The sequence below is a fragment of the Brachyhypopomus gauderio genome, unplaced genomic scaffold (genome assembly GCF_052324685.1).
Source record: "Brachyhypopomus gauderio isolate BG-103 unplaced genomic scaffold, BGAUD_0.2 sc103, whole genome shotgun sequence".
Taxonomy (NCBI): Eukaryota; Metazoa; Chordata; class Actinopteri; order Gymnotiformes; family Hypopomidae; genus Brachyhypopomus; species Brachyhypopomus gauderio.
This window is the reverse complement of record NW_027506924.1, coordinates 749,954-821,279: the sequence shown is the minus strand read 5'-3', so window position 1 is coordinate 821,279 and position 71,326 is coordinate 749,954. Positions and strand designations below refer to the sequence as shown.

The 71,326-nt window shown below is 45.9% G+C and overlaps 5 protein-coding genes across 14 annotated transcripts in view; all 5 read left to right on the top strand.

Annotated features, from left to right (window-relative positions):
* The first annotated feature begins 12,816 nt into the window (after positions 1-12,816).
* LOC143497209 (hepatocyte growth factor activator serine proteases-like) lies at positions 12,817-26,818 on the top strand. Of its 3 annotated transcripts, none has more exons than XM_076993050.1 (15): positions 12,817-13,000; positions 13,521-13,733; positions 13,973-14,036; positions 14,352-14,445; positions 15,292-15,365; positions 17,037-17,177; positions 18,438-18,569; positions 18,886-18,996; positions 19,285-19,459; positions 19,997-20,094; positions 22,566-22,818; positions 23,199-23,338; positions 23,956-24,096; positions 26,273-26,415; positions 26,542-26,818. In XM_076993050.1, the coding sequence occupies exons 2-15, from the start codon at positions 13,626-13,628 to the stop codon at positions 26,725-26,727; spliced, it is 1,860 nt and encodes a 619-aa protein (XP_076849165.1). In that variant the 5' UTR covers positions 12,817-13,000; positions 13,521-13,625; the 3' UTR covers positions 26,728-26,818. The 3 variants fall into 3 exon arrangements, with proteins under 3 accessions (XP_076849165.1, XP_076849162.1, XP_076849164.1); XM_076993047.1 differs by having other exon boundaries at positions 12,817-13,312; XM_076993049.1 differs by having other exon boundaries at positions 12,817-13,312; positions 13,475-13,733.
* Positions 26,819-27,183: 365 nt separating this feature from the next.
* Positions 27,184-37,034, top strand: LOC143497219 (protein Dok-7-like). The gene is made up of 7 exons (XM_076993096.1): positions 27,184-27,329; positions 27,425-27,470; positions 28,873-29,088; positions 30,330-30,530; positions 32,726-32,845; positions 34,167-34,259; positions 34,782-37,034. The coding sequence occupies exons 1-7, from the start codon at positions 27,276-27,278 to the stop codon at positions 35,060-35,062; spliced, it is 1,011 nt and encodes a 336-aa protein (XP_076849211.1). The 5' UTR covers positions 27,184-27,275; the 3' UTR covers positions 35,063-37,034.
* Positions 37,035-38,928: 1,894 nt separating this feature from the next.
* LOC143497208 (uncharacterized) lies at positions 38,929-43,456 on the top strand. The gene is made up of 4 exons (XM_076993046.1): positions 38,929-39,547; positions 40,503-40,591; positions 41,759-41,828; positions 43,383-43,456. The coding sequence occupies exons 1-4, from the start codon at positions 38,929-38,931 to the stop codon at positions 43,454-43,456; spliced, it is 852 nt and encodes a 283-aa protein (XP_076849161.1).
* A 16,051-nt stretch (positions 43,457-59,507) lies between these two features.
* Positions 59,508-61,373, top strand: LOC143497218 (alpha-2 adrenergic receptor-like). The gene is given in 2 exon segments (XM_076993095.1): positions 59,508-60,478; positions 60,480-61,373. Coding segments are annotated over 2 exon segments (1,290 nt in total). The 5' UTR covers positions 59,508-59,734; the 3' UTR covers positions 61,026-61,373.
* An 8,205-nt stretch (positions 61,374-69,578) lies between these two features.
* LOC143497217 (sodium/potassium/calcium exchanger 2-like) overlaps positions 69,579-71,326 on the top strand; it is a 43,369-nt gene continuing 41,621 nt past the window's right edge. For 7 of the 8 annotated variants that reach the window (XM_076993094.1, XM_076993090.1, XM_076993088.1 and 4 more), the window contains exons 1-2: positions 69,579-69,658; positions 71,234-71,326. The exon at positions 71,234-71,326 is cut by the window's right edge and continues 859 nt beyond it. The gene's annotated coding sequence lies outside the window, so the exon portion shown is untranslated. Of the gene's footprint in view, positions 69,659-69,777; positions 69,859-71,233 lie in introns of all 8 variants that reach the window. The other variant, XM_076993087.1, reaches the window with a different exon arrangement.

Below are 71,326 nucleotides of genomic sequence, written 5' to 3'. Positions count from 1 at the left end.
CTTGGCCAGGACTCTCTGGAAGAAGAGCCATTGTGGCTCAATGGGACTTTTACCTGGTTAAACAAGGTAGAACACCTGTCCATAGTTTGTCTGTCCAGTGAGTGTGTGTGTGTGTGTGTGTGTGTGTATGCATGCATGTATTTGTCCAGACAGGTAGATTTTTGTTCATGAGCTTGACAGGTTAATATTGCTCAACCCCACGTTATGTCACACACACACAAACGTGTGAGCTGTTCATTTTTATCTGCAAATGAGACGTCAGAGAGCTATGGTTGCATTTTATTTCCACCAATCAGAGTGGCTCCATCCAGTTCAGTAGTTCTTATTTCTGAATTTGGATAATACTGAGACTACAAACAAAGAGCAAGATGCAGAAAGAATGATGTTCAGAATTGATTTAAGTAATAGATTTAAGTAATAGCATTAATCAAAGGCTCTCTCCCTCCCCTCTTCTCTCTCCCTTCCTCCCTCTCTCTCTCCCTCTGCCCCCTCTCTCTTCTTCTGTCTCCACTCTCTCTCTCTCTCTCTCTCTCTCTCTCTCTCTCTCTCTCTCTCTCTCTGTCATAGCAGTTCACATGTCCCCCTGATATTTGTATCTTCGGCTGTCCCAGTATGAGTGGTGATGAATTTTCCCTAGAATAGTATCGCCAGACACACCCAACTTATGAAAGAATAACAATTTTCAACAGAATAACAAGAACAACAGACAGGCATCGGTGGGGTGTGTGTGTGCTTCAAGTAAAGACATACTTGATTAATTCACTTATTCAGTCAGTCAGTCAGTCACAAATACAGAACTGGACTGATTACCTGGCACCTCTGAAACTGAAAAACTCATTACCAAAGTTTAAACAAACAATTCTGGACTCATGATACAATGATGTGGAACGTGAGACGTGTACACATGTGCACCTACGAGCCGAGACACCTGTGAGATGTGTATAACTGTGAGCTGTAAACACCTGCACACCTGTGAGACGTGCACATCTGTAAGCCGTGTACACCTTTGAGACATGTAAACCTGTACACCTGTGAGCCATCTACACCTGTGAGATATTTACATCGATCCTATTACTATCTGCATTACTGAGCACATCAGTTTCTTCACATGTGGCCTGTTTGAAGCAGCATTTGTCTCATGGTTACTACACGCAAGGGTGCCTCAAAGTCAATTTGTTATCCTCAGGTAGAAAATTATTATAATAAATAATATATAAATAAAATATATTAACAACAATATTATTATTGATGACTATATATAAAAAAGAAAATACTAATAACATGTAGTTACTAACTCATTACCTTACTATTAACTTAATAAACAACTTAATAAACATATCATCTGCATATATGTGACAGCACCAGCGTGACCTTACTAGATGTTACATGTTACATACTACATGTTAGCACAGAGATGACTCTCTCCTCCACACACACAAAAGCAGACACACACAACCGGGGAGAGACAAGACGAAACACGACATGCTATCAGGACTTTCCAACTGTACAATGAGTGCTGAGTGTTGCTTCACCAGAAATGTGCAAACCAGTTAGGTCAGGGTGTAAGACGTGCCCGTGGGACACATTTACATCAAACCACTTCCTACAGCTTTTGCATCGATGTTCCAAAGTACTTAGGATTCCTGAGTATTAACACAATGTACATATCCTACTAACATATCCAAGCACTTAGTCCTAATTAATTACATATCTAGGCATTGAATATTCCTATGTATTTACATGTCCAGGTGTTTAAGGTTCCTAAGTAGTTGGATTACTATAGGTTACCACAGTTCTTCGAGCAGTGTGTGGTCTGTGTTACTAAAACATCTCTTTTGATCTCTCTAGATCATATCATGCTGTTACTATGGAGATGAGCAGGTTTTTATGAAGTGACAGATTCTTCCCGGTTGCTTCTCAAAGACATATGATGTAAAGTGGGAACAAAAGAAACAAGACTAAAGAAAAATGTTTCAGAGGTCAGATGTTTTAGAGGTCAGATGTTTTAGAGGTCAGATGTTTCAGAGGTCAGATGTGTCAGAGGTCAGATGTTTCAGAGGTCAGATAAGAGGGACACGTGTGTTCATGTGCACTCTGATTTATCACCATGTCCACTTTTTCCTGAAGTCAACCGCTGAAGACAAATCCTAATCGTTCTAACAGATCTCTGCCTCTCTCTCTCCCTCTCAATCTCTCCCTCTCTCTCTCTCCCTCTCAATGGGGGTTCTGTCACAATCCACCATGACTCCTCCCACAGTGGGGGTTCTGTCACGGTCCACCCTGACTCCTCCCATAGTGGGGGTTCTGTCACGGTCCACCCTGACTCCTCCCACAGTGGGGGTTCTGTCATGGTCCACCCTGACTCCTCCCACAGTGGGGGTTCTGTCACGGTCCACTCTGACTCCTCCCTCTGGCTTGTTTGTGGTGGTGCACACGTTCATGTGTATGTGTGCATCTGTATGGGTTACTCCTCTCACCTTGTTAACATTGTGTTGCACGTGTCTTGTTTTGATTGCATATTTAAGTGTGCATGTTTTTGTTGTCTATTTGTAAGAAATTACCATTCTGTGTTTAATAAACACACCTTATCATTACACAGCGACACTGTGTAACATCTAACTCATTTTCTTGAAAATCGATGCCTTCATTACTGTCCAGATTGATTGACTCATTAGTTTACCTATTTATTTGTGTATAGAAGTATTTCTGGACTCCTATCAGCCCTACAGGATCCAGAACCATCCCCATCAGCCCTACAGGATCCAGAACCATCTCCATCAGCCCTGTGGGATCCTGAACCATCACCATCAGCCCTAGAGGATCCTGAACCATCCCCATCAGCCCTGCAGGATCCTGAACCATCACCATCAGCCCTGCGGGATCCTGAACCATCTCCATCAGCCATGTGGGATCCTGAACCATCTCCATCAGCCCTGCGGGATCCTGAACCATCATCATCAGCCCTACAGGATCCTGAACCATCCCCATCAGCCCTAGAGGATCCTTAACCATCCCCATCAGCCCTACAGGTTCCAGAACCATCAGCATCAGCCCTACAGGATCCAAAACCATCACAATCAGCCCTACAGGATCCAGAACCATCCCCATCAGCTCTGTCGGATCCTGAACCATCTCCATCGGTCCTACAGGATCCTGAACCATCATCATCAGCCCTACAGGTTCCAGAACCATCCCCATCAGCCCCAGAGGATCCTGAACCATCCCCATCAGCCCTACAGGATACAGAACCATCTCCATCAGCCCTACAGGATCCAGAACCATCCCCATCAGCCCTGCGGGATCCTGAACCATCACCATCAGCCCTAGAGGATCCTGAACCATCCCCATCAGCCCTGCAGGATCCTGAACCATCACCATCAGCCCTGCGGGATCCTGAACCATAACCATCAGCCCTAGAAGATCCTGAACCATCCCCATCAGCCCTACAGGTTCCAGAACTATCACCATCAGCCCTACAGGATCCTGAACCATCCCCATCAGCCCTACAGGATCCTGAACCATCACCACCAGCCCTACAGGATCCAGAACCATCCCCATTAGCCCTACAGTATCCTGAGCCATCTCCATCAACCCTACAGGATCCAGAACCATCTCCATCAGCCCTGTGGGATCCTGAACCATCACCATCAGCCCTAGAGGATCCTGAACCATCTCCATCAGCCCTAAAGGATCCTGAACCATCTCCATCAGCCCTACAGGATCCAGAACCATCACCATCAGCCCTACAGGATTCAGAACCATCTCCATCAGCCCTACAGGATCCAGAACCATCCCCATCAGCCCTACAGGATACAGCCTGCTGTGTTGCCATGTCACACTCTTCTGGAACTAACATTTTCACTCACCTATAGTTTAGCATAGCACATGCTAATTGTGTGTCTAAACTGGAGTTTAATTCTAAGAGATAAGATCTATCATATCTCTGAATGAAACGGATCAGGTCATGAGAGAGACAGAGAAAGAGAGTGAGTGAGACAGTGAGATAGTGATAGTACAAAGATATACAATTAAAATTATGTGTGTAGACATAATTCACATTACTATGTCGCAATGTATAGGAATTTTTGAGTCACCATTTTTTAAATCAAATCAGAACCAAGGCTGGGTTGCCTGGGCGAGGGTGTCTGATGTTGAAAGACCCGAAACACCCGATGACCCCGGGTTACATCACTGATGTGTTCAGGAGCATCCTAGAGATGTATTTTACCTATTCTACATACTGTATGTCTATCACTGTGTATATTAATTCCCCAGTGCTGCACTGTGTTAGTCTGGCCATTAGGTGTGGCTATATACAGACAAGGGAAAGCGCACACAATAGTTCACTATAGCTTCGTTAAAGCTCATTATCTTTTGACGGGCCAATACGGCATGCAGAATTATTACGAATATTCATTCTACGTGTTTGTTCACCCAAATAATTAGAATCAAATATCTTAAAGACATAGCTTAGGGGAGTCGAATAGCCAGAGTCGAGTCACATACTGCAGACATAATTTTGCTTGAGGGTCTTTTTATTCACATTAGCCACTACAGCCATACTATACCTCAGATGTATTAAAATATTATTTATTGCATTTGTATTGTTTTACGAAGCCAACAGCGGGTCGGTGTTTATTCTAATAGTCTAATATATGCTTGGTGATACGCTAATATCTCTGACTCCCATGATTTACAACCCTAGACTTCTTATTCCAACCTTCTCAGAAAATAAAACAATACTTCACACAGTCAAAGTTGCTAATTCATTTCAATTTTATTGTCTTTGGGATAAGAATTATTTAATGCCAACCATTACATTTATAGTTACGAAATAGAATACCGACGTACAAAAGACTTTAAATCAAGTCAGGCTATATGAATGTTGACAGGCGCTGTCTGTGGACCATTTGCTGCAAATGGAAGTTAAAAAAGGCAATATGGAGGCATAGCAGCGCGAGTATTACTAACAGCTATGCCAACATCTTGCCATCTTTTCTCTCCCAGCCGGAAACATTTCGCTCCTTTTCCTCGCGCGTGCATGTGGCCCAGAGCGCTGTCTTTCATGCAAAAACATCATTTAGGACCACAAATAGGAAAACGTTATATGACAGACAGAAATACGCTGAACATGTGTGGCGACACTTAAAATAAAAAAGTCCAAACGCTGTTATCCCAACAAAAAGTTTTCAACTCCCCCAAACTTGAGGTCGCAGCCTGCACGAGAGAAACTTACCTGACGGTTCCGTCCATGATGGTGGAACTGAGAATATGTTCTGGATAATCTAATGATTGCATCCTGCTGAACTTCACTTCTGTCCTACGCGTTCCGTACCATCCACCAGGTGCACGAATGGGAAATGTTCGAACTGGTCCCAGGTCGCGCGGGGTGTGTTGACTGGGGTGTGTTGAGCGAGCCAATATGCGCGCCCACGTCACGCGCCCACGAGCGTCACGGCGAACGATGCGGCGAGTAAGTTGGGGATCAACCTAAACAACATGATAAACATCTAAAACACATCACTGCGGTTCGGCAAACTCTTCATTTCGCTCTCTTCGTGCACATACGTCGTAAGGAGGTACTAATGGCACAGCCTATCCAAATGCACACGTGAGTCATCTGGTTTCATTGGAAGCCGCGTGCGTGTTCACTTCTTTCACTGAGTCAACCACGGCTCTTCTATGACTCAGTCCAACATCGACAACGTTGTTTTCTCTTTCTCAGCGATGCTACGTGTTTTATATAGTTTATGCCCTGGACACCGCAGTTTCACGGTGCTCTCCTCTCAAACCTTGTCAATTAGGTTACAGTGCTGTGCAACACAGCGTAGAAACAACCGTAGCACTACAAACCGTGCACTGGTGTTTAATAAGCCGGCTGCCCCCCTCACCCCCACCCTCACTCTCACCCCACCCTCACTCTCACCCCACCCTCACTCTCACCCCCACCCTCACTCTCACCCCACCCTCACTCTCACCCCACCCTCACTCTCACCCCACCCTCACTCTCACCCCCACCCTCACTCTCACCCCCACCCTCACTCTCACCCCACCCTCACTCTCCTCCCAGTCTGCAAACAGAAGTCAGGCTTGATATCTCGGTCACAACGTTCAATCCTCGAGCCTGACAGAGGTCGACGCCCGATTTCCACACCTTCCTGCCCTTTCAAATATTCACACTTCCCACGCGTTTCATTAGAAACACTTTTCAAAAATTAGATAGCCTATTGGAAATAACATCTTGTGAAATCGCAGAACAAATATGTATGAATAACAATGTGCAGTTTCAGAACATAAAACACTCGCGTGTTTCCCTTGTGCATATTCTGTCATGATGTTTCTTCATTGCAGCAACGTTGTAGAGCAAGAACTTCTTCTTCTGTAGAACTGCACTTTGTGCACGAGCGCCTGCCGCGTGCTGTTGGTGGACCCAGACCGCAGCACACCTGTTGCCACCCTGCGCTTTCACGCAGAGCTCGCGCGGATCCCCCAACAGGCTGCGGGTTCTACCCGAGAAAAACCCGCACGAGCCACGACCCGTATAGACCTGCTGTTAGTGGGTCCAGGTGTGCAGGATATTCGCCTCATATATAAACTTCACGAGGTTATCAGTAATCAGCGCGTGATTTTCTCCATGCTAGAGGATGTTTTCATCATAGCCCTGCATATTAAGCCTGCAAGGTGTGTGTGTGTGTGTGTGTGTGTGTGTGTGTGTGTGTGTGTGTGTGTGTGTGTGTGTGTGTGTGTGTGCGTGCGTGTGTGCGTGCGTGCGTGTGTGGGGGGGCACACAAGAAAGAATTACAGAAAAAGTCGCTGTGGTGATTTTGTTTTCCGATTGTTTAATGTCTCGGAATTTCCTCCAGTATAACTTTGATCCTAGTTATAGCTTAAGCATTCCTCCGGTATAACGTTTGTCCTATTTATAGCTTAAACATCGCCACTCTAGGCGTCTAGCACAGACCCCGCGGTGGTCCAGAGGTGATCAGAGGTGACCCCGCGCTGAGTCAAACTGAATCACCCGATCTCAAGTTCTGTGGAGCCGGTGACGCCACCGCACGCGGCTTGAGCCACGCACATCCACGCGGCGCATATGGTAGTAATAAACGCCCCCGCGCGCTGGGTGAGAGAGTCACACGTGTCTACGCGTCTCCACGACGGGGGAAGTCCCAGCGACGTGGGCCGGTACATGAACTAAAGCTGACGGCACATGCATATTTAAAACACATATTTAAAATTTAAACGCACTGATTTTATTATCGTTATGCAATAAATATGACCGCAACTAGACAGTGATTATTTAGAAGTACAGGTTGCAAGCTAAGTATGTTTATTCTCCTTCGGTGACCCTTACTGTGTACAAACGGCCTGCATTTTCGAGGATTTTAATACTTAAATTTTAATATAGTGAGTGCTGCATTATCACCCAAAACCAAATAAGCACGCGCGCACATACATACAACAGTCATTGATCGTAACAGAAGAGGTTTTAATCACCCACATTTGTCTTTTGGAGGTTTCGTAACTCTATGAAATATTAAGCTCACTCAATGCCCGCTTTATTCAACATGAACCTCCCGCCTTGTTTAAGCGGCCAGTTTCAGACTGGAATCTCTGATCCTGAAACAGTACAAGTGACCAGGTGCGCGCTGTTTCACCCCAGTGCCGAGTATTGATCACACCTGGGTGGAGGACTATACTGGACACTTACACGGCCATAGAGGGATGACACACACGTGCCTGCGAGTTAAGAGTGTGTCAGACTATATATTCAAATATAGTTTTTTTTTTAAGCGAAAAACGCACACACGAACGCTTTCATGAGACGACTTATCTTACCTTCGTTAAAATGCTCAGTCCGTACTTTGATGTGTGCGTCTATATTCTTCAAAGTCGACATGTTGTCTCTAATAATGTGCAGGGAGCGCTTATATACGCGTCTACTCTGAGTCCCCAGCTGTAGTAACACTGAAGTCGTGTGGGATGGGAAACCCAGTTCGTTATCTCGGAACATCCACCTCCAGATTAAAGGGGAACTGTTGGGCCTTTATCAGATCTCATGTGAAGCTCATATTTGTTGTATCACGCTTACGAGAAATATATACGAAGTTGATCCTTCTCAAGAAAGGATTCTGTAATCAATACAGCAGAAATACTTCTGAAATTCACATAAGGGAGTTTTCTCTGAGTCTAGGACGGTTGTAGAGGAAAATCTGTGTTAAACCGTTAAATAAGATATACGAGCATGGATTCGACATGTTCTGAATAATATAAAATATAGCAAACACTCGTACTTTAAAGTAACTATGATGAGAAACATGCTAATGACCGGTAAATTATAAAATGTCTATCTGTTCAAGTCATGTGCTCACATGCAAATAACATGCTTTATTTCTCATTTTTAACGTTATGGGACCCGCTACTAAAAAGCCGCCACTGGTTATAGTGTCTGACTGCGGTGCTGACCCAGAGGCAGCGGAATCCCTGCAGTTCCTTTATTCTCCATACGGGGGCAGTACATTACTACTGTTTCTACCACATCCGCGTCCGACTATTTCAGAGATGAAGGTTATGTGCGCTAGCTGGAAAGGGGAATTCCTTCATTGTGACACTGTTTTCTGAGCGCACAATAATACTCACTAGAAAAGCACTAGAAAAATAAACATTCAGGTAAAGGCCAACCCACACATCACCTCCAGAGATTTGCTCTGGCAGCATCTGGGATAAATGTACATTCATCTATAATTAGGCACAAAAAATAGATGGCATACGTGGGAGAGTTGCTAGAAGGAAGTCTCTGTTCTCAAGAAAGAACAAAGTTGCCTGTTTAAACTTGCCAGAGAGCACTTGGACAAACCAGAGGCTTTCTGGAAGTCCATTCTCTGGACAGATGAGTCCAAAATGTAATTATTTGGCCACAGTCACAGGTGCCGTGTTTGGAGAGAAGCCAACACTGCATTTAGAGAAGAACCTCCTCCCGGCAGTGAAGCATGGAGGGGAAATGTGAACATCTGGGTCTGCTCTTAGGCCTCAGGACCTGGATGACTCCATATTATCCAGGGAACCATGCACCTATTCCCAGGACCATCAACCCATTCTCGACCAGAATCTCCCACCATCAGTCAGGGAGATGAAGTTAGGACGGAAATGGATTTTCTAACAAGACAACGGCCCAAAACAATTCAGCAAAACTACCAAGGAATGGGTTAAAAGAAAAGATTTGTATTCTGGATTGGCCCAGTCAACGTCTGGACCTCAATCCTGTAGAAATGCTGTGGAAGACGTGAAGCGGGTGGTGCACACCAGATGTTCCTCCAGCATCTCTCAACTGGTGGAGATCTGCAAGGAGGAGTGGGCAGAAATCACAAAAAGTAGACGTGACACACTCGATTGTGTTTACAGAAGACATTTGGTTGGTGTAGCAGTTGCAGAAGGAGGTGCCATAAGATACTAACTAAAAAGCTTCACAAACTTCTGAACTTGGCAGATTTTCAGTTTTTGGAGAGAAAATTGATATTGTTCAATAAATAACACAAATATTTCTTTCTGTGTCCTTGATGTAGAAGGTCTGCTTTACAAATGGCGATTTAGATGTTCATTTCCTAAGATTTTTAAAATTGTTTTGCAACAATGATCATGTCTGCCATATAGGATGGCAACATAACTACTGCCATCACAATAGATATCCATTGTCCATTACTCTATTGCCATAACAGAAACAAAGTCGTCATAAGTATAACATTCAGTCTAGTCGTTTCTAAATAGTTTCTTTGTTTCTTTTTTCTTGTCCATTATTTTGGCCTGTTCCTTACACTGTTCCTCATTAATCTTGGTGAGGAAGTATAGTGAGTGAACCTGTTCCTCTACTGTCCTGTGGAAGGAACATGCACACTTTTAGAGATCTTTAGGTTTCTATATTTAGAAAGTGGACATCTACACTTCTCAAAAAAACAAAAGGTAACACATAAAACACACATCAAGTCACATCAAGTGAACAAAAGATACAACTTTACTGATGTAAATTGTGCACTTAGTTGAGAACAAAATTACATGTGGAAGCCAAAATTGGACCTGCCAATGCTGGTGTTCTCACGAAAGGCAGTCGAGCTGTACGGTGCTAGGCTGTGAGGTCCCACTAGAGGGCGCTGACCTTCACGGAGTCTGTTTCTGATAGTTTAGGCAGAAATGTGTGCACCTGTAGCCTGCTGGAGGTCACCCTGTAGGGTTCTGGAGGTCATCTTGTAGGGTTCTGGAGGTCACCATGTAGGATTCTGGAGGTCACCCTGTAGGGTTCTGGAGGTCACCCTGTAGGGTTCTGGAGGTCATCTTGTAGGGTTCTGGAGGTCACCATGTAGGATTCTGGAGGTCATCTTGTAGGGTTCTGGAGGTCATCTTGTAGGGTTCTGGAGGTCATCTTGTACGGTTCTCACACGGAGGAGCAGACGCTGGTCCTGCTGCCGGGTTGATGACCTTCTACGACCACGTCCAGCTCTCCTCGTGTAACGGTCCATGTCTGGTATCTCCTCCGTGCTCTTGACACTGTGCCGAAGGACACAACCTTCTTGTCATGGTACGTATGGAGTAGGGTTGCAACGGTATGAGATTTTCACGGTATGATAACCGTCTCAGAAAATACCGCGGTATCACGGTTATCACGGTATCACAGTTAGTTTGTATATTATTAAAAGATACACTGACCCTTAAAGAAATTACAAGTTTTTTTTTGTTCAATTAACTATTTATTGTAGAAACCTGCAACTATTGTATACAAAATGTCTCATTTAAAAAAAAAAAAGCTGTAAACTTGTTTATATAAATACTGCAAAATTAGAGAAACCTAAATCATGGATTTCAGTACAATTATTTAAGTTTAAATTATTTAATATCTGATAAACTCAGCCTGGGTCAGTGTCTGATCAACAACTGTTGTAAACGTCCGTTGTACTGCCACCAGATACTGCAGAAAGAGAGGATTTATTTCTGACATAATCACAATAGAGATTTCTATTTTAAGGCTTTCACACCGAGTCTGGTTTTAACATGTGAAAAACAGGCACGTTAGAATTTGAAAATGAACGCATGTAAATTAATGGCGTCTTTCACATCCAGTGAAAGCAAGGACCATAAAAAGCTAGGTTTATTCTTTTCACTAGTGACCGTAGCGCGCGACTCCGCACAGTTCTCTCGTATCACGTTAACAAATACGAGCCTCTTGTAATTCCAGGACGAAACATGAGAGAACGTGAAGACGTTAAGATTGGGCGTTTTGAAAATAAACAGCCATTAAATAATGTGATAAAAAGCGAATTATTTCGAGTATATGTATAAATATTTAACTTTATTAAGTTTAACGTGCTGGGAAATATTGAAATGGACCTTTAAAGTGACGTACAAGTGATTTAATTCCACCTTGTAAAGGTGTATGAACCCTGCAAACATGACTTTGTTCATTGCGCTGAGGCGCGGCGCGCGCAGTTACAAAATTCGAGAGGTGCACGACCTCGCTAATCGACAGCGCGTGAGACCCTCGCGCACGGGCGGAGCCACCGCGATTACGTCATTTTCGCCGCTGACATTAGTTTAGCTTTTTTGTTTTTGTTAAAAAATTTGTTAAGTCTGATACACTTTCTGCCATTCTCACCGCTGTGTGCTGAGTAGCTGAACCGGAGCGGAGTTGCGCATGCACGGGTCAGTTTCTCCGCTGGCTTGCTTTTTACCGGTAATAAGCAAATGCACACGGTATGATAACCGTGCATTTTAATACCGTGGTATACCGTGAAACCGGTTACCGCTGCAACCCTAGTATGGAGGTGCCATTCTGGAGGAGCTGGACTACATGTGTAACCTGAATAGACTCCAGGTACCATCTCGAGATACCAGTAGTGATGAGGACTCTAGCAAACCACAAAACTACAGAATTGTAGAGAGGAACCAATCAGGGAGGAGAAGGGCAGAGTTACAGTCTGTGACTCCAAACCATCAATATAGTCAAATTCAATAGCTAAATTCACTGCTCAGAAGACCACTCTCTATCGTTTAGTCTTTCCAATCATAAATTACTATTTATTGGCAAAAACAATGAAATGTTACAACAATATGGATTCAAGACTCATCACTCCTGCAGTACCACAGGTCAGTCTTCACAGGCACACATATCACATATAACCATACACATTACATTTGAGATCCATGCTTTCAAATGGACCCGACTTTATTTAAAAAAGCATTGGCATTTGATATTAAAATACTGCTCACGTCACATATTTACCTATAGGCCTATTTTATTGATGTATCACATATGACATATATAACTCTTACCACTGTTTCAAATGAGCAAACTGCAAACATATCTATGCGTTTTCCCCACACTAGTGACCATTTTGAATTGAATGAGATCGTCATAACACGTTTGTCTGTAGTTACTCTACATGTGGTAAAATTGCCTTTTACCGCGGTCCTCTACATAGCAGTCTATAGTTAAATCCACCTCCAGAAAGACTGAGATCAGCCCAACCATAATACGCAGGTCGGATATTTTCTAAAGATGTAAGAACTTTCTACTCATGCGTGGCTGTCCTCGCAGGCCAGATAAGGATCGTATCACAGCGCAACTCGGGAAAGGAATTTTAATGACTTATGGTTAATGACTGTGCAAATAAATGTCTATGATGTTATTGGTTCGTTTAAAAAATGTATTCGTTCTGAAACATTTCTGGCACTGAAACCTTACACGACTCCTGCCTTCTGTGCCTGTTGCCTCATAAGCCGTGTAATGTCGTAAAACGTTCAGCTTCTGCGCTTGAGTAACTGCAACAAAGTCTTTGCAAACAGCCCAACACGCCTTGACGGCAGGGAGAAGGTCGTTGATGATTCATCTCAATGGATCTCTTTGATCCTGGGCAGCACACCTGTAGACGACTCGAACTGTGACCGAGATGGTGCTCGAAACCAACAGGGACCGACTTGAATGATGTTTGAAACACGAACTGATTCACAATGAAAGGTGTGCAGAAGTGTGTGCGGATCTCCTGGCGAAGATCTCGCGTGTTCTCCGGTTTAGCGCTGCGGCAGAGGCGCAACTGACCACGCGCGTGTCGTGCGCCACCGGTTCGGTCCATCAATGATTAATGGCTATATTTAACTTTATATTTTCGTCACGAACGTGTTGCGTAATACGGCTCTTCGTGATCGTTATCGGAGATCTTATATCGGTGTTTCCCGCTCGTTAAGTCTTCAGAGATCCGAGGGCAAAACCGAGCTGCGGGCTTTGCTCGAGCACGTGGGAGCGGTTCGGGCGTCAAGGTGTGTTCCGCAGGTGAGGTGAGACGCGGGAGGGAGGGGCGCGTTGCTACTGACAACTCCTAAATCAAAGGCGAGCTCATATCCCGGGAAATGCCTCTCGTGCCTGTTCAGATATGCTCTGCAGCGTGTCTGGAAGCGCGAGCGGATTTTGACAGCGGGTGTCACTCACGTCTAGGTGCGCGAGGAGTCCTCCAAATGACGCAACTCTCCCACGCACACAGGTCTGAGGAGGGTTGTATCACAGTCTCAACAGGGACGTCGCCCTACACAAGGAGCCCGACTCCGGCGCCAAGAGGAAACGGTTCGGCGGAGACGCCCGTCCACAAATGTACGTCCTCGAGCGTTCCGCGGCCACCGGACAGCCCGTCTCGCGCACTTTAGTTGCGTGTTTGTCGCTGTTACTTCTGCAGCCCAGCACGCGTGCTGCACGGGTGGTAAGTGTGTTTGAAAAAGTTTGATCTTAAAAGGCACATTGTGATGATTTAGTCGCGTTAAACGCTCATGATCGGTATTATTCGGTTCTTATATGCATTTGTTTTGTATTTTGACCTCTCTCTCTCTCTCTCTCTCTCTCTCTCTCTCTCTCTCGCTCGCTCTCTCTCTCTCTCTCTCTCTCTCTCTCTCTCTCTCTCTCTCTCTCTCTCTCTCTCTCTCTCTCTCTCTGCCCCCCAAGCGCAAGGAGCCCCCCGGTATCGACACGGTGCTGTCCACGCCGTCGCTCAGTCAAAGTCAGAAAGGTGTGTCACTTCCCCTATAGCTGAGGTTACAGCATGCTTGCGCAGAGACTCTTACTCGCATTTGGGCTGACGGTGTTTAAGGTTGATTTGATATTTTACTCGAGGTATATAAATAGGTACAACATGGCTTTCCGTTTGTACTGTGAGTTAAGGTAAATGCTGTGTTAGTTGATGACTGTTAAGAAATATGGTTATTTGATGTATATAGATACAGGCACACTGTAATTCATAAATGTGTGTGTGTGTGTGTGTGTGTGTGTGTGTGTGTGTGTGTGTGTGTGTGTGTGTGTGTGTGTGTGTGTGTGTGTGTTTCAGTCCTTACCACAGATGGAAGGGAGTGTAAGTTTCCGTTCAGGCTGGGTGGAACTGTTTATCATCAGTGCATTTCAGTCACCTCAAGCAGAAGATGGTGAGTTTCTACATGCAACAGAAAACACACACACACACACACACACACACACACATGGTCATCTTCTCCATCACACTCACATTCATACCCTCCCTCTTTTGTTCTCTTTTGTGTGTATATATATGTGTGTTAAAGATTTCTCTCTCTCTCTCTCTCTCACACACACACACACACACACACACACACACACACACACACACACACACACACACACACACACACACAAATACACACACACAGTTGCTATGACATTTTAATGTAAACAAGCACACTACACCCTCCCACAGTTAAGTGTTTAGGTGTTCCTGCATAAGGGGTGTGTGTGTGTGTGTGTGTGTGTGTGTGTGTGTGTGTGTGTGTGTGTGTGTGTGTGTGTGTGTGTGTGTGTGTGTGTCTGCTGACCTCTGAAGCAGTTCCCCTGTTGTGTGATTCATATGCGTCACCCTTGTTGATAATGGCATATTCAAGTAGGAGATGTATTTCCATTCTAAACATAGGAGCTTTAGTGTTTCTGTTTCAGATGCCAGACAGCATTTATTCTAAAGTGTGTAAACCCTGTAGTACCTGCAGTGGGGGAAAGGGGAGGGTCTGTGAGATAAAGCCATGTGTTCATAGGCAGGAGACCAACACTGTGGACACTGATATTGGGTTTGGCCAATCAGAGTGCACACTGATATTGGGTTTGGCCAATCAGAGTGGTAGCAGAAGAAGCGGTACTAGAGAGATGATGTTGACTAGCAGAAGATGTTGCTGCTATTATATGTTTACTAATTTGAGTAAACTATGTTTACTAATTTGGCAAATTAACTTGGTTAACTCTTTGATTGTTTTGTGCATACGTCATAGGTGTTCTCTCACACATAACTTCGACCGGGACCTGGAGTGGGGTTACTGTGGTCCACGCACACGCCTTTTCAGTGGTGAGAGGAACATTCCACACCAGCACCCCTACACACAAGAGGGAGCTGGGATTAGAGTCCTTCCCTACACACAAGAGGGAGCTGGGATTAGAGTCCTTCCCTACACACAAGGGGGAGCTGGGATTAGAGTCCTTCCCTACACACAAGAGGGAGCTGGGATTAGAGTCCTTCCCTACACACAAGAGGGAGCTGGGATTAGAGTCCTTCCCTACACACAAGGGGGAGCTGGGATTAGAGTCCTTCCCTACACACAAGAGGGAGCTGGGATTAGAGTCCTTCCCTACACACAAGAGGGAGCTGGGATTAGAGTCCTTCCCTACACACATGGGGTATCTGGGATTAGAGTCCTTCCCTACACACAAGAGGGAGCTGGGATTAGAGTCCTTCCCTACACACAAGAGGGAGCTGGGATTAGAGTCCTTCCCTACACACAAGAGGGAGCTGGGATTAGAGTCCTTCCCTACACACATGGGGTATCTGGGATTAGAGTCCTTCCCTACACACATGGGGGAGCTGGGATTAGAGTCCTTCCCTACACACAAGAGGGAGCTGGGATTAGAGTCCTTCCCTACACACATGGGGGAGCTGGGATTAGAGTCCTTCCCTACACACAAGAGGGAGCTGGGATTAGAGTCCTTCCCTACACACAAGAGGGAGCTGGGATTAGAGTCCTTCCCTACACACATGGGGTATCTGGGATTAGAGTCCTTCCCTACACACAAGAGGGAGCTGGGATTAGAGTCCTTCCCTACACACAAGAGGGAGCTGGGATTAGAGTCCTTCCCTACACACAAGAGGGAGCTGGGATTAGAGTCCTTCCCTACACACATGGGGGAGCTGGGATTAGAGTCCTTCCCTACACACAAGAGGGAGCTGGGATTAGAGTCCTTCCCTACACACAAGAGGGAGCTGGGATTAAGGTATTTATGGCCTGAGCTCATCAGATGGGGGAGCAGTATGTGTGTGTGCGTGCAGAGTGATGTGAGAACTTCCAACATGTGTTGAGGTGAATCAACACACTAAGGGCATGCAGACATATGCGGATGCAAGCAGTGTGTGTGTATATATATGTGTGTGTGTGTGTGTGTGTGTGTGTGTGTGTGTGTGTGTGTGTGTGTGTGTGTGTGTGTGTGTGTGTGTGTGTGTGTGTGTGAGAGAGAGAGAGAGTGTGTGGGTGGGTGTTTGTATAGAGTTTACTTTAAATGCAGTCCATAAGGATATACAAGAGCATGTTAGTTACTGGTTGCAGTGCGTAGATGTTGAGCAGTTAGTCATTTCTAAATTAGTTTGTTTATTCAAGCTGAAGTGATTCACTGGAATGTCTTTGGATAGTGGCTGAGGAGATCCCAGTATACGTGGAGTTTCCAGTATACGAGGGGTTTCCAGTATACGAGGAGTTTCCAGTATACGAGGGGTTTCCAGTATACGAGGAGTTTCCAGTATACGAGGAGATCCCAGTATACGAGGAGTTCCCAGTATACGAGGAGTTCCCAGTATACGAGGAGATCCCAGTATACGAGGAGATCCCAGTATACGAGGAGTTCCCAGTATACGAGGAGTTCCCAGTATACGAGGAGTTCCCAGTATACGAGGAGTTTCCAGTATACGAGGAGTTCCCAGTACATGAGGAGCTGCTGGTATGAGTTTGTTTTTGCCCTCTCTCGTCTCTAGCGGTGCTTCATGGTGTGGGTGAGAGCCGCGTGTGCCAGCCCAACCCCTGCCAAAATGGAGGCGTGTGCACCGCAGTGCCCTACAGGCTCACGTTTGAGTGTACGTGTCCCGCCTCCTTTACTGGGGCCCTGTGTGAGCTGAGTGAGTGAACACACACCACACACACACACCACACACACACACCACACACACACACACACACACACGTGTGCGTGCACACATGCACACACTCCACATGCATCCACAAATACACACATGCAGAAACATAAGTGTGCAGAAAGACATACACATGCAACACGTATAAAAAAGTAATTATCATTGTTTGCGAGTGTGTGTGTGTGTGTGTGTGTGTGTGTGTGTGTGTGTGTGTGTGTGTGTTGTGATTCTATGAGAATTCTCCTTCTCCTGGGTAAAACAGGCAATTTTCCACTGAACAGGTCACTTTCAGTTTAAATGTGAAACTTGCTGTGGGAGACCAGAGTGTAAAATGGCTTCACACACACACACACACACACACACACACACACACACACACACACACACACACACACACACACACACACATTCACACACAACCCCGTGATTAGCTTCTCTTTCACCAGGCTAATGACTACCTTTCACCTTTTACAGTCTCTGGTTACCTCTCAGCTCTTTCATCTCTGGTCACTATCTCATCATCTGTTCTGGTTGGCAGACTCGTGTTCAGATTTCGTTCTGATTGGCTGAGGGATGGAATGACCTAAGGGTCACTCCTTGTGATGCCTGCAAATGAGCGATCAATAGTGCATTACCATGTAATAACTGTTTCATTTTTACTGACAGTCAGAATCACCTTTTTATGTGTCATTGTGGCATATACAAACCGACTGGTTTAATTGAGATCAGATATTTTAATCATGATGATTTAAAAAAATGCTTAGTTTATGATACATTATGCTACTTGATTAATGCTAAATTACTGTCATTAACCTGTAAGGAATGTGTGAGTGACTCTCTCACGTCCTTTGTCCATCGGTTGCTTCTGCAGTTGGCAGTTGGTTGTTATTGGCCGAGTTATTTGAAGTTGGCTGAGGGTGGATTGCCATTAAATTGATATGTAAGGTGTAAGTGAAGTGATTTGTTGGAACAAGCTTGCAGTGCTGACCTAACAGGAGTTGGACAGTGGCCATAAATGCCTTTTAACTGTTAATGAGCTCCAGATGTCCTGTGTTTGGGAGAGACGGTGAGGTCACGGGCCTCGTTACTGCCTTCGTCAGTTTGGTTATTTAGTAGTGGAAAAACTGACGCTACAGGGTTCCTTCAGAGTCTGCTCTCATTGGTGGAGATGTAGTCTTGTGTGCGTCCTCCTTCTGGATTGGTGGAGACCTGTTCCGAGCGTCTGTTCTTCATTGTGATTGGCAGAGAAGTGCTATGAGTCACTCCACTGGCGGCATTATGACATCGGCGACAGCTGGGGAAGAATCCGTATGCGTAACGTCGAGCAGTGCACGTGTGGCCCTGGGGGCGTGTCCTGCCAGCGGGTGCGTTACACAGGTACCGCCCACATCACTAAGACATCTATACACATGCTGGACTCCACGTGTATGTTCTCATACTGTTTGGATTGATAACTTTTGTGATGTCATTTAGTAATCAAGCAGTTTTAAAATAAACATCAACATATAAGCACATAAACATTAGAAGAATCATTAGAAGAGGCTTTATTAGAACTGTGCTAGAACCTTAGCAGCCACAACACATCTCAGAACTGCTCTTCCAACTTACCCATATACAGCATAATGTATGAGAGCTGAAATCTGTTTTGTGTGTGTGTGTGTGTGTGTGTGTGTGTGTGTGTGTGTGTGTGTAGTGTGTCAAAGTAATCCTTGTGAGAATGAGGGTACCTGCAGAATAATTGAAATGACAGGAGAACAGGTGTGTGCCTGCAGACCAGGATACAGCGGAGCACACTGCAACATCAGTGAGTACTCACACACGAACACACACACACACACACACGAACACACACACACACACACACACACATACACACACACACACACACGAACACACACACACACACACACACACACACACACACACACACACACACACACACACACACACACACACTCACACTCACACTCACACACACACACACACACACACACACACACACACACTCACTCACTCACTCACTCACTCACTCAGTGTTCAGTGTTATAAATGCTACCTGTACCTGTTTATGTCTCTTTCTGTAATGGACTAGTGTCTGAAGAAAAGTGCTATAAGGGCTCCGGCGAACATTACCGTGGCGTTGCTAACACTACGCTCTCTGGCGCCCCCTGCCTGCCATGGAATTCTGACCTGCTGTATGATGAGATTTCTGTGGACACCATGTATAGCACATCCTTCAAGGGACTGGGTGATCACTCCTTCTGCAGGTAACACATTACCACGACCACACGTCTCAACGTAGGGCCGCTGTGTGGGGCACACGTGTGATGCGTCTTCATATACAGTGTTTACTGAACCAGACTCTTCCGTGTTAGGAACTTCACATTAACTTTAAACAACACTAACACAGTGCTGAAAGATCTCAACTCAACACTAACACAGTACTGAAAGATCTCAACTCAACACTAACACAGTACTGAATACCATCAGTACATCATGTTCGTGCAGTGGGCCAACACGCAGAAATTTAAAGTACCAAAGTTTCCTGTCGTCCCACTTTAGAAACTTCACTTGATCGTGATTGATGAAATGCCTCCAGATGACACTGAAAGTTAAGCCAAGAACAGCCAAGAACATTCAAGAATATTTCAGAATATTCCAGAACATACCAGAACATTAATGGCATCCTCTGTCAGCTTGTTCCTAGTGCGTGCTGCTGTTTCACTGTTCTGATTGGATGTTTGGTCATGGGTGTGGCTAACTAACTGATGTGGTCTCTAATTGGCTGTGTGCTTGCCATGCAGGAACCCTGATCAGGACAAGATGCCATGGTGTTACACCATAACCGATGGAGCAATTTCCTGGGAATACTGTGATGTGCCTTTATGTCCCATAATGCCATGTGAGTCCAATACAGCTGGCTACCGAGGGGTTAAACATAACTTTGGTAAAGATTACTGAGATCACTCTGGTTTTATGGAGATTTTCATTTCCTAAAGTCTGGATGTTGTAAAAGTGGTCTTCCAATTCTGTGCCAAACCGGTTTTGTAGTTACACATTAAAACACTGATTATTGATTTTTCCACACAACATAAATTCCATGTATGCTTGTCGGTTATTTTAAACGCATATTAATTGATATCACCTGGACATCCACAGACTCACAAACGTTCATACACACACACACTCCTGAACTTGCAGTGTGTTTTGAACATTACGGAGTTCTGAAGTGCAGTGTATAGTGCAGCTGTCCTGCAAACGTCTAAATGAAATGTAACGTTTGTGAAATGATTAAGTTCTGCTCTCTGTGTGCAAGTACAAACCTTGGAAGCAGTATAAAACATTACACTTCACAGTAACTTTGATTCATACAACGTTAAACTATAGTTGGACTTCACAGTAACTTTGATTCATACAACGTTAAACTGTAGTTGGACTTCACAGTAAACCTTTGATTCATACAACGTTAAACTGTAGTTGGACTTCACAGTAAACCTTTGATTCATACAACGTTAAACTGTAGTTGGACTTCACAGTAACTTTGATTCATACAACGTTAAACTGTAGTTGCACTTCACAGTAAACCTTTGATTCATACAACGTTAAACTGTAGTTGGACTTCACAGTAACTTTGATTCATACAACGTTAAACTGTAGTTGGACTTCACAGTAAACCTTTGATTCATACAACGTTAAACTGTAGTTGGACTTCACAGTAACTTTGATTCATACAACGTTAAACTGTAGTTGGACTTCACAGTAAACCTTTGATTCATACAACGTTAAACTGTAGTTGGACTTCACAGTAACTTTGATTCATACAACGTTAAACTGTAGTTGGACTTCACAGTAAACCTTTGATTCATACAACGTTAAACTGTAGTTGGACTTCACAGTAAACCTTTGATTCATACAACGTTAAACTGTAGTTGGACTTCACAGTAAACCTTTGATTCATACAACGTTAAACTGTAGTTGGACTTCACAGTAAACCTTTGATTCATACAACGTTAAACTGTAGTTGGACTTCACAGTAAACCTTTGATTCATACATTGTTAAACTGTAGTTGGACTTCACAGTAAACCTTTGATTCATACAACGTTAAACTGTAGTTGGACTTCACAGTAAACCTTTGATTCATACAACGTTAAACTGTAGTTGGACTTCACAGTAAACCTTTGATTCATACAACGTTAAACTGTAGTTGGACTTCACAGTAAACCTTTGATTCATACAACGTTAAACTGTAGTTGGACTTCACAGTAACTTTGATTCATACAACGTTAAACTGTAGTTGGACTTCACAGTAACTTTGATTCATACAACGTTAAACTGTAGTTGGACTTCAGAGTAAACTTGATTTATAAAATCGAATCACTGCAGTCAGATTTTTGAGTTGTTGTTTTATGGTTGTATATTAAAATCACAATTCAAAAGTTGGCGAGCTTTTCTTACAAAATGCTACATTGGACCTATACATAGGACAACGTGCTACACCAAACCATTATGGCTCATCTCGGTCAATTCATGCTGGAAATCCAAACATCACAAGCTCTTTACAGGTTCATCAGGCAAACCTGCCTAGACGAAGCTTCCACATCCACCACAATCCAGTAGCTTCGTCGGTGAGGTCAGCGTTCCAGCCAGAGCTCATTTAAATCTCGCCACATTCACCTCTCTATACCTAAACCCACACTGGTGTTCCTGGTGCCTGAGGCTGCACCCAGCCCCACTGACACTGTTAACACACGCTCAGTACCATCAGTTCCACCAGCAGCAGGAGTTTGTCTCCTCAGACGAACCCTTACAGCTGCTTCGGATTATTCCTCCGCCGCTCCCGCTTTCTTCACAGCCTCTAAAACCACAAGCAAAGCTGTGGCGGACTTAAAACGGTCCCTAACGAGTGCACACTCCTCTCCCTCCCTCTCCTCCTCCGCTCACTCTCTGCCTTCTAAGTGACCTTGACTCCTCAATGTGTCTGTCTATTCGCTGACTACTTTTTCTGTAAAATACCAAATCCCATATTCATAAGTATCCCTGCCTAACTAAGCCATTCAGTTTCCTCCCCATTTGAATCCCTTAAACCCATCACTGTACCTTTCAGAGTCAGCGCTCCTCGACACCTCCCCTACACCTCCTCTACACCTCCTCTACACCTCCTCTATACCTCCTCTACACCTCCTCTATACTTCCTCTACACCTCCTCTACACCTCCTTACCCATTTCTGTTCCTCCTTCTTCACTCTCTTCTTCTGGCATTACATTCATCCTCCTGAACGCCTGTGCTAAGGTTCTTCTCTGTAGCAGCAGAGCAGTTGATCTCTCTTGTCTAATCATCAGTGATCATTAATGTGATCTATTTTCCTCTACAGCGGGTCGTAAGGGTCTCCTACCCGCCCCTGCTGTGACCCCATCACCCACACCCACTCCTACGCCCTGTCTTGTGCCCGGGTGCGGACAGAGACACGCAAAGCGGATCACTCGTGCTCGGATCCTGGGCGGGTCGTCCGCACTACCCGGCTCTCACCCCTGGATGGCAGCACTGTACATCGGAGAGGAGTTCTGTGCAGGCAGCCTCATCTCCTCCTGCTGGGTGGTATCTGCTGCCCACTGCTTTTTGCGCAAGTATGGCTTCGTATGTATGTATGTGTGTGTGTGTGTGTGTGTGTGTGTGTGTGTGTGTGTGTGTGTGTGTGTGTGTGTGTGTGTGTGTGTGTGTGTGTGTGTGTGTGTGTGTGTGATTGTCCAATTTGATTATGTGTTTGGCATATATGTGGCTAGATGATTAGGGAAGTGTGTGTGTGTTAGTGTGTGTGTGAGTGAAAGAATGTAAGTATGTGTTTGTGGGTGATTGTGGAAGTGGATGTGGGTGAACAGAAGTTGTAGACAGTGATCATATTTAATCTAGTTTGTTGTGTAATAAACTGGTTTGTTGTGTAATAACCTGGTTTGGTTCATATCTTCAGTCGTCGACTCTTGGTTTTCTCTCTTACCAATCTGCCCAGTCCGGTGAAGTCAACAGTACGTGTGGTTCTTGGTCAACATCTCTTCAATGACACGGGTCCCAACACACGGTCGTTTGGTATAGAGAAGTACGAGTTCCACCCCCTCTACAACCAGTTCAACCCTACGTTCCATGATATTGGTAAGGATGCCCTCGAGTGTTTTTACACACACACACACACACACACACACACACACACACACACACACACACACACACACACACACACACACACACACACACACACACACACCTGTCCTGGAAATCAGCCACATGTATGAAAATGTTACATAACTTTTGTCAGATACTTCTGGATGCTTATGTGAGGTGGGAGTTTTGTTTCTCAGTCACACCGAGTGCCAGTCTGGTCCTCCGTGATCCACAGTCCACGTATTTTTGTGCTGCTGTGGTTTCTGGCACAGCCTAGATAGATCAGCATTTCACACTCAGTGATTAGAGTCTCAGAGGTTTGGAGCTGGATCAAAAACATGGACTGGATGTGGGTCCATGAGGACTGGACTGAGAACTACCATCTGAGGTCACTGACTAAGGAAGAAAACACATCTGTTACAGTGTCATCATATTAATAATTATATTGTTTAGTGCTTACTAGTCATATGTAACAATGTGGTGATAGGCTACTCCTCTTTACATAATAATGACCAGTCACAACACGAGCAGGGTAAGAGAACAGAGAACAGTTCACATTGTGTGTGTGTGTGTGTGTGTGTGTGTGTGTGTGTGTTTCTGATTAACAGTTCTAGTGAAGCTGAAGAAAGTTGATGGGCGTTGTGCTCGTAAGACTCAGTTCATTCGGCCAATATGTCTGCCTGCCAGGGTCATGACCTTTCCAGACTACACATGCTGCACCATTACAGGCTGGGGACATATGCAGGAGAGTAAGTAAACACGCACACACACACACTCTCTCTCACACACACACACACACACACACACACACACACACACACACACACACACACACACACACACACACGTTCATGACTTCAAGCTGTCCTTTGCAGCTGCAGGGATCTGTACACATGTACACACAGTGTTTTCACACACATTATTCAACATTAAAAAGGCCAGCTCATGGCCGTGTGGTCCCGATCGTGGGTGTTTGGTCTTTCAGGTAAATGTTCAAGATGACTGCAGGCTCTTTAGCAAAAGTATTTATAGGAAATTGGTAGAAGATAAGCAAACTTCAATTTTACTGCAGACTTGAAGAAATCAACACAGCTGATGGTGATTTGGAATAAGATCCAAATCACCATCAACTGGAACATTCTCAACAAAACATGCTAATAGAAGACATGCTAACAGAAGACATGCTAACAGAAGACATGCTGACAGAAGACATGCTGACAGAAGACATGCTAACAGAAGACATGCTAACAGAAGACATGCTAACAGAATGTTTTGTCATACCGCTACTGAAACGTGCCGTTTGTCACACCACTGTGGAAATATCTTGCTTGGATACCAAAAAAAACAATCCCTATCAGTGAATCTCCAACAAATTAAACAAAATGTTTGCAGACTTTGTCTTGTGATTCAACCAGCATGTTCCGACAGCGTCCAACAACACCGCAAGACTGGAAAGACAAAAGAAAACATACTTATTTGTGTCAGCGTCTCAGAACATGGTCAGCTGACACCATTTTGGATGACGGCAGACATTATGGCAAGGCCTTGCAATATTGAGCAAGTGTATAATTATTATTATTAACGGGCAACCTGCACATCCCGGGAGCATGTGCTCTGTTAGTACTGCTCCCCATGGAATAAAGAGTTCACAGAGATACAGTCTAAACAGATACAAGTCACCATGAACATGGTGACCTTACTGCAGATGAACCTGGGAATGTAATTAGTAGTTATAGTACCTTATAACAACATCAGTCAATGGGTAGGACATAGTGTTAGAAGAATCTCCGCTAGATTGAAAACTCATCAGCCTCAGCCGTTCGTCTGCGTGACCTGCGGGTTCCTGGGTCGCCTCCTTAACGTCGCTGAAGAACAGCCCATGGACAGTACGTACGTTCACAGCCAGGCTTCCATTCTTAGATGCACAAGCTCTCTCCGTTGATATGAAGCTGCAGGCAATCGGAGAGACTGCATTGGCTAAAAGCCAACGTTCACTTGCAAATGTGCACATCCCACATTTGGGCTCCATGAAATGGATGGTGGAAGTGCTCAGAAACTGAGATGGCTCTGTCTTCATACCCATCCAGGAGGAGAGACGTAGGGTCACAACTGGAAATGGTTTTTCTGTTACTACACACCAGTCTCACCTGGTCTGTACGCCGAACTGTGGTGATACCTGCGTAAGGTTATTTTTGGATTTAAAGTGAAGGAAGCAGTCCTTTGTATCCAAGGAGGAGGACAACTTCCTGGGCTCTAAAAAACAAACCCAGTGAGAAGTTGGGTGGCTGAACCCAGGGGTTTGGTGTGTGGTGTGACTGGCCAGACTGGAATGATCTGTGTACTGTAGAACAGATCAAATAGTAAATGGTTCAACATTTGGAGTGAGTTAGACATCTTCTTAATAGCTGTAGTTCTAAAGATTTAAAGGACTTTAAATTTGTAGACATACTGAGCCTGTGGACTTGAGAGCAACAACTGCTCCATTAATCACTGCACATGGAAATGTCCAGACTTGGACCTGAGTGATTCAACACTACAACTCACCTTTTCAGAAACAACATATATGCAGGAATTACATATATCTTGGACATTGTTGCTGTATCTGTGCTTCAGAGGAAAATGCTTTAAATGCATTCTTAGAAGAGCAAGACATTACAAAAATAGATCAGCCATCAACTGCCACTGAAAACGTAGGAATGTCAGCTTACGACGTTAGTCCCTGGTATTAGTCCCTGGTATTAGTCCCTGGGAGTCTTGGACAGACGTGTAGCATGTGGACTTCATAGTGGACGACTGCATAAAACAAATACCAAACATTTAGCAAAGTGCTGTTCCCTCTCAGCCCAGGGAGCATGCATACTTAAACACACTCTCATAATGTATTTACGAGATCACAGTATTTGTTTACTTTTTTTTTCAAATCAGAGGGAGACTCCTATTCTCACCTGAGAGAGGGAGTGGTCAAATTAATTCCGTATGAGAAGTGCTCTGCCCCGGACGTGTACGGGTCAGAGGTCAGGCCCGGAATGATGTGTGCTGGTACCAACACCTTAGTGGACGCTTGTCAGGTCAGGCACTGTTCCTTAACGCCTCCTTTAAACAACTTTGATAAACTAAATGTGTTACAGAAAAACAATGGTGTGTGTGTGTGTGTTTTGTTTTTGTCTGTTTTTGTTTTGTGTGTGTGTGTGTAGGGAGACTCTGGGGGTCCGCTGGCGTGTGTGTGTGAGGGGGTCAGTTTCCTCTATGGTATCATTAGCTGGGGTGATGGCTGTGGTCGGACAGGAAAGCCTGGAGTCTACACCAGAGTGACAAAATACGCTGGCTGGATCAACCGCACCATCAGGCCCAAAAAGCCCTCAGGGAAGAAAGGCCATTAGTGGTCCGACCATGTGAACGGCATTGTGGGAAATCCAACAAGACCTTCTTTTTTAAAGAACTGTGAATGAAAAATGTATTTTTATAATACAATAAATTATAATGAAACCACTATATTGGGAATATTGTCATCATTTCAATTAATGTTTGTATTAAAATACATTTTTATTTTACAGTATTTTATAACAACATGAAATGACTGACAGTGAATGTGATATTTTTCACAATAATGCCGTACTGGTAAACACTTGGGTTACGTCCAACCAAGCTTGTGTCAGTAATGCCAGGCACACGGTGCACACGGCTTTATTATTGTTTCCTTTAGTGTGTTTGACCAGTGGCCCGATAAACAATTAAACGCAATCTTGGCAACTGTTGAAACTCGGACACATGTCGACTGTCCCGCTGAGAAGCAGGAGGTTTTTAAAGCGCGTGCCTCCCTGGTAGCTCAGCGCCAAAGTTATTTTGAACGCGACCCGCTACATGCGCGTGACCCGCTACATGCGCGTGGGCCGCGCGAACGCGCAGCTGTTTGGAACCATGAGTGAAGATGACGGATTCGGTGGTCGCAGAAGGGCATGTCAAAATTAGGGACGGCAAAAAGGTAAAATATCTTTGAGAAAATAACTTTGGGGAGCTTGTGTGCAAGCATTTGTTCGGCCTTACGATGTGTTGACTTGTTTTGGCGTTTGGTTGCAGTGGAAGAGTCGGTGGGTTGTTCTGCGTAAACCCTCACCAGTGGCAGGTATGTGAGCGCCTTACATTTGACACCTCACAGGTGATTTAGTTGCTCTGCCACATTTATTTGTATAAAAACTCTAAGTACACTTGTTTTCGTTTAAGAAACATAAACTTGTGTTACAGTTCATTAACTTAAAAAAAAAAAACTTTAATCCATCTCCTGGAGAGTAGGGTAACAATTGTATGCAGTTTCTCAAAGAATAATGTGTTTTTTAAGTGTAGGGAATCGTGGATGTGTGGTAGCCCAACACCGTGTGCCCCATTCAGAAGTCCCTGCTGTCCAGACCTTGTATTGGGTTACGTTTTAAAGAGACACTCTTAACGTCCCTTAACGCAGTTCACTGAGAGACAAAACGATGGTCTTGTATCCTAATGGTGGCTCTGAGGTTAAATGACGTGACTGTGAGATGATGGCAGAGCTGTGTTTTAAGAGAGCTTGTGGTTTTCATCACACTAGTCAGTTCTTGCTCTCTGTTGCAACAGCTCGTACTTGTTTAAAATTTGGATATAGTTAGATTTTGTGCAGGCCATCATTGGAAACTTTTGTGGGACCCCGTTTGGCATGCTTGTCACAGTCTTGTGCAACTGCTGCAGAAGGGGAAAACTGTGTTTACTACCGAGCAGATTCCCCGCCAGATCTTAAAGTAGTACTGACAGGGGAAATCGTGAAATGCACAAGTTGATGCTTTTCATTAGTGCTGTTCAGAAGACAGAAATGTTCTGTGTGTAGCCTGATCTGAATAACAATTACGAAGGATACGAGATGAGTTACACTCGTGATGGGAATATCCCGTTGCTTCTCAGACAAAAAGTCAAGCCGTCACAGGAGAGTGTGTTGAAGGTTTTCCTCAAGGCACTCATTTGGATATTGCGTGTCACGTTTTCCGCTACGATTGTTGTACGATCTGGTGCGGGATCTGCTCCATAGTTTAGTGGTGTCTCTGCAGCACGCGGGTGGTGGAGAGAGAACTCGCAGGTCAGACTGTAGTGCCAGCTGTTCGCTGGCCTGCATGTGATGTAGTTAGTAAAGGGTGGGAGGTGTGGAGGAGAGAATTAAGAGGGAGAGATGTTTTGTCAGTTGATGCATGGGTGTGTGAACAGGAGGGATATTTGACACCTCTCTCAGTTTGTGATGTTACACAAACCATACCACCACCACTGCACACACACACACACACACACACACACACACACACATCTTACACACACCGGTCTCTCGTTCTAATTGTCTTTCTCTTTATCATTATCGCTCATTGTCTTTCTTTCTCTCTCTCTCTGCGTGTCTTCCTGTGTGTGTGTGTGTGTGTGTGTGTGTGTGTGTGTGTGTGTGTGTGTGTGTGTGTGTGTGTGTGTGTGTGTGTGTGTGTGTGTGTGTGTGTGTGTGTCGCCCCTTCTCCCCGTCTCAGACTGCCTGGTGCTGCTGGTGTATAAAGAGAGAGGTGTGAAGGAGAGGAACAGTGTGGTTCTGGAGCACATCTGCGGTCTGGAGGTGGTGGAGAGCAGGGAAGGGGTGGCGTTCTCCCTCACCATCCTGTGTCTCTCTAACGCTGCTCAGCTGGGCTTTGACAGCAAGGAGGCCCTGCTGTCCTGGGACCTGCGGCTTCGATACTGCCTGGGGGAAGGTGGGCATGGTGTTATGCTTCTGGTACTGATCTAGAAACAGGTGTTCTGGTACTGGCTTTACATCAGGTGTCCCTTCCCTTTGCTTTTAAAGTACTAGGAAATACTAGGAAATCTCTTGTTTATGCAGTGGGGTGGAATGTATTGTTTTCTAAGCTGACCTCACATTTCTAGTGTAGTAGTGTTTACCATATAAGCTCAGCCAAAAAACTCCTAACATTATTGAGTTGTGGTCAGTTACTCTAATGAATTGTGCCTGCAGTGTGAAGTTAATTAGAACGTACGGGTGGTTGAAACAGAATCAGACTCTCTTCTGAACCCAGACTCTCTGTGTGGTACCGGTGCAGCTGAGTCAACATGTAAACTCAGGTCTTGTGGAACAGGTGTTTACGACCACTGCCTTGCAGACTGGACACGGAGAGGTTTTGTTGTTGCCATTTTACACTTGGCAAAATAATGTAATATGTGTAAGAATAAAGGCATCTTCAAACACAGTGGAGAACACTAGCTTGCATTCTAGCAATTAGACTCGATTAGATTGGATTAGATAGTGTGTGTGTGTGTGTGTGTGTGTGTGTGTGTGTGTGTGTGTGTGTGTGTGTGTGTTTCTTCAGAAATGTATGTCACCATGTGCATATGTGTGTTTGCACTTGTGTGTTTGTGTACGACTGGGAAGTGTGTACGCCTGGTTGTCTTGAAGTCTGTGTGTTTTGATTTCCATTCCTTTGAGTGAATCACACTCACTTCTGACAGGTTGGTTCGTCTATACCCAGCAACCTCACTTTATACACACACACACTTGTAGTTTAATGGAAGAGTAATAAACACATCATAATGGATTCACCTCACGTTACAGTAATGTTCATAGTCACATACTATATACACTTACAAATGTTCCTCAGTAAAACGGTTTAAAACTCAGACAGCTGTTAGTCATTACTGTTAATTCTCATTGCATTACATAAAATGTTTGTATAAAGTGTGTGTGTGTGTGTGTGTGTGTGTGTGTGTGTGTGTGTGTGTGTGTGTGTGTGTGTGTGTGTGTGTGTGTGTGTGTGTGTACATGTAGCTGTATCAGACTAATTATGTGTGAAGATACTCTGCTTTGACTTTGCAAGAATACTCAGGCAGGTGTGTTTAATTAAAACAGTCCCTTACAATAATGTAGAAAGGTCATGCCTGATTCTTCTTGTGGTGTTGTAAGCAAAATCTTAACTATATATCTCTCTCATTCTCTCTTCAGTACACAGTTTTGATGTGATAGTTTTGCCTGGCACTAAGCTGGAGAGTGGTCTCGCCACACTTCATTTGTGCAACGACCTGCTCGTCATTGCCAGGGACCACCCCCCAGTCATCACTGGCCAATGGAATATTTTGGACCTACGTAGATACGGACCAGTGACCAATGGCTTTGTGTTTGAGGGAGGGACTCGCTGTGGTTACTGTGAGTAAGCGTGACCAATTGGTATGCTTCATCCTGACTTTATTTTCAGGGTACTGTCTTGTGTAACAGGTCATTAAACCCTCCATACATTTGCATGCATTTAAACACAGAAGAATATCAGAAACACTGTTATGATGTATACTGTAAAAATGTAAAATAAAAAATAGTGTCCTGTGTCACAAGCTGAAAAGAAGATCTGGAAATAGGTTTGCACTGAAGGAAAGGCAGTCCTGCTCTCATGTGAAGCCTCGGCTGGTGGTGGAGACTTCACCTCGGCTGGTGGTGGAGACTTCACCTCGGCTGGTGGTGGAGACTTCACCTCGGCTGGTGGTGGAGACTTCACCTCGGCTGGTGTTGAGACTTCACCTCGGCTGGTGGTGGAGACTTCACCTCGGCTGGTGTTGAGACTTCACCTCGGCTGGTGGTGGAGACTTCACCTCGGCTGGTGTTAAGACTTCACCTCGGCTGGTGTTGAGACAGGAGCATGTTCTGAGCGCCACAGCTGGTGGTTCCTCGGTGCCTTAACGTTGCGTATTTATGTTAAGGTTAAATGATCACAATGGTGAGGTTGTGAATGGTTGAAGTGTGTGATGTAAATATGTGCAGTTGTATATCTAGGAGAAGGTTCATGAGGTGAATGAGTGCTGGTTGGCTATGGAGGACTTCAGATCCAGGTGGTTCCTCTTTGAGACACACTGTATTGGCACAGGAGCTACCAGCACAGTTAACAGGAGTTACCAGCACAGTTAACAGGAGTTACCAGCACAGTTAACAGGAGTTACCAGCACAGTTAATAGGAGTTACCAGCAGTTAACAGGAGTTACCAGCACAGTTAATAGGAGTTACCAACACAGTTATTAGGAGTTACCAGCACAGTTAATAGGAGTTACCAGCACAGTTATTAGGAGTTACCAGCACAGTTAACAGGAGTTACCAGCACAGTTAATAGGAGTTACCAGCAGTTAACAGGAGTTACCAGCACAGTTAATAGGAGTTACCAGCACAGTTATTAGGAGTTACCAGCACAGTTATTAGGAGTTACCAGCACAGTTAACAGGAGTTACCAGCACAGTTATTAGGAGTTACCAGCACAGTTATTAGGAGTTACCAGCACAGTTAATAGGAGTTACCAGCACAGTTATTAGGAGTTACCAGCACAGTTATTAGGAGCTACCAGCACAGTTAATAGGAGCTACCAGCACAGTTATTAGGAGCTACCAGCACAGTTATTAGGAGTTACCAGCACAGTTAATAGGAGTTACCAGCACAGTTATTAGGAGTTATCAGCACAGTTATTAGGAGTTACCAGCACAGTTATTAGGAGTTACCAGCACAGTTATTAGGAGTTACCAGCACAGTTAATAGGAGTTACCAGCACAGTTATTAGGAGTTAGGACAAACAGGATGATGTAATGTAAATCTGACTTGCAAATAAGCACCCATAGTTGTACTTAAAAGAAGATTCACAGCCCACTGCCCTGAATGAGTGGGTGCTGGTGCATAGCATGTAACTGAAACGGGTGTTGACCCTTGATGGTCGACCCCTCTGACTGACCTTTGACCCAGAACAGAGAGTGCAGCTTGGGAATGAGTCTAGATCTCCTCCGAGGGTCAGATAGTTGACAGGTGCTGATGGTGATGGTATGTTCACGGTAGAATGATGACAGGTGAGTATATGTGACAGGATTAGTCACTCATTTTAACATGCTGTAATTAATGAGATACATGAGAGTGTGTTAACTGTTGGACAGGTTGTTTGGTTGTTAGTTTTGCTTGTTATGTTGTGTGTGTGTGTGTGTGTGTGTGTGTGTGTGTGTGTGTGTGTGTGTGTGTGTGTGTGTGTTGCTTGGGGTAGAAGAGGGATACATCTTCAGTTCTGGGTGGTCTGGTTTCCAGGGTGACGGATGTGTCTCCTTGGTCACCTCGCACATTCATCTCATATATTACTTGGGTGTTGAGAGAAAAAACACACACACACACACACACACACACACACACACACACACACACACACACACACACACACACACACACACACACACACACACACACACACACACACACAAACAATACCTGCATGCACACCATTACCACATCACATATACCCACACACTTATAATATCTTGTGTGTGTGTGTGTGTGTGTGTGTGTGTGTGTGTGTGTGTGTGTGTGTGTGTGTGTGTGTGTGTGTGTAGGGGCTGGTGTTTTTTTCCTGTCTTGTGCAGAAGGAGAACAGATCAGCTTTCTGTTCGACTGCATCGTACGTGGCGTCTCCCCCTCTAAAGGTCCATTTGGACTCAAGCCACTGCTGCCAGGTTTGTTTGTGTGTGTGTGTGTGTGTGTGTGTGTGTGTGTGTGTGTGTGTGTGTGTGTGTGTGTGTGTGTGTGCATGCGTGTTTGGCTGGATCATTACAGACTAACGAGAATAGCGCATCATGTTTGTGAGTATTTCTGTTTTCACACTTCGCCCCAGCCAATCAGAAATTAGCTCATCACCTATTCTTACACTCACAAAAAGCATTAATAGAGGCCAAGGAGGGTTGATGGGGGAGGTAGAGAATGAGTCTAAGGCACAGTTCATATGACCAAAGTCCGCACTGCTCCCACTCCCGTTTAGACCACAGTAGCCCCACAATCCTATTCTCCAACACTCCATGTAACCAGAGCAGCATCTTCGAGTGCAACATTGACATGTAAGTATATTAGCAGCAGATATCATGACTCTGTCATCCGACAGTAAGAGAAGAATATAGGTGGGAAATTCACCTCCTTCCACCACCTGTTGTACCTTTTATATATTCAAAAAATATGTTGATGTTTTTATGCTGATATTAAAAACTGAAATAATTGTCCTAACTTTTATATTTTTTATTTGCATAAATTGCATCACTGCCAAAAGATCAACACATTTCTTCTGCCTGTCTCTCTCTCTCTCTCTGTGTCTCCCTCTCTCTCTTTCGCTTTGTGTGTGTGTATGTGTGATTTTCTCTGGTAGCATGCCATGGTTCTCATATATCATGACTATTAATAGTAGTTTAAAATGCTAGTCAAACACTGGGGTGTTTGGCTAACTCCCCAACCCCAGCATTCATAGCATCGCCCTGCAGTACCTGCATGCACAGACAGAGGGCAGTATTGAAAACCCCTGTGTAGAAAAAGACGAGACAGAAGAAAGATTACATGGATTATTCCATTTGTTTTCCATTATGTCATTGTTACGTGTGCGGGCTGGTATGTTGGTTAGTGTTCATTGGTGATTAAAAACAAATAATTCTCTCCACCCTCCAATCATCAAAGCCAGATTTACATACTTGCAAGTAGCGCTTGTATCCATATGTGCTGCTAAATACTGGTCTTGCACTCCTAATGTGGAGAAAGTTCAGTCTGGAGTGTTTGCCTACACTGCAGGAATTACGCTGTTTGATATCACACAAACATCTTTGTTGGCTACAGTTAACATGTTTTTGCTGGACCGAATGTCTGACCAGTTACCATTCCCACTTGTGCTTTAAGACCTACGGGTGCTTGGCCCAGTTTTCAGTGCTGAATTTCAGTGTTGTGAAGTGCTGAATGTGTCCTGTAGGGTTGAGTGTATGAGATTCTTGACTCCTGTTGTCCTGCCTGTGTGCGTCTCAGAGTCCAGTGCTCACGTAGCGTCGGTGGAGGCCCGGCTGGATCAGGAGGCTGCCGACCTGGAGAAGAGACTCAGTCTGCTCTCTCACTGCACAGGTTTTGTCCGTTTGTCTCGCTCTCCGTCTGGGTGCTGATGTCATACGCAGCAGGCGTCTGGGTGGTGATGTCATACGCAGCAGGCGTCTGGGTGCTGATGTCATACGCAGCAGGCGTCTGGGTGCTGATGTCATACGCAGCAGGCGTCTGGGTGGTGATGTCATACGCAGCAGCCGTCTGGGTGCTGATGTCATACGCAGCAGGCGTTTGGGTGCTGCCTGTGATCTCCCACTCCCTTCATACCTGATGTAGACAAGCTTGGCTTAGATCGCCTTACTTGATTTTACCCACTATGTAAATCACGTGACTTAGCAGTTTCCTAGTTTATACAAATGTGTATGCTAAATTTAGACGAATAAAAACAGAACATGATGACTAAAGATTTACATATAGGAGTAATTGGCAATGAGCTGAATCACAACAGAGAAGCGATCAGTATGCAGGGTGGCAGATCTCTGCAGACAGGAGTCACTGCAGTAGACGTCGTCCGTTTGATTCGCTCTCGTTTTTTTTTTCTCGTAGCATCCAGCTCCAGTTCTTCCACAGCGGATGACCGCAGCACATCCGGGTCCTCCCACAACTCCGACACCAGCCATTCGGATTCCAGCGTTGGCAGCCACCTTACCAAGTGGGCGGAGCCAGCTCCACCCATCCTAGCTGAGCTTTCGTTCCCATCAGCGAATAAAATAGCCCCCCACAGAGAGGAGAAACTGTCGGTTACTGTGGTGGCTGTGCCCGGAGTGCCATCTAAGCCCGCCCCCCTTGCAAAGGCTTCAGGAGATTGGCTGGCAGAGCTCCTCTGACAGCGGCATTGCCACAGCAAGCCACTCCTCCTCTACCGGCAGTTTTTCATCGTACACAACAAGCATAGACACAGGTGGCCCAAAAGAGGAGTATAGCTCTTTGTTCAGCCTACCCCCGCCCCCAAACCCCGAAACGAACCCGTGCACCTGCCCAGCAGTCCACACCCACGAATACCAGGTGCCTGGTTCGCTCCGCTACCTGTACGACACGCCCCGCAGCCTTCTGCAGTTCCCCATGGACCCTGAAGAGGGCGCCGAGCAGAGCAGACGGCCTGCTCAAGCACCCGCGGAACGTCCAGCCAGAGGAAGGAGCGACGAGCCAATCAGAGAACAGGCCAGTGCTTCAGCTCCTTCGCTGTGCATTCCAGAACCCCCCAGAGACTCCGCCCCCTCGCTCCCCCATCGCAGTGGCTCATCCCACTCGGACTTGCAGCTGGGGACGACCAGGACGACCTGCTCTCCCCCTCCTGCTGCTTCTACACTCCTGTTCACCACCTGCTCCGTGTGCAGGGGCTTCAAGGTACGTGAACGAGACCGTTTAAACAAATTCATCAAGTCTTACGGCAGCAGTTTTGAACTGAAATTTGAATTCAGCCCATTCTTTCAATAATTGATACCATTTAAACCATTCAGCTGATACGGTTCACCAGCACAGGCATGAAAGCCAACCCGTAGGTCATGCGTACCTGTGGTTGCCGTCTCTGCTGCTCACGCACACCGGCACTGAGGGTCACCCTCAGCGTGACCCTCGACCCCAACCAACGACGTCACACTCGAGGCCCCTGTTTTGTTTACTCACCCTTCACGTAACCAGGACGAGGCACGTTCCTTCACACGGCTAAACTTTATTAAGGCTGTTATGTAAGGGTAGCAGTTGAGCAGGTCGGAGTGTCGTGTTGCAGGAGGAACGTTGCCTGTTCAAGGGCAGTTTTCACACGCAAGGGCAGGGGCTATAGAATCTGCTCTTACTGCACACTTAGAATTCTAACCAATAGCCCGCCGGTTCGTAACAACTTAACCCCATTTATTTATGTCAGGTGGTCACCAGATCGGCGTGTGCACTTTGAGACCTTCTCCGTAGGACAGTAATAGGCCTGCTACTGTAAGCGGACTTCGGCACTGTATTACATCTGGCAGCTTGCTAAGAGGAAGTTGGAGCACGGCCTTGTGGGAACGCTCTTTCTGAATGTTCCAGAGCTCAGCTGCCGCCATTCAGATAAATGTGATCAAATAAGCAGATGACATTCACGGAGTTCTTGCGGCTGTACCATGAAGGGGCCGTGTGGAAACTCTGATATTCACACATCGACTCTTTTCTTTGCTGTCTACTATGATTTGTGGGGCGCAAAAGATTCCACCATGATACAAAAAAAAAAAACTGTATGAGAGCTTTGTGAGGTGGGCAGAAGACAGCTGCAGGTCACGTGGTCTGTGACGTAGTAGAGGAGGTGGAGTGTGTGACGGATGTGGTTTTAGTCTACTGCACACTCCCCAGGGACGCCTTCACCCTGTGTCTCACACCCCCTGTACTGTCTGTCTGTTTTCATATGCCCATCTGCGTCTGTCTGTCTGTCTGTTTGGACTCTCCGTTCACTCTATTTCTGTCTCTCTCTCTCTCTCTCTCTCAGTTCTAATGCCCGGTCTGTCTCTCGTCCCACCCACCCTGTCTGTTTCTCTGTCCTGGCATGGTGCCCTGAACACTTGTCACATGCCCTCCTGTACTCTGCCTGTCTCTCCTTCACTCCCTCTTCCTGCCTGTACTCTGTCCTCCACTCGCTGTCCTGACCTGTCTCTCCTCACAGACCCCCTCCCCCTGTCTCTCCTCCACTCGCTGTCCTGACCTGTCTCTCCTCACAGACCCCCTCCCCCTGTCTCTCCTCCACTCACTGTCCTGACCTGTCTCTCCTCACAGACCCCCTCCCCCTGTCTCTCCCCCACTCACTGTCCTGACCCGTCTCTCCTCACAGACCCCCTCCCCCTGTCTCTCCTCCACTCACTGTCCTGACCTGACTCTCCTCACAGACCCCCTCCCCCTGTCTCTCCTCCACTCGCTGTCCTGACCTGTCTCTCCTCACAGACCCCCTCCCCCTGTCTCTCCTCCACTCGCTGTCCTGACCTGTCTCTCCTCACAGACCCCTCCCCCTGTCTCTCCTCCACTCGCTGTCCTGACCCGTCTCTCCTCACAGACCCCCTCCCCCTGTCTCTCCTCCACTCACTGTCCTGACCTGTCTCTCCTCACAGACCCCCTCCCCCTGTCTCTCCTCCACTCACTGTCCTGACCTGTCTCTCCTCACAGACCCCCTCCCCCTGTCTCTCCTCCACTCACTGTCCTGACCTGTCTCTCCTCACAGACCCCCTCCCCCTGTCTCTCCTCCACTCGCTGTCCTGACCTGTCTCTCCTCACAGACCCCCTCCCCCGTCTCTCCTCCACTCGTTGTCCTGACCTGTCTCTCCTCACAGACCCCCTCCCCCTGTCTCTCCTCCACTCACTGTCCTGACCTGTCTCTCCCACAGACCCCCTCCCCCTGTCTCTCCTCCACTCGCTGTCCTGACCTGTCTCTCCTCACAGACCCCCCTCCCCCTGTCTCTCCCCCACTCGCTGTCCTGACCTGTCTCTCCTCACAGACCCCTCCCCCTGTCTCTCCCCACTCACTGTTCTCTGACCTGTCTCTCCTCACAGACCCCCCTCCCCCTGTCTCTCCCCCACTCACTGTCCTGACCTGTCTCTCCTCACAGACCCCCTCCCCCGTCTCTCCTCCACTCGCTGTCCTGACCTGTCTCTCCTCACAGACCCCCTCCCCCTGTCTCTCCTCCACTCTCATTTCAGTTGTCCATATCATTAGCCGCCATGGCAGGCTGCCTTGGGCTTTCTGAGCTTTAACCATTTGCATCTTCTGCCTTTAGCACACACACACACACACACACACACACACACACACCGGCATCTTTCTCCCTACCAGGTCCATACCAGGTGAGCCCCCCTTAATTGAAGATGATGCGTTCACCGTAATGTGAATGCAGTGAACAGGACGAGCAGTGAACAGTTGGATGAGAAAACATTGGCTCCTCCATTTGGTCCCACTTAGTCATGTGTCCTCGTGTGTTCATGATTGCACATGAAGTGATATTGTAAGTGGCGATACTGTACTGTACAGCCCGAGAAGGTGATGGGATCAGACAGACTGGGGGGGGGGGGGGGGGGGGGGGGGGGGTAACAGAGCAGTTACAGACTTCGGTGTGTTCTTGCTGTGACTCTCTGTACCCTACTGCTGAGCATTAGATCAAAGCTTCAAAATGACATTATGAGCAAACTTTCACACTCTTCCCGTCACGACGAGACACTCAGCTCCTGCTTGACCAGAGTGGCAATGCGTCATCAGGGAGGCACTGCTTCCCGGCGCCGTGGCCCAGTGTCCAGTAATCCCCGTGATGGTGGAGAGGTCCGTGACAGATGGGAGCGTGGCCGGGAGTGTGCTGTCTGTGTGGGGGGCGGCTCGCGGTCCCCTGGCCTGGTCTCGTGACGCGCACACAGGCTGCTTACAGTGATCAACCAGAGATTACACACATTAATTTTTTTTGTTTTTGCTGATGTGAACTGATTGGCAAATTTGGTTTTTGACAGAGAGCTTCAGTTCCTTTCTCAGTAGCTCCAGTTCAGAGTGGTGTAGCAGGTAAGATCTGGAACAACCTCATACCACTCTGACAAAATTTTAACCACTGTTTAATACTCTTGAATAAGTTTTGATATTAACTGTTGGCAACTTACTGTTCATTAAATCTGTAAGATTTAGAGTAGAGAAGAGGCTTTTACAAATGTGATCCTCTCAACACATTAGATATTTACCTCAGCAGGTGAGAAACCGGCCATGCTCCCCACCAATCAGGAGCAGAAGAATCAAACGGAAACATCTACAGCTTCTTCTCTGACCAATCACAACCCAAGGAATCCGTCATTGAAGAGAAGAGAAGCCCTAAGGGGCTACACAGACAGCTTGTCTGACCTGTTGGGCCACTACTGCCCTGGGGATTCTGATATGGTATCGGTCCAACCAGGCCTGACTCAGACCCTCCAGCGCTGCTGTCTTCCAGGCCACAGCAGCACGGGAGCAGGCAGAACCAGCCTGTATGAGCCAATGACGTCAGCTTCAGCGCCGCACCGTTCTCCTGCGCCCTGGCAGCCGAGACTCTCCTCTCCTTCCCATCATCCCTCTCGCTCGCCAATTTATGAGAAGTGTCTGCAGTGCTGGACGGGCCACGGCGCCTGTGCGCTGCCTGGACCTGATGACCCGGCCCGCGCAGACACCTCGGGGCAGGAGGACGAGCCGGTTCTCCCACCCCTGCGCCTCCTGGACGAGCCACCCCTGCACCTCCACGACTTGGCCGCTGGTCCCAGGGAACCGAGCTCGGAGAGGCTTCCCACACTCCTACGTTCAGCCTCTGCCCAGCCAGCCGAGCGGCTCGGAGATGTGGAAACCTCAGAGGAAGGTAAGAGATTGGCCAGCTGACCCACCTGGACATGCCTCTGATGTAAGGGTGTCAAAACCACTCTCCCCCCTCCTCCTCCTGTACAGAGACGTTTCCCCAAACATCTCCTCATTCTTCTTCTCTGTCCTTTTCTGACATTTACTTGTGGTGCTCTCTTCTTTTCCTGTCCTGTGTCTCTCACCCTTGACCCCTCACCTCTGACCCACCCCACCTATGCGTTATTGGTTTGCTTTCCTTTACTGCTTTGAAGTGTCTATGAAGAGAGCGTCTGGCTCTAAAATGTTTCAGCATCACCATGATGTCATTGGGGCATCCATTATTACAGTGCCATGTCCCAAAGTTTCTGACTAAAAGCCACTATGGTGTGATTTGGACTGACCGAAATTATCCCGCATTGGTGACATTCCATCTCCCTGAAGTGCAGTAATGTGTTTAATATCCACTCTGAGGTGTGTGTGTGTGTGTTTGTGGGGGGGGTAAGCTCTGTTTTGAGTAATGATTCCAGTCAGGCTACGAACATTAGCCTTCTCTTGCCCTACTTTGCTGTCTCCTGCTACTCCAGCCTTCTCCTACCCCGCAGTGGGTCCAGGGGAAGCTCTGTCACTTTAATCAGACATTTCAAGCGTTAAGATTCTCAGATGAGATGCTCTCCCCTCTCATCCATGTGAACAAACATCTGTGGAAAGGCAACAGCAGGTCCTTAACACCCTTACAGTCACCCCACACTGTTTTAGAAACGCAGTGTGTGTGTAGCATTGAACAGGTTAACAGCAGGTGAGTGACCAGGTCTGCATACCAGTGGATGAGTTGTCCTGCGTTCTGAACCAAAGTCCATTTTCTTGTGCCAAAGAGCCCAAGGTGTCTGACCGCCCTTACGTGACCAGGGGGATTAACGTGCAGATTGTCGGCACATGCTGCTGTTGGTCACGCCGTGTTCCTGTTTCCTCCTGTGCAGACGACAAACCTAAAGGTGCAGTGGAAAGAGACAGGTCGGAGTCTGCCTACCAGATCATGGAGGACAGAGGAACGCGCAGGAACTCCGAGGTAGAGTCTGTGACGTAGCCGTTTGTTGATCCAGATCTTGGAACGCTTGAATCAGAAGCTGAAGTGAGATCTTTAGCATTCCGAGACTGCATGAGGAGGGTTACTTTAGAATGTATTAGGTAAGTCTCAAAATAATTTATAATGGTTGTGAGATGTTCGGGGGATCTGTTTTTCATACGCACTCTAATGTTCTCACTGAACAACTCCTGAACAAGAGCATCACGACTCGTCTTATTATTCATGACATTCAAGCTGGTCTCGTTCTTCTCGCAATGTGCCCATGTGGCTTTGAGACTAGACCAATCGAAGGGTCTGCTACTTCCTTAGGCAAGCTGTGTGTTCGTGTGTGTGCGTGTGTGTGTCAGGGAGAGGAAGAGAGGCATGTTTATCATCTCCTAAATGTCTAAGCTAGTTAAATCTTGTGATCAGTACAGGGTTCTGAGCAGTGTGTGTTGTGTAAGAGATTGGACTGAGATTTTCTCACCCTCCTACAAACCACAGTCATAAAGAAAGAAAGCCTGTCACACAAATGCTTCTCTTTCTCTCTCCCTCTCTCTCCTTTTCTCACTCTCCTCTCTGCATGTCTCTTTCTCTCTCCCTCTTTCTCTCTCTTCTAGCTTTTCACATTGTCTCTTCTGTAAACACACACCCTGCATAATGGGCTTAATGATCAGGCCCAGAGTGAACCTCTTGCCAAATCAAAGGACACTGCACTGTAAGCGTGTAGCAGTGTTTGTCCAGACAGGTTACATAAGCAATATGTGGAGTGGTACTTGCAAACGCTAAATGGCCCAGTGGGGGGTGTGTGTTAGCACCGATGTGGACACCACTAGTCCAGCCCCTTAATTCAATTACAGTTCATCACCTCAGTCACTCTCCTGTCTTTCATCTGGTGCAGTTACGCACACTTCAATACCACCCTGTCTGTCTGTCTGTCTGTCTGTCTCTGTGTCTTTCTCATGCATGCTCTCTCTCTCTCTCTCTCTCTCTCTCTCTCTCTCTCTCACCCAATGCATTACAGCAGGATTCAGAGCCGATAGGCAGCCATGTATATGAAGAACCCCTCCCCCACTTTCAGTCACTTTGACAGATAACAAATGAATAAGTGTGTGTGCCGTACTGATGTGTAGACTGTGACGGTCCCGGACGCGTGTTGCTTTCCTTCAGTCAGGTGAGACGAGCAGGTGTGAGCTAGCGGCTGGCACCGGACAGCAGGGACACCTCCACCAGAGCCAAGGTGAGACATCTCAGGTGGGCTCTGTCCCACAGAAACATGTCTGACTCTGCAGTACACTTATTAAAAGGTCTTTCAGTTTAAACAAGTCTAAATGTTTCTTTTTGTGTGTGTGTGTGTATATATGTGTATATTTATTTACACTATGAGATTCAGCCTCTGTTTTAAGGCACTTTGGGATAGGCGTGCATGCAACACTACTCTCTGAACACCCATAAAGTTGGGTAAGTACTAAGAGATGAGGTCAGACTTCAGGTCAGGTTTGGATATGGTGCGTTCTTTAAGTTCTTCTAAGAGGTAGGTTGACCCTTGACCCATAAACCACAGAGCAGTTACAGTTACAGAGTAAAATATCTGTGGCCATATTTGTGTGTGGTTAAGTGGGTGTGTTTGAAGTGTAGCTACAGTGTTCTGTGTGAGTGAAACCCAGTCCTAGGGGACTATAATCCAGTCCATGTTTTCGTCCCAGCACCCAGAACGTCAGCAGCAGGGAGACGTGTCCTAATTGTTTAGTGTAGCAGTGTGGGGGGGTGGGGGGGGGGGGGGGGGGGGGGGGGGGGGGGGGGGGACACAGCACAAATGCTGAGTTTGCTGAACTTTTGTATTGTCTGAGAATCCTAAGAGGACTGGACAGAGGACAATGTCTCTGTGTGTATCTGTGTTGGTGGTGATAAGAGGACTTCAGCCCATAAGTTGCTGGTTACCTGTACAGGTTAAGCTGCTTGAAATGGCATGTTCCACAGTGGATCCTCCTGAGTGCTGGTGTTTATACATATATCGTGTGCACCTACTGCTTTATATATATAGGATTATTGTCCTCACCTCCCAAGTGAGGCTGCAGTGAAGACATCTTACTAGGCTTCACACTTTCTGCACATCCTGTCTAGCACATGGCTCTGCCAGTAGAGACCAGACTGAGACACAGTGAACCCATCAGCAGACTGAGACACAGTGAACCCATCAGCAGACTGAGACGCAGTGAACCCATCAACAGACTGAGACGCAGTGAACCCATCAGCAGACTGAGACGCAGTGAACCCATCAGCAGACTGAGACGCAGTGAACCCATCAACAGACTGAGACACAGTGAACCCATCAGCAGACTGAGACACAGTGAACCCAGCAGCAGACAGAGACACAGTGAACCCAGCAGCAGATAGCAGGAGACATAATGTCCCTCTAGACATCTTGTTTATGAGACATTATGGCAAACCTGCAACATTAGAGGAAATCACTTGCAATTCATTTAAATCTGAAGTATATAGTTGAATTTTTCATTCAAATATAAATACATTTAGAATATTGCTATTGTATTAGTATATTACTATTGTATTTCTATACTGTAATTTTATTTCTATACAGTAATTGCAAGGATTTCTTTGCTACTTTATTACTTGATTACTAATTGAAAACCTGGAAAAATACTAAGTTTTTAAAGCCTGTGTAAAGTAAGTGCTGTTTTTGGTGAAAATGCTTCCACATGAGGGTAAAATGAGGATATGAATATGCCCTAAAGCTGTGCTGTGCTGTGAGTAAGGCTGGTCTGTGTGTGTGCAGAGACCGCTGATGGGCCCAGGGGAGAAGGGGGTGATGTGTGGGAGGATACCCCATGGCCCAGAGGGCAGCACTGAGATGGAGGACAGGGGGTAACAACACCAGCTCCTACACCACTGTCAGGGGTAACAACACCAGCTCCTACACCACTGTCAGGGGGTAACAACACCAGCTCCTACACCACTGTCAGGGGTAACAACACCAGCTCCTACACCACTGTCAGGGGTAACAACATCAGCTCCTACACCACTGTCAGGGGTAACAACACCAGCTCCTGCACCACTGTCAGGGGTAACAACACCAGCTCCTACACCACTGTCAGGGGTAACAACACCAGCTCCTACACCACTGTCAGGGGTAACAACACCAGCTCCTACACCACTGTCAGGGGGTAACAACATCAGCTCCTACACCACTGTCAGGGGTAACAACATCAGCTCCTACACCACTGTCAGGGGTAACAACACCAGCCCAGAACTCCACAAACCTGCTGGTTCAGGAATTCAAGAGAGTCCGATTACAGCAGAACTGTCAACATTATTACATTTCAAGCTTACACCAGACATAATTTCCTGATTGTATTTACCACACAAATGTCCTGGCTAGTATTCCAACCGCATGAAAATATATCGAATCTTTTCTTCTGTAATATATAAAATATTTTCTTTGTTAAAAAATTGCATTGCTGGTACAAACACATATGCATAATAAATAAACCCATTTGTCGTGAAAGCCATGTTGTAGGTACTGGACACATTATTACAAACCCACCAGATGCTGCTGTAATGGTGTATAATTGTCAGCCGTCTATCATGTGGCTGCTGAGACTTTCATCTCAGCTCGTACGTGATTTGGGTGAATGACGGGGCCCGTCAGACAGGATGTGTTGAGTTGGCGATATCTCATAGGTGGCCACCATGACCTGGCACTATAGCAGCAATGCATGGTCAGCATGTAATGCTGGTTAATATTTAATGACATATTGTAACTGCTGTTTTATGTCTAATGATGTGGTGCCTATACTTTAAAACGAAGTCAAGGAGTTGTTCAACATGTAACGGTTAACTCAGAACGGAAAAGTGTGTCTGTAGTTTATTACCCTCAGTGCATCTCATGGCACTGTAGCAGTGCTGTAGTAGTGGGTGCATGGGGTCTGTATGTGGTTGTGTCTGTAGGCGCATGGGTCTGCAGGCGGTTGGGTCTGTAGGCGGTTGAGTCTGTAGGCTCATGGGTCTGTAGGCGGTTGGGTCTGTAGGTGGATGGATCTGTAGGCGGTTGGGTCTGTAGGCGGTTGTCTGTAGGCGGTTGGGTCTGTAGGCGGTTGTCTGTAGGCAGTTGGGTCTGTAGGTGGATGGATCTGTAGGCGGTTGGGTCTGTAGGCAGTTGGGTCTGTAGGCGGTTGGGTCTGTAGGCTCATGGGTCTGTAGGCGGTTGGGTCTGTAGGTGGTTGGGTCTGTAGGCAGTTGGGTTTGTAGGCTCATGGGTCTGTAGGCGGTTGGGTCTGTAGGTGGTTGGGTCTGTAGGTGGTTGGGTCTGTAGGCTCATGGGTCTGTAGGCGGTTGGGTCTGTAGGCAGTTGGGTTTGTAGGCTCATGGGTCTGTAGGCGGTTGGGTCTGTAGGCGGTTGGGTCTGTAGGCGGTTGTCTGTAGGTGGTTGGGTCTGTAGGCGGTTGGGTCTGTAGGCGGTTGTCTGTAGGTGGTTGGGTCTGTAGGTGGTTGGGCCAGCAGCCAGTTGAATGTTTTAAGCGTCTGTCTCTCTGAGTCAACATCAGGCTGTCATGCAGGAGTTGAGTGGTTGTTTGTTCCACTTTTCTTCTGATATCCAGTTGTGTTCAGCAGAAAAAGATAAAGTGCTGGTTAGGCATTATCGTTCAGGATGATGTGAACAGCTGACTAAACACCACGTCAATGTCGCCCTTGAGGGGCGGCCCTCAAGTCTAAGCAGCCCACCAGAAGGGCAGCGTTGTGCCTGCATCCCCCACAAATGCACAAGCACCTCCCAAATTACACCCAAAAACATCACTGGAATCCATTTATCTGTAATTGTATCATCACCACCGCCCCACACACCCCTCCCCATGTGTTGCCTTGGCGATGTGTCTAACATTTCCTGGTGGTTGTATCACCCTCTGCGTTTTGCTGGTGACCGTGGTGAAACGGAGGGGTGGAGGATGGTGCTGGAACAGCCCCCTTCTGTCAGTCAAACACCGCCCTATTAACATCCTCACACGTGTTCGTCCAGGTTCATTCAGTACAGCACTGATACATGATCAATAATGCATAATGATCTCCATGTGATATAGTCTCATGTAGCTCCCATTGCTACAATTGCCACGGGAACCACCATCCACTGTTGCCTTCAACTTCCACATCTATTGTAGCTTTTCTGAATGTACACTGATGATTGATGGTTATTAGTACACTGATTATAGGCTCGCTGTAACTAATTAACGTGGCTGTGTTCTGTTGGGTCTCCACAGGTAAAGGCGCCACTAAATGTGCTCAGATTGGCATCACGGCAACAGAGACCGCACACAGACTTGGTACCCAGCATGCACTGGGGCAGGAAGTGAGACTTGAGATAATTGAGCAAAGGAAGTGAGGAGGATCCCCACAGTGATGTCATCATTCTTTCTCCTCGTGATGTTTGTGCTGTTATGTCACCACTACGTGATGGTGATATTGGTGTCGAAGAGAAGGACCCAGGGAGGAGAAGAACTTCTCCCCTCACATCTCGTCTGGTTTGGACACGACTGAGGCCTCTGACACTCGGCCATCCTCAGCGTGGAGGTCTGTGAGGGGATATCTAAGGATTAGGACCGGCCTGTTCGCTCATATTGGAGCCAAACTCGGCTGTACAGAGGAGTGGGATTAGACCTGGCAAGAGATACTGGGGATGTGGTGTATAGAACTGGTCTCACTGCTGAAGGTCTAGTTTCATTAGCTGGGATACAGCTGGGGGTTGTGTGTGTGTGTGTGTTAATGTGAGTGTCAGATGTGCAGTCTGTGAAGAGGCTGATTATAGCTGAGTCACCATGCGTTCAACCAAACTCTACCATCGCACACACACACACACACACACACACACACACACACACACACACACACACACACACACACACACACACACACACACACACACACACTCTGTTCTCCCTTAATCAAATACTGCACACCTTGGTCTCGACATCAAAGCGGCAAACACATGGCTCAGTTAGGGGACATCGGTTCACATAAGCGGTGCCTGCTGGGTAAATCTGGGGTTAGTGGCACCTGAGTGTTTAATGAAAAATCAACATGGGTTGTACATATAAAACGTGTCAATTATTTTTGGAAGCGTGTCCATTTACAATGTTTAGACTTCCTTTTCAATGGCATTATAAATGTTTATTGTATATTAGTACATTTAAGAATGCATTAAGTTTAAACTACGGTCATGTAGTCATGTTGTAGTTTTTGTGGTGTTTTTTAGACAAAATCTTGTGTATTGTTATAAAAGTCTAGTAATTTCTACCAAAAGTGTGTTTGACCTGAGATATTCATTAACATATTTATAAGTAATTCAGTTTGTTTGGTCAAGTTAGAATGTTCTTGGAGGGCAGATCACTCTGGCAGTGGTGGTGGGTGCTTTCTCTGTGGTACGGAATAGCAATCATATGTTCAGTGTCTGTTTCAGCTGAGCAAGGGGCAGAAAGGGACCCAGTCTGTAGGCACGGTGAGTCCTACTGAACCTGAAGGAACACACAATTATGCCAAAGTCTGAACATGTACATGAAAACATCTTCTGGCTCTGTTCACCATATATGATCTATGGACGACACAGTCTTTAAACCACAAAAAAATCACATTTCAAAGCTAATATTTTTTATGAAAGTGTAAACGATCATGTCTCATACACGTACAAAGTGAGTGGATATTCCTGTATTCTTAAGTACTTCCATCAGTTCTTAAGTAATGGAAACCAAATAGAAATTTGCCAAAAACCCACGCTGCTGTTGTTTATCTTTCATACCAGTTCTGTTCCTGTTCAGTGGGGCGTCTAGTGTGCTGCACAGAAAGACCGTGGAGGGGTTACATTCCGAGAACACCCATGAACGGCGAAAAAGTGTGAATATTTGAACCGTAAAAAATGCCTAAAATAATATTTGAGGTATTTTTTTTTCTTCACAATCAGCATCCAGTACAATGTCAATGTCCACTAGACACACACTTATTTTACCTTCCAATGTCCACTAGACACACACTTATTTTACCTTCCGATGTCCACTAGACACACACTTATTTTACCTTCCGATGTCCACTAGACACACACTTATTTTACCTTCCGATGTCCACTAGACACACTTATTTTACCTTCCGATGTCCACTAGACACACACTTATTTTACCTTCCGATGTCCACTAGACACACACTTATTTTACCTTCCGATGTCCACTAGACACACACTTATTTTACCTTCCGATGTCCACTAGACACACACTTATTTTACCTTCCGATGTCCACTAGACACACACTTATTTTACCTTCCGATGTCCACTAGACACACACTTATTTTACCTTCCAATGTCCACTAGACACACTTATTTTACCTTCCGATGTCCACTAGACACACACTTATTTTACCTTCCGATGTCCACTAGACACACACTTATTTTACCTTCCGATGTCCACTAGACACACACTTATTTTACCTTCCGATGTCCACTAGACACACACTTATTTTACCTTCCGATGTCCACTAGACACACACTTATTTTACCTTCCGATGTCCACTAGACACACACTTATTTTACCTTCCGATGTCCACTAGACACACACTTATTTTACCTTCCGATGTCCACTAGACACACTAGCTGTGTATGAGTTGAGTCTGCTAATAGGAGTTGAGGGGGCTGTGTATGAATTGAGACTGTATGAGTTGAGGGGGCTGTGTATGAATTGAGACTGTATGAGTTGAGGGGGCTGTGTATGAGTTGAGACTATGAGTTGAGGGGGCTGTGTATGAGTTGAGTCTGCTAATAGGAGTTGAGGGGGCTGTGTATGAGCTGAGACTGTATGAGTTGAGTCTGCTTATATGAGTTGGGTGGGCTGTGTATGAGTTGAGTCTGCTTATATGAGTTGGGTGGGCTGTGTATGAGTTGAGACTGTATGAGTTGAGTCTGCTTATATGAGTTGGGTGGGCTGTGTATGAGTTGAGTCTGCTTATATGAGTTGGGTGGGCTGTGTATGAGTTGAGACTGTATGAGTTGAGTCTGCTTATATGAGTTGGGTGGGCTATCTGTGTTTCCTTGGTGATGAGTCTTTCAGGAATGAATGAGCTCAACACTTTGTGATAATTAGGTTTCATGCTTCCTCCACACTCAATGATGGTCATTAAATGCTCATTGCGTTCACACGTTTATTTTTAAAAACCGGTATAAATCAATTCATTATGGAAGTACAATGTTGTTTAAATAAGACCTGTGAAATAATAGAGGAGAGAGAGAGGGGGGGGGGGCAAGAAAGAATGAAACGACTGCACCAGTGAAGTAGCTGAAACCAGTTTGTATTTCTACTGTTGACATAATGCAACTGTCAACGTGGAGCAGTTCCATCTCGTCCCTCTGTTCTGCGGAGATATTATAGAAACATAGATCAAATGTCCTTTATTCCAAATGCAGTTTCCCAGAGTAAGGCTCCACACTACTGCATTACTGTCATTGTCAAGGATTCACTCTTATGTGTTCACAAACTCTAATTTGATTTAAGAGGAAGCCACACAGTCAAGGAAGGACCAGCCAGCATCTGTAGTAAAATGCAACGCTCTTTAACAGCAAACAGAATATTCAAATGTGGCCCAAATTTGTTTATATGGAAGTTTAGCAGTTAAATTTAGCATTGTTGAATGGAACTTTGTGGAGTATGAGTTCAGTCCTGGAGAATGGAACCTAGCGGAGTATGAATTCAGTAGTGTTGAATGGAATCTAGTGGTGTATGAATACAGTAGTGTTGAATGGAATCTAGTGTAGTATGAATTCAATTCTGTGGAATGGAACCTAGTGGAGTATGAATTCAGTTATGTGGAATGGAACCTAGTGGAGTATGAATTCAGTTCATGGAACCTAGAGGAGTATTAATTCAGTTCTGTAGAATGGAACCTAGTGGAGTATGAATTCAGTTCTGTGGAATAGAACCTAGTGGAGTATGAATTCAGTTCTGTGGAATAGAACCTAGTGGAGTATGAATTCAGTAGTGTTGAATGAAACCTAGTGGACATTGACTTCACTGACAGAACATGGGAGAACTCACATCACAGCACAAGTCACAGTATATACACGTATATACACTCATCGGCCACGTTATTAAGCGCACCTTGCTAGCACCAAGTTGAACCCCATTTTGCCCTCAGAACTGCCTTAATAATTCATGGCATAGATTCAACAAGATACTGGAAACATTCCTCAGAGCGTCTGGTCCATATTGACATGGTAGCTGCACATCCATGATGTGAATCTCCCGTTCCACCACATCCCAAACGTGCTCTACTGGACTGAGATCTGGTGACTATGGAGGCCATTTGAGTACAGTGAACTCATTATTGTGTTCAAGAAACCAGTCTGAGATGATTCGCGCTTTATGACATGGCACATTATCCTGCTGGAAGTAGCCATCAGAAGATGGGTACACTGTGGTTATAAAGGTATGGACATGGTCAGCAACAATACTCAGGTAGGCTGTAGTGTTGACACGATGCTCAATTAGTACTAATGGGCCCAAAGTGTGCAAGGAAAATATCACCATTACCATTACACCACCACCACCACCACCAGCCTGAACCATTGATACAAGGCAGGCAGGATGGATCCATGCATTCATGTTGACGACAAATTCTGACCCTACCATCTGAATGTCGCAGCAGAAATCGAGACTCATCAGACCAGGGAACGTTTTTTCATCTTCTATTGGCCAATTTAGGTAAACCTGTGTGAATTGTAGCCTCAGTTCCCTGTTCTTAGCTGACAGGAGTGGTACCTGGTGTGGTCTTCTGCTGCTGTAGCCCATCCGCCTCAAGGTTCGACGTGTTGTGTGTTCAGAGATGCTCTTCTGAATGCCTCTGTTGTAATAACTGGTTATTTGAGTTACTGTAGCTGTTCTGTCAGCTCAAACCAGTCTGGTCATTCTCCTCAGACCTCTGGCAACAACAAGGCATTTGAGCCCACAGAATCGCCGCTCACTGGATATTTTCTCTTTTTCTGACCATTCTCTGTAAACCCAACCATGCCACGTTTAAAGTCACTTAAATCACTTTCTTCCCCATTCTGATGCTCGGCTTGAACTGCAGCAGAACGTCTTGGACATGTCTACATGCCTAAATGCATTGAGTTGCTGCTATGTGATTGGCTGATTCAACGTTAATTTGCGTTAATGAGCAGTCGGACAGGTGTACCTAATAAAGTGGCCAGTGAGTGTACACAGTAACATTATGGATAAATACAGGGGGGGTGCAAACGACATAAAAAGTAAAACTCATGCCCCAGAGGGTGTGTCCATCAGGAGGTGGGCTGGGAGAGGGGTGTGTCCATCAGGAGGTGAGCTGGGAGAGGGGTGTGTCTAGGCCAGGGGTCGAGAACCTTTTTGACCGAGAAAGCCATGAACGCCACATATTTAAAAATGTAATTCCATGAGTGCTATACAATGTGTTTAAAACGAAATAAAAGTAAATGTGAACATTTTATGTAAGACCAACCCTTTTAAAGTATAATAGGTCTCAGAATTCTTTTTAATAACGTTGTTAAGCTGTTGCTAACCAATGACGAATAAAGAACTTCTTACCATTAATGCGACTTCTGGTGCCGCATGATTTTGCTGATGGCTTTGTAGTCTGGTTGATACGTGGTGAGGTTAAGCTTCATGCAGCCATTGAGACTTCCATCCGTTAAACGTGATCGTAGGTTGGTCTTAATGTTTTTTAGATGTGAAAACGACTGCTCACATGCATACGTAGAGCCAAACATTGTCAGTACAGCAACACTCACACGCTGCAGTGTGTGGTATGATGGGAAGCTCGTTCCAGGTTTGGACAGTCAGCTGGTACGTGAGTTGGAGTTTTTTCATTCCTCCCCATTTGTGTTTGCTTGCCATAGCATGTGTCAAAGTGCCACTTTATATTTGACCGTTTCATCGATGCAATTTTATCACTGCATATAATACACACTGCAGAACCAGCTCTCTCCACAAAAGCGAATTCCTCTGTCCATTCTTGCTGAAAAGTACGATAATCCTCATCTTTTTTTCTTTTAGCCATCTTCTTCGATAATAGTGTTTAAAGCTAGCTGACTACTAAGGACAGAAATTTACTTCGTGACCTCACAACGACCGTGGTATTTTACGCATTATCCAATGAAAATTAGGCATTGTCCCGGGAACAGCTGTGATTGGCTATAGCCACCCGCAACCGTGAGAGGCAAGAAATTAATGGTTTGAAATACGTTTTGACATTATTATTTTTTGTAAAAAATTGTCTGCGAGCCATATGCAGCCATCGAAAGAGCCACATCTGGCTTGCAAGCCATAGGTTCCCGACCCCTGGTCTAGGCTGACCTCAAGCCCTCTCTTCATTGTAACATTGTAACTGCCATTTATACTCCGACTGGCCCTCACATACACATACACGGACACACATGCCTGAGGGAGTTTTAGTCACTATGGCAACCCAGGGTCAGTCAAGATGATGTCAGATACCAGAACAGGCCTGCAGAAACTTCAAAGAGAGAGAGAGAGAGAGAAAGAGAGAGGGAGAGAGTCAGCACTGGTCTGGTCTTTGTCCCCGAGTCTTGTCGCACGCAGGGTGATCACCTGTACTGTGAGCAGTCACAAGGAGCAAAGGGAGCTTCAGAAGGTCTCGAATCTGACTCCAGTCTCCTATAGTAATTGCATAATATACTATTGTAATTTTATAAACGTATATGATGTTTTATGTTTTTTTTGCTTCAAACAAAAGTTTGCATTTCTTATTCTGCCTATTTGAGGACCTGATTTCAGGTTAGAAGATGAGTTGGGAGATCGTTTTGATTACTCGGTTCCACTACACATCATTCCCTGGATGTCTCTGCTGTAGATGGGACAGGCCCGGTTCCACAGGGCCCGAGGAACAGCACGGTGAGAGTGGAGCTTCCGCTTCATCTGAGGTTTCATGGCACTGCTACATTAGAGTTTCTGCAGAACACTCCAGCCAGGATAGCCATAGGTGTTTATAATACCTAAGACCATGATGGCAATCTGAAAACACACAGACGTTTGATTGGTTACATGGAGATGAATGATCATCATGACACTCCTGCCCAGACAGCTGTTGTGTGTGTGTGTGTGTGTGTGTGTGTGTGGAGGTGGGTGGGTGGGTAGCTGTCACGGGTTCTAGCTCAACACAACTCAATTACAGACTCATCGGTCTCCCAGCCTCCGCGTTCTTGTTTGAGCCTACAGGCATAGCTGAGGAGAAGCTCGGTAATCTCATTACATATATTTCACCCTGTTTCTCTTTCTCTGTGTGCTCTCACTTCCATCCTGCCCCCCCCCCCCCCCCCCCCCCACCACCACTCGCAATAAAACGATCTGCTCCATCAGTCACGGCCCGAGTCGGAGACGACTGCCTTCTGGACATAACCGTGCAGTAAGCAGAACGGCTGTTTGCTCCTGGCATATGGAGCACACAAGCCAAGGCCTGAGGGTGTCGTTTCAGATTCAGCTGTGGTCTGTTCCCTGAGCACAGCACAGCTGGCCAACGAGCCTCTATCAGCAGGAGACGTTTCACCCACACTACCAAACACAGGTTTGCACTTTATGACTCTGAGCCGCATAGTTGTTATGCACCAGTTCTAAAATCCACTTTGTGTCCTGGAGTTAGCCAATGAATTATAAAATTCACCTGGTGTTCTGGAGTTAGGTGATTAATTGTAGAATCCACTTGGTGTTCTGGAGTTAGGTGATTAATTGTAGAATCCACTTGGTGTTCTGGAGTTAGGTGATTAATTGTAGAATCCACTTGGTGTTCTGGAGTTAGGTGATTAATTGTAGAATATGTTGTACTCCAAATGAGTCTTATTAGTCTTCATTGGTTGCTTTTGTCTACTTTTATGTGCACACAGACCCTTATATTAACTGTGAAGACTCCACCTGCCAGGTCAATGCTTTACTGTTCACACAGACAACAAATCACTTAATTCAAACACTTCATCATAATCAGCTTGAGATCTGTCTTCACCTGTTTGTGTAGTTGGTGAATAAAGGAATCAGCTTCTGCACCAAAACTGTCAGAGTTGAACATTAAGGAGCATGAATACCGTGTGCGGTAATGAAGCACAGTGAAGCGTTGTCTGCTCTGCCTGTGTAGGGCGTCTTGTTTGTTTGATGTAAGGAAAAGCCATGCTTGCACACCAGAGGGTGGGGGACGCCCGTGTGCAGAAGATCTCGCACCAGAGGGTGGGGGACGCCCATGTGCAGAATATCTCTCCAGTGTTTCACGAGCTTCAGCTTCTCAAAGCGAAACGACTGCTTCAAGCGCGTCACAGCGTAATCTATTAGATCCATTCATAAACACACCATGTACGGTGTGGAGCGCATGCCTGCACAGTTCGACCCGAAGAGAAAAACGACTTCTGTAACGGGCCGGTCTCCTGTACTAGCGTAACATAATCTAGCCTAACGTGTCTGAGGACGCTCCACAGCTCCAGCTCAGAGTTCATCTACACGGATGTCGGTGGACGCGTGGGGCTTTCTCATTACTCACAGTGTCTGTATTGTCTGCAGGAAAGGCGTCTGTAGAGGGAGGACGTGCCTGAAGCCGATAGATCGGGCGCATCTGCTGAGATGAGTTTGTATAAGCTCTCCATACGTCCCCGTGTAATAACGAGGGCCCTGGCGTTTTGAATTGCAGATCTGAGTTGTGCCCGGGCTAGAGGGCTTCTGAATGGTAGTACTGCAGATGATTCTCCTGTGAAGATCGTGGGGCACCACAGGCTGGTGTCGTGCAATACTGCATTACGACCCCCCCAATACACGTGCCCACACACACATTGCACACTTGCTGCTGCCCCTCTCCAACCCCCCCACCCCCCAGCCTCTCGACATCAGTCACCCCCTCCCCATTCTGTGCTAGTCCCCCTCTCCTCCTTCTTTAAATGAAATGACCACTTAATCATACGCAGCATAATGGACCTCTTGTCAGATCCATTTGCACTGTAGATGAATGATGGTGTGTTGGGTCGGGTGGTACCGTACAGCGGACGACTGATGCCCCACTCAGCCCGTTTCTCCCGGGCTCCAGGGGCAGGAGCAGGGCGGGTCTGGATTTTCCTCTCAGCCTGCTGGAGTCGGAGACACACCGCAGACGGGTTCTGCTGGTTAATATGTTGGCTCCTTTTCCCGATCTTCTCATCCCCTTCACAGTGAAGTCCATCTTGTGTCTCCTCCACGGCCCTCGTGCTGGAATGGTGCACCATGGGACTTTGTGAGACGTTAATGTGCCAAGGAGCTAAGAGCGTGGTAAAGGGGTAAGGACACCACACACTCGGGCTCTGTGCATTTATACACACAGCCTTCCAGAAGTTTACTCTTAAGTGACTCTTCCCACTATAATGTGAATGGTGTACATTGACTTCCCTTAATGAGTGTTTATTTGCAGTGCGGTGACCCCCTAAACAGACCACATCGCCCACTCACCTTAACATCCATCTGCGTGCCCTTTACCGTGACCTCTTACCAGCAGAGCTTTGATCTCTGCTGGGCTTCCATCCTGCGTCCTTGTGTCTTGCTGTGATACTTGGAGCGCGGGGACACTAGTGCAGGGGCATAAGTGCACTCCTGCAGTGCGTGCACCCCACAGCTCAGTGCAAGAGCTTCACCTATGAGTCAGCACTAGACGCAGGACTAAAGAACACTTAAATGTACCAGTGGGCAGGCCTTTCACATCGGTGTCCTCTGTATTAATTCTCCTGTGCCCTGGTGTTTCTTATGCCTCTGGAGTAGCGTGTGGCTTCTATGAGAATACACATATAAAATACAAAATGTGCTCTGATGAGGGCGGGGCTGTGTTCTACTGAGGGCGGGGCTGTGTTCTGTTGAGGGCGGGGCTGTGTTCTGATGAGGATGGGGCTGTGTTCTGTTGAGGGCGGGGCTGTGTTCTGTTGAGGGCGGGGCTGTGTTCTGTTGAGGGCAGGGCTGTGTTCTGTTGAGGGCGGGGCTGTGTTCTGATGAGGGCGGGGCTGTGTTCTGTTGAGGGCGGGGCTGTGTTCTGATGAGGGCGGGGCTGTGTTCTGATGAGGGCGTTTTGTCAAGCTGTAGGTTGTAAGGTTTGAAGTCAAACCTTGAGAGATTTGGGAACAAATTCTGCGTGTTTTTTCTTGCCAAAATATAATAACATTTTGGAAAACATATGGAAACACACACTGGTTTTCCATGTTTTTGTCTGCTTTCATGTTTGTATTAGTATTTATTTATATGTTTATATATGTACTGTTCTACTCTAATAAATCGTATTAGAAATTCAGTTGTTTCTCAGGTGGCCTTAGGTGTGTGTATATAGCAATATTAAAAATGATCTCATACTCAGTTCAGACACTGATGAGAGAAAAAGTATTACACACTGAACCAACACAGGAGCCTCTGCTCTCAGATCTCAGGTGTGTGTGTGTGTATGTGTGTGTGTGTGTGTGTGTGTGTGTGTGTGTGTGTGTGTGTGTGTGTGTGTGTGTTATACATAACTCTCATCCAAAACCATTTTTTTGTCAATTAGACCAACCACATCCATTAGTGACTCTTCAGCTCAGAGCCCCCTGATTCCTGGCTTTAAATCACAGTCTGTGTGTATGAGTGAGAAGCACTTAGAAACCACACTTGAGTGAAGACCCATATTGGAAATTCTACCTCATGTATCATCACATATCTTACTTGCTGCCCTCCAGAAAGACTGGCAGCACTCTGTAAAGACGAACAAGGAGAAAACGCCATTACTGATCAGCATAAACTGACTCTTGACCAAAAGAGCAAGGTCTTTCTGAGAGGTAGAACTATCCAAAGCAAAAGCTCTTTATAAGGAAGCGTCTATGGTGCCTACTTTGCCTGTTTTTAAGAAAAATAAATAAATTCTTGTCCACACTTTTGAAATCTTGACTCACAACAGAGGTTTGGCCTTTGATAGGGTTTATGTCAGATAACAAATGCTTGATTCTGGGGAGCCATTTATGTGTGGATTTATAGGTATTCTCTGAATTATAGTCCTGCAGGAAGACCTGATCGAGATGCAGTCTTGGTCTCCTGGCAAGGGCACCCACACGCTGGTGTAAAATATTTGGTAGTAGTAGTCTCAGGTCCTGTGGAAGGAGAGCGTCCCCACGGCATCTCGAGTCTCCCATCAGTCCATTCTTGATCGACCTTGACTCCATGCAGCCTCTGCCCTGGTGTTTATTAGCAGAAAGGGTTATTTCCGTCTCATCCGGACCATAAATGACTCCAGTGGAACATTTTTTTCATCCTATTACCGGGATAATGTCATTCCACTGAAAGGTTAGATTTCTTGATTTCTTGCATACTTTCAGGATAAGGCCATAGTACTGATGATGCTTCATCTTTTCCTCCTTCATCTTCACCAGCAAGGCCAGCACTGTTAACGTGGCGTGTGAAGAGTTCACTTGAGGTCTTGTGTGCTGCGAGAACAGCTTGCTGTCTTCCACGACATCTGTGCATTTCTTAGACACCTCCGAGCCATTAAAAGCCTTTAAATAAAATGTTTATCTACAGAGGGTAATCTGTGACGCAATTGCAATTAAGCACTAATTTATCTGCTCTTCCTCCACAGAGGGAGGACATCACTAACACTGGAGCCAGTCACCATTGTGTGTGTGTGTGTGTGTGTGTGTGTGTGTGTGTGTGTGTGTGTGTGTGTTATGTTATTTTCAGGTTGAAGAGATGGGGAGACTTCTCAGAAATGGAAGATTCATTAATGTGTGCAAATCATTTCAGCAGATCCAAGAGTATGATGACATTTTTCACAATAGTAAGTCGACTGAGCAGAAACCAGCATTAGTGAACATACAACCACACACACACACACACACACACACACAAACACGCACCCACCAACACACACACACACACACCCTAATTCTTTTGTCTTTTCTCGAATAGCATAACAAATTGCCTGGCATGTAAATTGGTTGCAGCTTAACAAATTAAAAATGCATTGATACAATGAGCATGAAGTGTCAGAGTGTAAGTAGACTAATGAACCATAATGAAAGGATGCAGCTCTCTCTGCCGCTTTTAACAGTGGCCCGTATTTACAGGGAAGTCACTGCACAGAAAAGCTGACATTTTAATAATAATACCTTTTCGGTTTAATGTTTAGATCTGAGCACTAGAGTCGGAGAAACAGACCCAGCTCATGAGACTTTGGCATTGTGTGTGTGTGTGTGTGTGTGTGTGTGTGTGGGGGGGGGGGGGGGGGGGGGGGGGGGGCTCGTACTGACTACGTACACATCATTTTGCTGTTTAGTCAACTAATGTAAATCTTCTAATCACTGTCAAGACAAATTATTACATTAAATCAGTGAGTAGTGAGTTACGTCTGTCCCTGGCAGTTTGTGTCAGGTTTATTTGAGGTTCACTGACTTTGATATTTGATGTGGGGCTTGTATATGTATGTGGGTGTGTGCACGTGTGCATATTCTCCTGAAAACCCACGTGCACGCCCACGTGCATAACCAGGTCAATCAGGCCCAAAGGTGCAGGCTATCTCAACCTAAAACGCACACACATCACACAGCTGCTAATCCGACCTGCAAACATGCTGCACACTGCACAACACTCACACCACTAGGGGACAGCGATGCACATTGTCAATTAACGTACTTTTCTGCACCGCCTAAGAACCGCGCGTGCCTGCAACTCTGGCCTTGGTTGCATTTTCTGAAAGCTTTTGCTGAAAAATTGCAACGAGTCTTAGAGCCGTGGGCGTCTCAGGGGCATGACTGCCTGCGCATTCTTTTTGTCAAAACAGGCTTTTTATAATTGTATGTTCCATGTATTTCTAAACCATAGACCGCCTTCACGTAAGAAGATCTCGGTGTTCAGAGCAGCTACTCTAGGCGAGTGATCTGGTCCAGACCTGATCACGCGCTCCACATTCCCCACAGGTGGCCTCGAGGTGCCTTCTTGTCATTATATTACAACCCCTGTTGTGGGACACACACACACACACACACACACACACACACACACACACACACACACACACACACTAAGACATTGTAGGTCTGGTTCACCTTGTGCGAACCAGAGAGATTTGGGGAATGTCAAAATCAGTAATGAGCTCCTATTGTAGTCCAAACACACACAAAGTATCTTAGACGTTTATCCACGAGTGGGAGTGTGGTTTTGCTCGTTTGAGGTACAAAGGAACTTATGTACAAAGGCTCTCCGTAAAGTGAACATGGGAAATGAATGCGTACTAGGAAAGTCACCAACGGGCATGTTTTGTGACTTCTTTTAAAACCATATAAAGGTCCCCAACCGTCAACAATGTCCAGCTCATCCACATAATCGCGTATAGAGATTACTGTGCACGCTCGTTTATATTCTAGTAGTACACCAAATTAATTTTAAATCATAACAACAGTAATAATAATATATGCAATTAAAGAACAATAAATTAAACCCAACGGCTCTTTCAGCAGGCTCAAAGTGCCTCGTTTTTTTTTCAAATATTTAAAACACGGATCCATCTTTCCTGAGTGGATGCGGTGTAAATCTGTTCCCTATCTCTCCAGCAGCGGAAGACGGTGCGCTTTTATTTTATTTTATTAAGCTGAGCGTTTAACTCCCACAGAAGCTCAATAATGTCCTGATCTCTAGCTTTAGACCTCAATAACAAATCATGCAAGAACGTATGCGTTAAAGTTCGGTAGACGGGTTTCAAGGCAGCTCCGTTTTTTTCTCCTTTTCAATCTTTCCGTGGATAATCACTACACTTCATCAGAGTTGGGGGGCGGAGACGTGAGGAGGTGGATGCGCGCACAAGCGCTTGGGTACCGGCGATGCTGCGCGCCGACCACAGCCAGTGCGTCGCGGAGGAGAGCGAACCGCAGCTTTTCTGCAATAAAGGTGCCTTGGCGAGATCTGTCCGTCACTATTTAAATCCTTTATACATTTACCATGTCTCTGTTGCTGTCGGCTCATCTCTATTAACGGTGCGAGTTGAATGCGCATGTTGATTTTAAACAAGAATGGCGGAGAGGATCTTTGGAATTTAAACTTTATACCAACGGATTTCTACGCTTTAAAATGGAATGTATCGATAAAAATAAGAAATAAACGGCGCTCGGGATGGACGGGCTGAATGACAGCGGGATTGACACGCTCGTAACTCCCAACTCCTCCTGGGAACATGAGTATTCCTTGTCTACAGTAGCGGGTCTCGCAGCACTCGTGAGCTTTTTAATACTGTTCACAATAATCGGAAATGTTCTGGTCGTTATTGCCGTTTTAACCAGCAGAGCTTTAAAAGCGCCCCAGAACCTCTTCCTAGTTTCTTTGGCCACGGCGGACATTCTCGTGGCCACGCTGGTTATGCCGTTCTCGCTCGCGAACGAGCTGATGGGCTACTGGCTGTTTGGCAGCGCGTGGTGCGGCATCTACCTGGCGCTGGACGTGCTCTTCTGCACCTCCTCCATAGTTCACCTGTGCGCAATTAGTCTGGACAGGTACTGGTCTGTGACGCAGGCCGTAGAGTATAATCTGAAACGAACCCCCCGCAGGGTAAAGGTAGTTATAGTTCTGGTGTGGCTGATATCGGCTGTGATATCCTCACCTCCTCTCCTCTCCATAGACAGTCAGACGGACGCTTCCCCGCAGCCACAGTGCGAGCTTAACGATGAGACCTGGTACATCCTCTCCTCCAGCATGGCCTCTTTCTTCGCTCCCTGCGTCATCATGATCCTCGTCTACATCCGGATTTACCAGGTGGCCAAATCCAGGACCAGGACCATGTCGGAGAAGAAGCACAGTCTGGACGCGCCCACGCAGACGGAGAACGGGGTCACCAAGGCCACGTCGGTGTGCAGGCTGAGCGGGGGAGCGCGAGAACGGACACTGCGGCAGCGTCCACCGGTCCGAACCGGCCGACCAGAGCGCGGTGGACCCGGAGGGCGTCTCCTCGTCGGAGGTCCCGGGGCGGAGGCCGAGGGAGCACACCCCGAGCAGGAGCCCGGCCGAGGGGCCGGAACAAGGGGCGGCGGAACCCTCCAGGCGCACGTCACGCGCGGGCAGCAGGACCAGGGACCTGTTCTCCTCACGGACGAGAAGGAGCGGGCGGCGTAAGAGCAGCAGCAGCAGCGTGAAGAGGCGGGCGTCGCAGGTGCGCGAGAAACGCTTCACCTTCGTGCTGGCCGTGGTGATGGGCGTCTTTGTGGTCTGCTGGTTCCCCTTCTTCTTCAGCTACAGCATGTACGCCGTCTGCAGGCAGGCCTGCCAGATCCCGGACGTGCTCTTCAAGTTCTTCTTCTGGATTGGATACTGCAACAGCTCGCTCAACCCCGTCATCTACACCATCTTCAACCAGGACTTCAGGAGAGCTTTCCACAAGATCCTGTGCTTGTCATGGAAGAAGTCTTTCTAGAGGGAGTACTTTGTAAGACACTGAAGATGATCATTATTGACCTTTAGAGATAAATGTTTTCTAGAGCTCTGGAGACATTCACACGATCTTGTGGAGCTCTTTCTAGAAATCTGTATACAGTACTGGAGAATATTGATCTAGATATTTCCTTAACATCCTTCAGAGTTTTGACTGCAATGAACTGGAGGCAAACACATGCTTGCTCCAAGTTCTCTTAGATAGTGGCAATATCTATCAATAGAGGGTGGTGGTAATAGAGAATGAAGACACACTGTTGCTTTGTCTACAAATGCAGTTTATATGTTCAGTCCAGTTACACTGAACAGAACTGCATATTTCACTACATCAGAAAACACGCTAGACCATACTTCACTTTAATGCGTTTTGATTGGCTCTGGTCTGCTTGGTGTAGGAGTTGAAGTTCAGACAGTGACTTCAGGCAAATAAACAGATGAACAGAGTCTGTTAGTGATACTACTGCGGTGGAAGGTGTACGTTTATAGATGTATTTATTTTTATGTGAACTCTGCATAAGCTGTACGAAATAAAAAGGGCGCAAAATCCTCGTGACCAAGTGCAGCTTTTTCCGAAGAGCACGAAGCATAAATAAGAATTTATGTAATAATTATTAGAGCTCATAGGTCCCGGATGATGCTATCTTTGTTGGCGTGTGCCCCCACGCACACGTTTGCACGTGTTTGCACGTGTAAGCGCGCGTATCCTGAGGCTTGCCAGCATAAGTGTGTTCTTGTGCACGTTCAGGGTGACTGGCTAGCCTTCTGTCAGCCGTACTTTGGGTTGGTGTTGTGTGCTGAGTCACGAATTAAACATTAACCTTAGCCTCTTCAGAGCATGAAAATGAATTTTTCCCACTAATGAGACATAACGAAACAAATTTTAATCAGAACTTATGAAAGTTTGCCTTTTTTTACAAAAATTATTTGGAAATATTTTGGGATGCTTGTTCCGTCTGATTAAGGTTGCCGAGTGCTTGTAAATGATTAATTTCATGTTTAATGTTATTAATAGCATAACTGTTAGCAGACGCAACATGGCTATCAGGAGCTTGGGCCTAAAGCAAGACAACAGCTTCCAGCACAGAAAGGGTTGTGAAGGCGTTCAGACTATAAGCGGCATTAATGCTGGTGATTTTTGAGGTGTGAGTTGGCAAAGACATAAACTGCCGTCACACTGGCTAGCCAAGTAGTGTGATCTGAATAAAAGACAAAACGCCCGCTCTCTGCCCATACCAGCGTACCGGCATGTGTGAGCACATGATTTTAAAAATAGGCCTACGTGACAAATACTACGTAACGATAAATCAAATTAGAATTCTAATGCTTTCTGCTAAAAGATAAAATCTTTTGCTAAACCTCACATTTTGTAAATCGACATCTTAACAAGGTTAAGGTGGAACGAAGTTGATCAGGTTACATTTAATTGTATTATCATTCGCAATTTTGTAAATGGATCCAGTTTGTCTCATACATTGACACTCTTAAAGAGTCTTAAAGACTCCAAAATTGGCTCTTTTATCAACAGATAATATGAAATTACAAGGTAATATTTGTGGTAGTGTTTTTAACGGATTTTCTAGTGCATTCTTCCGGAAACATCTGTGTTTTTTTTGGTTATGTCAGTATCCTCTATGAAAGTATTGTAATACTACCTAGACTGTTTGTGTGTGTGTGTGTGTGTGTGTGTGTGTGTGTGTGTGTGTGTGTGTGTATAAATGTTAGACTCTCTGAGCCACTGCTCCATTTATGATCCAGATTTAAACCTCTAATCACAGAGTTTTAACTCCAAGCCATAATGAATCCTTCCGGAGTTCAAGCTAAACACTCCTCATTTAATTCACCCTTCCTGCCTCTACAGAACTGGGCCATGCGCTCCGACTGCTGTAGATATCTGGTGTTCAGGGCTCTACAGCTTTGACAGTGCTGCTCGCTAACAAACATGCCCATTTCAATAAGCAGCAGGGGCCGTTGGACTGTGACGGTACCAGCATCCACTGTGCTGTCCCTGCAGTTCCAGGTCAAAGATGGTTTATCTTCTCCTTCAAAGCTCATAAAGCATGTTAGCTTTTCAGATCCAATCATACCACTGATACACAGAAAGACAGAGAGAAAGAGAAAGAGAGGAAGAGAGAGGAAGAGAGAGAGGAAGATGTGTTTTACTCGACCACTAACAGAATTACCAGCTCAGCAGTGAAGGTCATGTTGGAGACGGGAAGGAAGACAGTGAGGTGATAAGGCTCTACAGGAGCGGAGAGAGAGAGACAGCCGAGTGAGACAGAGGACAACGAGACAGAGGACAGATGCCTGCAGTAATGAGCTGGTGAAAGAGACTGCTGGACATGCACTGAACTGGCTGGGGCTCCACGATTCAGATTTCCCTGAAGGGTCTGAGTCTGAGGTCTGAGGAGAGACGGGTTTGAGGAGAGACGGATCTGGGGAGAGACCGGTCTGAGGAGAGACAGGTCTGAGGAGAGACGGGTCTGTGGAGAGACAGGTCTGTGGAGAAACGGGTCTGTGGAGAGACGGGTCTGAGCAGAGACGGGTCTGGGGAGAGACAGGTCTGAGGAGAGATGGGTCTGGGGAGAGACGGGTCTGGGGAGAGACAGGTCTGTGGAGAGACGGGTCTGTGGAGAGACGGGTCTGAGGAGAGACGGATCTGAGGAGAGACAGGTCTAAGGAGAGACGGGTCTGTGGAGAGACGGGTCTGTGGAGAGACAGGTCTAAGGAGAGACGGGTCTGTGGAGAGACGGGTCTGTGGAGAGACTGGTCTGAGGAGAGACGGGTCTGTGGAGAGACAGGTCTTAGTAGAGACAGGTCTTAGGAGAGACGGGTCAGTGGAGAGACGCGTCTGAGGAGAGACGCGTCTGAGGAGAGACGGGTTTGAGGAGAGACGGGTCTGTGGAGAGACAGGTCTTAGTAGAGACAGGTCTTAGTAGAGAAAGGTCTTAGAGAGACGGGTCAGTGGAGAGACGCGTCTGAGGAGAGACGGGTCTGTGGAGAGACAGGTTTGAGGAGAGACGGGTCTGAGGAGAGACAGGTCTGAGCTCTCCCCACTCCACCACCCCTGTACTTATAGTGAGAGCAACAGCTGCACTCACTATCCTGACTTACTGCCAGTGTCTGAAGCTTCCTCTCAAGTTATTACTCTGTGTGTGTGTGTGTGTGTGTGTGTGCGTGTGCGTGTGTGTGTGTATGTTGCACTACTCTACGCCTTATTAAAGCACAACAACCATCTGCTCACTCTTCACACACACAGCCATGACCTTGTTCTTCTATTGCAGTCACTTCAGTGGATCATTGAAACACAAGGAGTGTAAGCAATGCCAAAGCGGAGTGGGCGTGGCAGAGTGGGCGGGGCAGAAGCAACGTGGGTGGGGCAAAGTGGGCAAGGCAGAGTGGGAGGGGCGGTGTGGGTTGGGACAGAAGCAAAATGGGTGTGGTGTGGCATGGTGGCCAGTTTATGATGGATGGCTCCCCTGGTGGTTGACATTAGAATGACATGCCAGCGAGTCTGTGACTTCTGGTGTTTTAGTTTTGGTTTTCAATTTAGCGAGCCTCAAACCAGACTTTAAAAAAATGTTTTTAAAAATATTCTTACAAAAACAGTCCAATGAGACAACTACGAACTTGGACCTGCATGTTGATACTATGTAGTTATGTTAATGTCTTATTGTAGCTGTGCGAAACTGTGAACGGTTTCATAATTTTTCCGTGGGGAGGGTGAAGAAACAGTTACCCTGCATGTCCGGTTGGCACCAGTCGAAAGAGCTTTGATGTTGGTGTAGATCAGATTAGATGGATACGATACGTTGCTGGAGAAATTCGCGCTGCCGTTCCTTTCAGATTAAATAAGATGTGTTTAATAACTGATGGGACCTGCTTCGCACTTGCAATCCCAGCTTTTCTTCCCCACGGCTCCCTAACTGCATCTTGACGCAGCCTATTCCAGAAACGACTACCGGAGGAAACGAGTGTTGCGGGTTCTCCTGGAGTAAGAGATCCGTACGCTGTCTGGCACACTGGACCAAGTTCCGCCACGCAACTTCCTAATGACAGATTCTCCGCGGTCCCGACACGGGCTGACGTGTGATTTATACACAAATAATTACACACGTGTTAGACACCTCCAAATATAAAAAAAAAAGAAAACTAATTTCCATTTAGGCCAAGCCACATTATTATGGACCACATGCTAATTTCTTTTCCGTTGAACTCCAGGTCGCAGTCTGTACATCTGTCTGGGCATCACTGGTCTCGCGGGAGAAATTAAAGCGCTTGTTTCTGCATATGGAGGCGCTTTCGCAGCGGGGTCGGACGGGCGCGTGACGGGCGCGGGCTCCTCCTGTAGATGTTCTCATGCAACGTCCTAGTTGTACATTGGACAGCTGAAATTGCTGGATACGGAGACGTGAGAGTTTGCTGGGGAATCTAAATCATACATCTAAATAAGACCAAATATGTCAAGACTGGACCTCCACTGGAAGAGGAGAGGAGTCATTCTCTCTATATGTCTCTCTGTCTCTGTCTGTCTCTCTCTCTCTGTAAAAAGCAATTTTCAATTCAATTCAATATAGCTTTATTAGCATGACTGTATAGGGTACAGTGTTGCCAAAGCATTACAGCAATGTTAACAATGACAATAACATTGACAAAGAACAAATAACAATAATAAAATAAGATAAAGTATGATTAACATTTAGGGAAAGTTATCATTTCAATTATTTACATTCACATTCTGAAGCTGAAGGGGGGGGGGGGTTGTTTCCCACTGTCTCTCAGGCTGTGACATGTACTTACATATTTTAAAAAAATAAAAAATAAAAGCATTTGTAAAAAGCATCTAGCTCCACATTCTACAGTCTATCTAGAATAAATGTTAGCCAACACCGCCCTCTGCTGTTTAAAGCAGAGTATATCTTCCAGGCAACTATTAGTGCCAATGTCATACAGTAAAGAGAACATTAGAATATATTTGAATTTAATATTATTTTTATTAGAGGTTGGTAACATGTAACATGCCAAACATCAAAGGTTTTTCTTCTAGTAGAATACAACATTTTACATTTTCATGGAGCATCACCCACTGACTGACAAGCAAAAGATGCTATTTTAATTTAACATACCCTGTCTTTATTTTCTTCACATAACATAACATAACATTTAGTCTTAAGAGTTTGAGGGACACAGCTCTGAATGGCAGTGCCAATACCTGCAAGGTGAGTGGACTTGTCTTCTCCCGCCTTCCTGTCCACCGTACCAGTCACCCCTGCTTCTGGGACGATTCTGAAATGCTTCTGCTTCTTGAACATTTTACAATTCCAGAAGTGAGGACAAGTCTTAAGTTTTAAAAATGTCTTACATAATATACATAAAGGATGTGTACATGCAGGTATAGGGACAGATATTCTTAGCAGCACTGTGTGTTCCAGTTACAAGGCTAGACTAGTCCTGGAAGGCATCTCAAACCTGTCATCTCTTTGTCTCATTAAAATTATAAAAATCTCACTCCGTCACAGGACATCTCACGTTTGCTCACACTCTACCAGTGTGTCTCAAATCTCACCCCTATGAACCCACACTGAGCAGAGACAGACACTGCAGGCTTGATTCATATGAAGAAACTCCATACATTTTTTTTTTGGGGGGGGGGGGGTCTGCATTTCAGCAAATTGAGTCTGGGATCATTTGTGTCTTCGATGCTGATAAATAAAGGTAGGTACTTTCCCAACGTGCAGTACCGCCAGGGAGGTGTCTGATTGGGACTGTATATGTTTTCTTGATGTTTTGCAGACTGGATCCATATTTCTAAGCTGTAGTCCTAAAGCTGCTATTCTAGACTTTTGACTTGTGATGTGACATCCGGATGTATACAGCTTAGCGAAACACCTGATTATACTTTTGACAGTTGACTCATTAGTAACCTCTTCTGGCTATTCATATTAAAACACACTGTATGTTACTACTAGCAGTGTTAATAATAAACTATGTTACATTTTTTCACAAATTTTGTGATGACAGTTTATTACATTTTGGACAATGGCTCTAAAGATTTAGGTATCAGCGAAAGTGTCTATGGATAAGAAAGTCATTCAGCTGCACTGTCTGTAACGGACCCAGTGACTGTCTGTAGCAGTCCCAATCTAGCAGTCCCAGTGTCTGTCTTCGCTACTCTCTGGTCTTCTGTTTCCCATCACTGCGCTGTCCTCCAGGGTCTCTTGTGATCCACAGACAGCTGTAGTCTTGGCTAAATCTGCTCATGGCTGCTCTGTGTGTGCCAGTGGTTACTCTGTTGCTGTTCGTCTGCTGTTAACCCTTAGCCCATGTGCTAATTTGCTAATCAGTGATTTGCTTTTATAAACATATTCATGCTGTTTTCTCTGTCTCACACTGATCACTACAGGAACATCATTAACCCAAAAGCCTGTAGCAAATTCTGTGATTTATATATAGTTTGTATGTGTGTGTGTGTGTGTGTGTGTGTGTGTGTGTGTGTGTGTGTGTGCGTGCTTGAAGAGACTGGAAATCATGTTGTGGGTTTATAGGGTGTGTTTGAGTTATTTATTTGTGATTATGTGCAGTTGTGAAATTCGCACCATAGGGTGTGTTTGAGTTATTTGTGTGGGTGGCTTCATGGGCTTCTGTGTCTGCCTTTCCCAGAACTGAACACTTCTGTCACTCTTTCCCTGACCCAGCGCTGACCAATGCATTGTGCTGCGAGAAACACACAAGTTGGATTTAGCTTCCAGGGGAGGTAGATGTGTGTGGTGGGGATGGGGGAGATAGTCATTCATTTTGAATTTGAGTTTGAATTGTTGAATTTGAGTTTGCAGTTGAATTAATTTGAGTTGAATCAAAGTGGCTGCATGTGTGATTCATCCATTTTTATGAGTGCCCCACAGCTCCCAACTTAAGCACTAGAGGGACACAGCTGCTTGAATTCCAAACACACACCGACACACACACAAACACTCACACACACACACACACACAGAAATGTACCAGATGCAGGTGATTTATTCGGCATCAGAATGAACCATCTGAATCATCACACACTCTCACTCGTAGTGGAACACAGAGCAAGTGCTGATGGTCTAGCAAATGTCATGTGGCTTAAAACCCCCCTCCTCCTGACTCATGCAGTTCTTATCTGCCTCATCAATGTGTCTATCAATCAGAGCGCCAGAAAGACAGAGTGGGTGTGTATCTGTGTGTGTGTGTGTGTGTGTGTGTGTGTGTGTGCGTGTCTGAGAGAAGCATGGGTGTTGACGCATGCATCTGTGCCATCTAAAAGTGTGTGTGATTGTGACAGTGATGGAGATGTGGGTGTGTGTCTATGCATGTAAAATGCTAGGGGAGGTAGTTAATCATTCCTAGTGAACCCTGTGAGAGCAGCCGGTGTGGAGGGCACAAACTGACATCCATGATTTGTTTTGCTGTTTGCACATAAACTTTAGCTTTTACTTTACTTGCCCAAAAACACCATTTACACAGCAGACAATCTGTCCCACTCCACTCAAAAAACAAGTTTCCCACTCCTATCTCAAGAGATCAGTTCATTACAGAGAGGGAGAGAGAGAGAGAGAGAGAGAGAGAGAGAGAGAGAGAGAGAGAGAGAGAGAGGAAAGGAGAGGGAGAAGGGAGAGGGAGGAGAGAGAGAACATTGAGACCTGACAGGAGAATCAGTGCTAACAGAAGAGCTGGACCTGTAGTTGCACTGGGAGACTGTTCCACAGGAGACTCTAGCATTTGAATTCTACAGCAACACAACATGATCTTTTTTAAAACATTAACTTGGAATACTCAATCGCTAGAAAAACAAATCCTCAAAAGTGTTTTTTTATGTTTATATTTATAATAATAGTAGGTATTATCCTCAAGTATTGTGTATTGAGATCAGGATCTCAAATGTCTTTGTCAGAATAAGTATGGTTTCGATCTATGGTTAAGACCTTAGTTAAGACATTTTAAAATGTTCACTCCAGGGTGTAGTGAAGACTTTTTTTGGTGTGTCTTGAAATACTAAATATACACAATATACTGTTTGACGTATTTACGAATAACACAGTCAACGTTGGCCAAAATAGAGACCACAAAGTGTGTAGGCTATTGAAGTAAATGACATTTAAGCTCAGCTTAAAACAAGTTTTAAAAATATATATACAATTAAAAACCTAGGGTCCAAATCAGAAGACGCTGTTTTATCATTTCGGAGGGTATTGAGAGCTTTCTCAATCACATTATGAACATGTTTTATAGAAAAAACGCCGTTCTTGCCGCAAAGGTAACGTTATTATTCACGCCACACGTGCACGCAGCGCGAGCAGCTGCGCTTAATTGGACCTTTATATCATTAAGTGGACCTGAGAAGCGCCTGTTTAAGGTCATTAAAAATCGTAAAAAATGTCGTTTCGTGACACGGAAGTGTCACCGTAGACTTTTCCGAAATGTGGACGGCAGGAGCGGGATGGACGTTAGACGGAGCCCCGCCCTTCCCCGCGTCACCGTCCACGTCACAATCGCACTCGAACGAGTGCAAGAGGGCACGAGGTAGGACACGCACGAACGCTCAACCTGCCGCTGCCGCTCGCGCCTTCGCTCGCGCTGCCTCCACTAAATGTGAGTAGAGAAGTACTTATTAGCGCCGAAATGCCCCAGTTCGGATTGATTCTGCTCTTTTGACACGGTTCTGGTGGGTTGTCATTCAATGGTTGGTGACTCGATATGTGCATTCTCAGATTGTCAGGTTGTTCATCCTCACATCCACACCGTGACCCATAAATGCGCTTCGGAGATGCAACACGGAGACGAATATTCGGGTGGGTTTAATGTCCGTCTAAAAGGACATGGGCACCTTGAAACATCCTCACTGCTCGTGTTCTGACTGATTCCCTGCGCTGTTTCGATTCAGGTGTGACAACCATGTTGTCGGGAACACAGACTAGATAAATAACATCACAAATCGTAGATATTTCTAGGCAGGTTATTTGTGTGCGTGTGTGCCTATAATTAAACTGGCGTGGGGAACCTGTCTGAAGTATTCCGTCAAACTGACCGGTTGACTAAATGCACAGATCCTAAAACAACATGGGCCGCTTAGGCAAAGCAGCGTCGACCGGTTTAATTCTGTAGAACTGACAGGCGGTTTTAACGTGAAAATGTTGAAATCATCAGTACCCGAGCCTGTCATCCCATCACAGGACCGCTGTCGGAGACATCCGATCTCGATTAAATTAATGACCCGTTTTGTTCAGTCTTTTCCTAAAGTTGCAGCTCGCAGTCTGGTGCGTTTGGGTGAATTCGTATTTATTTATCGTGTTTGAAAAGATGCATCGCAAATAAACTCCAGGAGTTGGGCGGACCTGCTCGGTCTGCTCTGATTGCGCATATTTTGTTGTGCAGGTTGATTTTGGACTTTACCCCTCGACGGTCTTAGCCTCCGATTTTTAGAAAATGGAGAAGCTGTATTTTTATATGACTTGGAGATATTTAGGATGAACTGACATGGAAGAGTGCCGTTAATTAAGAGGAGCACAGATGTAGATGCAGAGATATCCGCCTTTAGCCACACACGATTAAGTTTTTATCGGACGGTAAGCTGCGGTACGGCAGCTGATTCTGAGCATCCTGTGCGGTGTCTCTGATAAAGATGCTAATTTCATTTCTGTTCCGCGGACACGGTGATCCTAATGTAAATCCTAATAATAGAGCGAGCAGTTTCTACAGTAACACGGAGGAGGTGACGCGCGTCTGCGCCCCTGGAAACACGGATGCTGTCACACCTGTCTGCCCAACCTGCACGGCTCTCCTGCACCTGCGAGTCTTGCGCACACACGTACACAAACGGCGTGCGAGCTCTGAGATAGTCGCTTATCGTGCGCAGAGCTCAATCTGACGCGTTTACGTTCGCGGTGTCGGACGTGTTCGGTCTCCCCGGTCCGGGAAGGCGGCGGTTAAAACGTCGTAGTGACCTTGAGCGTGCAGACACGGCCGAGCACGAGAGCAGACAGCACGAGAGACTTTCCCATGGGCCTCAGCAGGCCGAGGCTCCCTTGCTTCTCTCTCTCTCTCCCTCACACACACACACACACACACACACACACACGTTTAAATATATATGTGTGCGTGTGCGTACTGAGCTGACAGCACATGTGTTGTAGAGTCAGTAACCCCCATGTTACTGTTATCATCCAGGCTACTATGAGAAAACCACTGGTGCATTGAGGAACATCTGGGTTTGGCTGATTTCCTGCGAAGCAGCATGTCTCGTGTGTGAAAACCCCCACC

Excerpts from the sequence above, each read along its gene's own strand:
- LOC143497209 (XM_076993050.1), top strand. The coding sequence starts at position 13,626 with ATGTACGTCCTCGAGCGTTCCGCGGCCACCGGACAGCCCGTCTCGCGC. Across the intron at positions 14,037-14,351 it reads GCTCAGTCAAAGTCAGAAAG|TCCTTACCACAGATGGAAGG; the intron begins GTGTGTCACTTC and ends TGTGTGTTTCAG. Across the intron at positions 17,178-18,437 it reads TGGGGCCCTGTGTGAGCTGA|AGAAGTGCTATGAGTCACTC; the intron begins GTGAGTGAACAC and ends TGTGATTGGCAG.
- LOC143497219 (XM_076993096.1), top strand. The coding sequence starts at position 27,276 with ATGACGGATTCGGTGGTCGCAGAAGGGCATGTCAAAATTAGGGACGGC. Across the intron at positions 27,471-28,872 it reads TAAACCCTCACCAGTGGCAG|ACTGCCTGGTGCTGCTGGTG; the intron begins GTATGTGAGCGC and ends TCCCCGTCTCAG. Across the intron at positions 34,260-34,781 it reads TCTGCTCTCTCACTGCACAG|CATCCAGCTCCAGTTCTTCC; the intron begins GTTTTGTCCGTT and ends TTTTTCTCGTAG.
- LOC143497208 (XM_076993046.1), top strand. The coding sequence starts at position 38,929 with ATGCTCCCCACCAATCAGGAGCAGAAGAATCAAACGGAAACATCTACA. Across the intron at positions 40,592-41,758 it reads GAACGCGCAGGAACTCCGAG|TCAGGTGAGACGAGCAGGTG; the intron begins GTAGAGTCTGTG and ends GCTTTCCTTCAG. Across the intron at positions 41,829-43,382 it reads ACACCTCCACCAGAGCCAAG|AGACCGCTGATGGGCCCAGG; the intron begins GTGAGACATCTC and ends GTGTGTGTGCAG.